Source organism: Meriones unguiculatus, chromosome 12 (genome assembly GCF_030254825.1).
Source record: "Meriones unguiculatus strain TT.TT164.6M chromosome 12, Bangor_MerUng_6.1, whole genome shotgun sequence".
Lineage (NCBI taxonomy): Eukaryota > Metazoa > Chordata > Mammalia > Rodentia > Muridae > Meriones > Meriones unguiculatus.
Window position 1 is genome coordinate 31,022,071 of NC_083360.1, and position 70,454 is coordinate 31,092,524.

Consider the following 70,454-nt stretch of genomic DNA (forward strand, 5'->3'; position numbering starts at 1 on the left):
AGTGGTGGCAGTTCTCAGGGAGACTGGTAAAAGAGCTCCCAGAGGCGGAAGTCAGACTCCTGGAGAGGAAGAGGCTAAATGAGGGCCAATGTGCTTATTGTAAACAAAAAGGACACCAGGAAAATGAATTCTCAAATCAAAAGAAGGAAGAAGGATGCCCTGTCCTTCATTTGGTCGAGGACCAACGGGGCTGGGGCTCCATTCCACTGAACCTTCCCCAGCAGCCCAGGGGAACACTAAAGGTTGGTGGCAAACCTTTTTAATTCCCAGTCAGTGTCAGACTGCCCCTTTCCCCTAACTGGTAGATCCCAGACAATGGGACCCTGGAAGAGGCCAGTGGCCCACCTACCCAAAAGACTTGACTCTGTTTCTGTCAGTTAGCCAGCTTGTTTGCGGCTGATGCCATGATAGCAAAAGAAGCTGACAAGCTGACCTTGGGCCAGGGACTAACTGTTCCTAATCACCCCGCACACTGTAGAGATCATCCTGTGTGTGTGTGTGTGGGGGGGGTTGCACAGAGGTGAATGTCCAATGCCCAAACAAAGCATTAGCAAGCACTTCCCCTGGACTGCCCACATCCAGTTCCGTAAAACTTCAGCCAGCCTTCTGCCAGATGATAACCTCGCCGTGAGTGCCTGGCAGTGGCTGATGTGGTCCAGACCGGATGTCCTGATACAGCGGAAGAGGTACTGTACACTGATGGGAGGAGTTTTGTTCAAGATAGAATCAGGTATGCAGGGGCTGCCGTTTTCACCTTAACCAAGATGTTGTCAGCTGAGAGACTTCAGCACAAAGGGCTTAGCTCCGGAGGTTAACTGGGTGCTTCACAGGGAGAGGGGCAAAGCCATTGTCATGTACACAGACAGTATGCATTTGCTACATCCCACGTCCAGGAGCTCTCGGTAGAGAGAGGGAGCAGATCGTCTCAGCTGAAAAGAAAATCAAAACAAAACAGCGGTCCTGGCCATACTAGCTAGGCCATATGGCTGTCAAGAGAGGTAGTCATTGTCCACGCAAAGGGCATCAAAAAGAAGGGTCCCAAAGAAAGGAGGGGCTCAAAGAAATAGAGCAGCAGATGTGGCCACAGTCTTAGGTTTACTACTGCTGTGATGAAACACCCTGGCCAAAAGCAACATGGGGAGAAAAGGGTTAATCTGGCTTACACTTCTACATTGTAGCTCATCACCAAAGGAAACCCAGACAGGAGGCAGGAGCTGATGCAGAGGCCAAAGAAACATACTGTTTACTGGTTTTGTTCTCCATGGCTTGTTTAGCCCACTTTAAAAAAAAAAAAAAAAAGAATCCTGGGCCACCAGGCCAGGGATGGCACCACCCACAATGGGCATGGACCCCCTCCATCAATCACTATTTTAAAAAATACCCTATAGGTCTGCCTATAGCCTGATCTTATGAAGGCATGTTCTTAATTGAGGGTCTCCCTTCTCAGACGACTTTAACTTATGTCAAGTTGACATACAACTATCCAGTACAGCCGCCCAGGAGGCAGCCTGAGAACTAAGATCTCCAGATCTTGGTTCCTCAAATTTTATAACACATATGAACAAAAGGGAAGCTGCCAAACAGGAGACAGACGTACAGCGGTTCTTGCTGGACGAGAGACCTGACTCCCTGCTGCTAGACTGTGTGTTCCTTCTCCACTACCCCTCCCTCAACCAGACTGGTGGCCTAAGAAAGTGAGGCAAGAACGGCTGGGGTAATGGAGATCTCGGGCAGCAGTGAGTCACTTCTCAGGAGGCAGGCTTCATTGAGCACTTCATTTATTTGGTAGGGGGGACGGGAACAAAGGTCATTTAAACATTTTGGGAGTGGAGAGGGGCTTTCAGGGTGAGTGTACATCCTTGGCCAGGGCCAGGGTGCTGGGGATACTTTATTTGCATGAAGAGGAATTCCAGGTGCTTGCTGGACGTGACCTTACAAGGAGTGGAAGTTTAACCTGTAATCTGGCTGCCAGGCTAAGTGACCACCTCAAGGTTAGCAGAAGTGGGGTTGTATGGCTACATTCACTGGGACATTCAGGGGAGGGAGTGGCCCCTACTTCTACTGTTCTCAAGACAAGATTTCTGGGGTTGGACACAACTCAACCCCACTCCTGCTCAAGACCAGTTTCTCCTGGTTCCATGGTACCCAGACCCCATAATTGTGTTCAAGTGTACCATTTGTGTAGAAGTGAATCCCAAAGGAGGAAGAAATCCCAAAGTAGAAGAAATTTGTACACAAGGGAGCACCCTCTCCCTAGGGAACATTGGGAAGTGGACTTTTCAGAAGTAAAACCCACAGTTCTTGGCTATTTGTTAGTTTTTATAGATGCCTTCTCTGGATGGGTGAAAGCCTATCCCACCTGTCTTAGCCACTGCTCTATTGCTGTGAATAGACGGCCAAGGCAACTCTTATAAAGGAAATAATTTAATTGGCAGCTTGCTCACAGTTTCATAGACTTAGTTGGTTATCATCATGGCATTGCAACTCAGAATGCATAGTGCTGGAACAGTAGCTGATACCCACATCTTAAATCCATAGGCAGAGAGAGAGACCGTGCTTAGCTTGTGAAACCTCAAAGCTCACTCCCAGTGACACACTTCCTCCAACAAGGCCATACCTATTTCAACAAGGCCGTACCTACTCCAAGGCCACACCTCCTAATCCTTCTCAAATAATGCCACTCTCTGAGGAAGCTCAAACATGAGAGCCTACAAGTGCCGTTCTGATTTAAACCATCACATCCCTGGAATGGAGACACCCTCAATAGTCAGACATTCCTCCAAGAGCTACTTCCTAGATTTGGCCCTCTCCCTGACATTGAACAATGGCTGAGCCTTCATAGCCAACATTTCACAAAATCTGGCAAAGGTCCTAAATGTTGATTGGAAATTGCATTGTGCCTATAGGCCACAAAGCTCAGGGCAGGTAGGATGAATATGACCTTAGAGTAGACTTTAACTAAATGTGTCCTTGTGACTGGTGAAAATTGGGCCAGCTTCCTTTTTGCCCTCTTAAGAGCTAGGTGAACCCCACATCAACATGGTTTCACCCTATTTGAAATCACTTCACCCCCACACCTCCCTAAGCTCAGAGATTTTCATAAAGTAGAAATTACTAACCACTCCCTCCTCAGGTCCTTACAGGTCCTTCAAACAGACCCAGAGGACTTAGTCATCAGATGGTTTGAGGGGTCATGTTATTGTCTGTATCTGTGCTTACCCTCAAGTTCCACCCTGGCAACTTTGGTAACAAGGATTCCAACATGGTGTCTGGAGTCAGCGTAGAAAGGTCCATATCCTGTGGTCCTCACCATCCTCACAGCAGTGAAAATTGCCAGTGTTACTCCACGAATCCACCACACTCAGCTAAAGGAGGCTACAGAAGATGACAGATGGGTTGTCACCAGGTCATTCCACCCCTTAAAGATAAGAAGGACATGGGCCCTGTGATTATGATTGTCTTATTTTTGCCTTTCTTGTATCAGGGGTATGGGAATAAAGAAAGAAGACTGGTCATGCTGGACTTCGAACTCTCAGCTTATGCTAAGATAGAAGTGAAGCCGACAATAAGGTCCTCCTCCAATCCTGACACCTGTAAATGGGATCAACCATAGCTCACCCTGGGAGCCTCCAAGGAAAGGGTGTCTGTTTAGTATCACCAAGATAGCCCCTATATACTTCCCCCGCGTAGATCCCTCTAGTCATACACAACAGGTTAGCTCCAGGTACTACCTGGCTTCCACGCACTGATGGCTTAAATCAAATGTGCACCTTCTGATCTGTTTGCAATGGAGGAGACCCATTCCTTTGCGTCTTCATGTATATTACAGCTCAGGCGCTTACCTATAATGGAGGAGAGGGCAGGGACCACCTACATCTAGATTCTGGGCTTCCTCATGCATGGCTGGGCCGTTCTCATTCTGTTGGTGGGCCTGGCATGGCAGGCTTTACTGGAGATCAGGTTGCAGTTCTCAGCCACTGTGAAAGCACCGTGAGTGCTGTCATGATCCCTGTCGTGATGAGAATGGACTAAGCCTCTGAAACTGTAAGCACGCCTCTAACTAAATGCTTTCATTCATAAGAATTGAGTTGGTCGTGATGTTTCTTTGAAGCAAGAATAGTGACCGAGAGGGAGGGAGGCATGGGGCAGTTCTTTGCCTACTGGTCAGCATCACCACATTGGAAGCAGGTCCAGGTGGAATCCTCTTTGTAGACGGCCACAGGGCTACCAGATGCTGGCATTTCTGTCTATCAGGGCAGGCCTTTTTCATTAAACACCTTAAATGCCACAGTCAGCAGATACTTGAGGGCCATTATCTAATCTGTGAAGTATTCCTGATTGTAAGTAAACTTTACTTGTTTTTAGTTACTTGCTTTGTGCTTAATCTTGACAGCATATAAAGAAGGCTAAAACTTGTCCCTGAAAATGAATCGTATTTGTACCTAGTATGACTACTAACATAGTTCTGAGCTCATTAAAGAATCTGATCATTTATAAAGGTGACTGACCATTTATTTGCATGTCTTAATTACCTTTAACAGTTTACAACTTTTTTATAAGATTACGGTTTTACAGTTTTATTCCTGTTTAGTTTGAGCCTTAAAATTTGAATTGAAGATTTAATTAAAGATTCTTTAGCATAGCCAGGCATGGTGGTACATGCCTTGAATCCCAGTGCTTTGGAGGCAGAGGCAGGTGAATCTTTGTGAGTTCAAGGCCAGCCTGGTCTACAAAGAGAGTTCCAGGACAGCTAGGGCTGTTACACAGAGAAGCCTTGTCTCGAAAAAAAATTCCTTTAGCATCAACATAAAACTTTAAATTATGAATGCAATCCATAAAGAGACTGGAAACCTATATTCCTGATCCTTTCATGGCGTACTTTCACAGAATATCACATTTCTTGTATGACTCAGTTTATCAAAATAGCTAAACTTTAACAAAATTGGCAAAGATAAAGAGGCTGTATATACATTTTCAACTCAGTTTTGCTAGTCTGAATGAACCTTAGGAATTCATAAATCTTATTCATCAAGAATATATTGTATCTTATCTACAAAAAACTTTAGAAGCTTGGTGTTGAACACAGAAGAGATATAAATTGTTAGACATACATCTTTAAGTCAGTTTCTGTTAACTTGAGTAGCCCATTATAATTCTAGGAATTTATAAACCTTAATCATCAAACAGATTCTATTCTTAGTCCTATTTTTCCATAAACTTTGTTCATGGTTTTGTTCTCATCTTCTATTCCTCACTTTCGTGACAAAAATCATCATACAAACATCCATCCTAATCCAAACTATCTTGGAGGCCTGCTGTTGCCTCCTTAATGTAGGGAAAGCAAAATAAAACAAACCATCTTGGAGGCCTGGTGTTGTCCTCTTAGTCTAAAAAAGGAGAAACCAGCATAAACAGAGGAGAGGGCTCAGGAGGACTAGTTGTTTTGTGGATGTCACCATAATTGGTTTATAGCATGAGGTCACTCTAACCAATATGGTGGTGAAGCCAAATGGTCTGCCCTTTTTTTAACCTTAGTAAAGATGTCTGGGAGCCACATTGTTGCTGTTTACTCCGAGGGGAGACCACTGAACACATACCTTTTAAAGGAAATCTATTTTCCTACACAAGAGTTAAACCCAAGTTCCATGAAAGTATGCTGTGCTGTTATGGACTCAGAAGTAGCCTCACACTGAACACCAGACTCACACTGATGGAAGTTTCTTGAATGATGGACAAAGACTGGCTGGTCAGAGCGCTGGAGCCAGACTGCACCTCTGTTTCTAAGGTAAATTTTTTATATGAAAAACCATAACCAGGTAACAACTGGTTACCTGTAACAACCACGTAACTAGGTATGGGAAGCATCAATTTGTTTATCAGTTAAACATAACCGATTTTGTTCCGAGTGGATTGACTGTATCTAGGTAGCTAGAAAAAGCATTTTAAGCTGAGTGTATAGGCTGTAGGCTTGGAGACTTTCCAGTTCCCCATCATTCCAGAAGAAAGGAACATAGCAGGGTATTGTGATTTTGTTTAAGTACAACGTATATCATTAATTCAAGCAGAATGTTTGAAAAGTATTGAATTGTAAGTAAAAGGCTGAGAACCAGAACTTAATTTCACCTTATGATCAAAACAGAGACTTAAGAACAAAAATGGCTTCTGTTATGCTAAAGACAAAAGCAGGTGTCAACAGAGCATGTTAACAGAGGAGCTACAGTTATGCTAAGAACTAAAGTTGGTCTCAATGGAGGGGCTATAGAGTTTAAGCAGGTTGCAACAGTAGCAAATCAAGATTATACAGGTATCGATTTTTAAACCATCAACCCTTTCTGTTACAAGTTTTAAGCTAACTTTTTGTTACAGATTTTACAGACCTCTTAAACCTCACCCAATAAACGTACAAATCATAAAATAGGTAAAGTTTATAAGATGGCCTTACGAATCCTGAAATAAAAGAAAGTTTACACTTTTAGCATATGTTTTAGAGATATCAGAGGGAGATATTCAGAGAGTTAAGCATCTGTGATTATATTTTGTCATTTTAAAAGATATTTAAAAAGAAAAGAAGCCAGGTGCAGTGGCTCACCTCTGTCATAGAGGCAGAGGCAAGCAGGTCTCTGTGAGTTCAAGGCCAACCTGGTCTACAAAGTGAGTCCAGGACAGCCAAAGCTACACAGAGAAACCCTGTCTTGAAAAAGACAAAAAAAAAAAAAAAAAAAAAAAAAAAAGAAAGAAAGAAAGAAAATGAAAGAAAGAAAAGAAAAAAGAAAAGAAAGGAAGTGAGACAAGCATCAGTAATCCCGACTGGAAAAATTTACTTTTTAATCTGTTTTTAGTGCATAGTGTCTTTTCTTGGGCTATTCTGTTTTGCTCTTCTTCCTGTCAGAGTTAGGTGTCCCACCTGACCCAGGACAGAGACTTTGGAGAAACCTGTTTGTTTGTTCATTTGTTTGTTTTGTTTTTTTAAGACAGGGTTTCTCTGTGTAGCTCAGACCATCCTGGAAGTCACTGTGTAGCCTGACCTCAAACTCAGATATCCACCTGCCTCTGTCTCCCAGGTGCTGGGATTTAATGCATGTGCCACCACTGCCTGGCTTGGAGAAAATTTTTTTAAAAAGATTTTATTTATTTATTTATTATGTATACACCAGGTCTTATTATGCACCAGAACTCATTATAGATGGCTGTGAGCCACCGTGTGGTTTCTGGGAATTGAACTCAGGACCTTTGAAAGAGCAGTCAGTGCCTTAACCTCTGAGCCATCTCTCCAGTCCTGGAGAAAACTTTTAAGTAAGCAGGCTTGGGTCTGGCAAGGGAAGTCCAAATTCCAGCTTCAGAGTCAGCCTTGTTTTGTTTTGAGACAGGGTTTCTTTGTATAGCCTTTGTATAGCCTGGAACTAGCTGTAGACCAGGCTGGTCTCACACTCACAGAGATCTTCCTGCCTCTGCCTTCTAAACGCTGGGATCAAGGCGTGCACCCTGCCACCACCACCACCAGGCCACAGTCAGCCTTTTTAATAGAGTAGAACAGCATATAACAATAGTTACTATTATCCATACCCGGAAGACACATGAGTCTGTAAAACTCAATTTAGTCATCAGAGGGAGGAACTAGAGCAAGCAGAAAGCAAAGAAGGGTGAGAGACCATGAGGTTTTTCAAGAAGAAAGTAGAAAAAGCTTGGTGATCAGGATTTTTTTTTGCATAATTTTCTTGTGTGGTGGCAAGTTGTGAGAACTTGGAAATCAGGGGTGCCATTTTTCTGGCCATTGAGAGTCATTATCTAGTTTGTAAGACAGTGTGCCTTAATGGAATCTCTGCACCTGAGGAGGGAAAGATTGGAGAAGGCAGGTGAGGAGTCACAAGTCTAATTCTGAATGGGGAGAGCCTATGGTTAGAGACAAATCAAGCTCCAGGAGCAAGAGACAGAGAAGGCAGGAAGGGAGAGGTAAGGAAGTTCTGGGAGAGAGAAGAGGAGATGGAGAGACTTAGGAATGGGGCCCATATGTGCCCAATAGTGTAGGGATAGAGACACAGGAAAGGCAAGTGTCTCAATCTGAGGGGGTCCCCAAAGGGTAAGAGACTTATCAGAGAGATGGCCAGGATCAAAGGAGGGGCGTCCCTCTTCCACATGATGGGGCACCCAGAAGGGCATAGGGAAGCCCATGGAGACTTTTGTAGCAGTAGGAGCAAGGACAGACAGACAGGCTCCAGTGAGCCAATGAGAGTGAAGGCTGAGCCGGTAGCTCTGAGTGGCAGGTACCAGAATAGACGAGGAGAGACAAATGGTTAGAGCAGGCAGAGGTGGAACCGCTAAAGAGACAGACTCTAAAATCTGGAGTTAAATATGCTGGGTAGCAGAAGCAAGAAGGAGCAAGTTATCTGCCCCAGGAAGGGTTAAAAATCGACACTCTAGTTTGATTAGGAGGGGCCAGGCCATTGGGTTTCTCCTGGGTTTCAGGCACCAAGTAGAAAAGATGGCACAGAGAAATGACCTAACAGACTGCTCCATGGGTAAAGAGGTTTAGTGGGGATCAAACTGCCAAGGCCATCTCTCCTGGGTGGAGGCAGCAGAATGTTGGGAAAACAGGAATATTTTATATGCCGGTCGGCAGGCTGGGCATCTGAGCTGATCCAGGCTGCCAGGGTTGACTGGGAACCAGGTGTTCTCTCCCAAGGTAGTTGACTTTTGGGGAAGGTTAAGTGAGATTTCTTTGAGGATCAAGGGTGGTTTTGGTAAACAGGAACCCGCTTTAGGAGATGTGTGTTTCTGGTACAAAGAAACCCGCTTTCAGGCTTATAACAATCCTTCTGCTTACCCAGCCAAAGCCCTTCTGTTTGAGCAATGTCACCAGCTTTTTTTTTTTTTTTTTTTTTTGGTGGTGGTGGTGGGGCTGTTCTCTGGACCTCGCCATTTTTAGGCCTCTTTTCTGCTCAGTATATCTGTCTGTCCGTCCTTGCTTCAGACTACCTTGTTCTGATGATCACAGCTTTAGAGGCCATTCTGAAATCCAACTTTGAAAAACGAGTCATAGGTCCAACCCATGCTCAAGAGAGGGGAACTGGGCTCTACCTATTTTTTTAAATTAAAATTATTTTTAATTATGTGTATGTGTGTTTCTGCATTTAGGGATGTGCGCGTGAATGTATGTGCTGGAAGATACCAGAGACATTGGCTCTCTTGGAGCTGTGAGCCACCTGACAGGGGTGCTGGAAACGACTCTGGAAGAGCAGCCGGTGTTCTTAACCACTGAGCCTTCTCTCCAGCTCCTGGCATCGTTTTCCAGAAATGAAAAGTAGAAGCAATTTTTAAACTTTTTCCTTTAAGAGTCTTCTTCTGTTGTTCAGACAGTCCCTCTCCCCCTCCCGGACTCAGAAGCATTAGAATTTATTATTTTAAGATTTTAAATTATTTTGTTATGTTTTTATGTGTATGGGCATTTTGCCTTCATGGATGCCTGTGTACCACATGCAAACCTGGTGCCCAGGAAGGGCAGAGGGGGTTTCGGATCCTCTGGAACCAGAGTTGCAGAGAGTATAAACTGCCATATGGGTGTTGGGAATTGAACCTGGGTCCTCTGGAGGAGCAGCCAGTGCTCTTACCCACTGAGCCATCTTTTCAGCCCAGCATTTACTTATCTGTTTTTGCTTTATGTACGCTTTGCTTGCATGAGTGTGTGTACCAAGTGCATTGCCGTGACCAGGAGAGGGCATCGGATCACCTGGGACTGGATTCCATATGTGTGCTGGGAATGGAGTCCAGGTCTCCTGCAGTCCAGGTCACACAGTCTTAACTGCCGTGCCAGCTCTCTAGGGCCGGGCACTAGAATTTCTATTCCTCAGTGCTTAGTCCAGCCTCAGAAATGACCCCCTGACCCCACCACCCTGCAGGACCTTCCACCTCAGGAGGGGCATCTGCTCAACCACTCTGTTATCCGTGGATGACTTGGACAGGACCTGACATCCTCAGCTGTTGCCTTCCTTGGCCCTGGACTTGATTCTTATGGAATACAGTCACTGTTGACCCAGCTCTCCTTCTCCACTACTGGGCCAGCTGGCCAGCCTTTTCCAAGGGAGAGCCAGGCTGAGGCAGCGTGAGGCACATTATGAGTGTTTATTCTTCTCCGCTATTTTCTCCTTTGTTTGAGACAAAGTCTCGCTGTGTAGCCTTGGCTGTCCTGGAGCTCCCTATGTAGACCAGCCTCTCATTGAACTCAGAGATCCACCTGTCTCTCCCTCCCAAGTGCTGGGCTCAAAGGCGTGTGCTACTCTGCCTGGCTCTTCTCTCAACAGCCTAGACTTCCGGAAGCTTGCCTAATTATTAAGCAGTTGAATACACAGCACCAGACCAACTCCCAACAAGTAAGCAGCACTTCTCCGTGCCTCTGCGTTATCCTCCTGCCTCTAGGCTCCTGCCTTGTTTGAGCTCCTGTCCTGACTTCCTTTGACAATGAACAGTGGGTGATACGGAAGTGTAAGCCAAATAAGCCCTTTCCTCTTTCTGTTGCTTTGGTCACAGTGTTCACAGCAATAGTAACCCCAGCTAAGACACATTCTTGGCTGCATGGACCTGTTCTTTGATGACCGTTCTACAGGAATATTTCATGTTGTAGAGAAATGCTGACGGGGAGGTTGATTGCGGCACTGTCCGTCAGGCATGAACCGAAGGCAGCCCAGTAAGGAACACTGCATTAAATGGTTTGGCATTTCCTTCAGTCAGGGTAGGTCTTCATCCATTTACTACTTCATGGACATGCCCAGAAGTTTTGTACCCTACAGCCTGCCAAGTTAACAATATTACCCCATCACACCAGGGAAACACAAGTTCTTTAAAACAACAACAAGCCAACAAAGCCTGTTGAGATTAAGGTTTACTCTGGAAGAGATGGCCCACACAAGGGCATGGAGGTCTTGGGAGGAATGATGCCCCCATTCCTCCCAATGACAATATTCAGGTCATTGTTTTGGATGGAGGTGTTGGAGTTTTGGTGAAGGGAAAGCAGATTTGTGCTCCCTGCTTAATTCAGGCTTCACCAAGAGGCAGGAATAGAGGCAGCCAGTTTCCCTAGTCAGGGGGATGGGGCTGTCGATGGCTGTATCTTCTCAGTGCTGGGACCACAGGCAACAACAGAAGGCTAAGACCCTGAGGAAGACCCTGTGCTCCAGAGGCGGGGGGTTCCTGCGCCAGGCTGGCCCAAGATGTCTTCAGTCCCTGCTGCCCTGGATCCCTGCACAAATGCCTAAAGAGATAAACACGGCAGGAACCAACAACTGTGTGCTCAGGGCGGATACCCAAGCTGTGAACATCCTGGTTGGGAAGGGGGGAAGGGGGAGAGGAAGAGGAAGACACTGGCTTTCCCCTCCCCTGTGGGGCACTGGGAGAGGGAGGAGCAAATGGGGCAAAGCCAGGTAAGGGGCAGCTCTGCAGTACCCTAGAGAGCAGCTAGAACTCAAATTCTTTCACAAAGGCTGGAAGGGCTGCACACTCCAAGCCGGCTCCGTTTAAAAGGCAAATAACTACCGGCAGTAATAATATGAGCAGCGGCGATAGGCTAGAGGAGAATAGTTTCGGTACCACGGAGAACACAGAAGGTGTCTAACCTTGTAATCGTGACTTCAGGAATTTAATTTCTCGTGTAGTAACTCTGCTTGATAGGGATAATGATAAAAATGATGTAGCTTTAGCATCCAAGAGCAGGGGTGCTGGTGGAAATGATTCCTTGCAGAAGACTGTGTTAGACAAGCCATTACTCCGGGCAGAACCCAGATCCCGGCCGACGCTCCATTGCTTTGTTCCTCAGCTGCTTTGTACGGCATGTTTATAGACACTGCCCACTTCCCTCTCCAGCTGCTGGAGAAAGTCTGCTTTTGCAGTTTATCACCAAATGCCAGATCTTCCCAGCATGTAATTTAATCTCTTGCTTGGAGGCCTCCACATTACGTGGCTATCACAAAATTATTCTTTAATAAAAATGCATGCTTTGCAGTCCCTATTTTATTAATTTGGCATGTCATTTCATCCATCACCGTAGATGCCAGGAATTCCATTTGTCACAGTTATTGGCCGGCTAGCAGTGTGTGCTCGCGCTGCGTCATAGCGCCCCACTCCCAGGCTCCAGGAAAACAAGTGTCTTCATCTGCAAAGGACAGTGCCGGAACAGCAGCTGTTAGCCGTCCTGGCGCTGCTGCTGCAGGTTCAGTGCCAAATCATCATAATGGGGTAACATCTCTGCCCTCCCGGAAAAAGGCAGCCTGGAACAGTCCCTACCCGCTGTACCTGCTGCGGAAGGCAGGACTGCAAGTCCTCTGAGAACACAGCCGCATCCCGGCGGGAGCTAGGGCCTCTTTAATGACACCGGGGCCTCCAGGAGGGCAAGCTGGAGGCTGGAGGAGGCACTGGCGGTTTGCAGAGCTGCCCCTAATTATTATCAGTCAAGACAGAGGGTGAATTTGATGGTTCAAATCTGTGTCAGCATTTCTCACTTTCTCTACTTGAATATTATAAACAAGAGAGCCGCAGTTTATTGCATCAGCGAGGTGATTTTTTTTTTTTTTTCACTTTGGTGGAGCTGGAGACCTAGTATCTGGGCCTCTCAGATGTAGGCAGGTATTCTGTTGCTGAGCTGCAGCCTGACCCCGTAGTATAATCCTCAGCTAGCCACATGAATTGGAGTATCTGTCTCTTCCGTCTTCTCTGAAACAAGGTTCCCCTCCTCCAGCGTGTGGAGGATCTAAGTTCCAGACCCCAGTATCCTGGAAGGTCTATGATGAGCGGGCTCATGGCGGGACCTTGGGGGTGGGGAATGTGAGTCCCTATGCCGTCCTCTCTACCCACGACTGGGGCCAGGCCAGGCCATTGCCTCTCCTTTCTCCTATGTCCCTTTCAGTGGAATAGGGCTCTGGACACAGAGTGACACCCAAAAGGCAGTAGGCAGTAAGGAGGAGCCTCACAACTGTCCTCCACCAATCCCAAAGTGAGCTCAGCAAGATTAGGCAAGACTGCAAAACAGGAAACAAAGCTTTTCTTAGGGAGATTAAATGAGACCTAAATAAGGGGAGAGCCAAGCCAGGTTGGGTGCTTGTGTTTGGATTTTAGTGTCCCCTGAGTCTCCTTCGACAGCTGTCCAGTGGGACCCTCCATGCTGATTTTGAGGTGTGGTTGTAGAAATTACTGTGTGCGTGTTTAACACAGCACAATGTGCTCGTGATAAATTGCTCATATGCTGCATCCATAAAGCAAGAATCCCATCAGCCCAGTTTTACTCAACATCCACCCTCCATGGTGCTCCTGTATGTTTTTGTTTCTGTCATAGTATAATCCAACAGAATGTTGATAGCTTTGCAGGACAGGACAGGGGGCAGAGAGAAGTGCCTACAGTCACAGAAAACCGAGTTGGGCAGCAGCCAGACCCACAAATGGGCTGCTAGGCTAGACATTCCAGAAGTCTGTGGTCCAGCTGGGAATACTTGAGAGACCTGAGCTTCAATTTCACCCACACTCAGACCCCGGGTTCTGCTGCAGGGAAGGCCTGGTCTCACTTGCAGTATATTTACAGTGACTGAACCTCATTAAAGTCACAGCACAACCAGGACTCAAGCGCTCAACAACAGATAAACTGGTTCATCCTGTCACCTGAGTGTTCTGACCCAGGAGGAAGCCCTGTCCTTCCTAGAGACTCCAGGAAGCTGTGGGATGAACTCAGATGAAACCTTACATCTGAGAAGGAATCCTTCAAGGACTCTTGCCCCCCAGTTATGTGCACGAGATCCACACGTCTGCGAGAGCTACAGGAAGTCTAGAGACAGAATGCAGGCCCCACACTGGCCTGGAGGGGCTCTCTCACATCACTCACTGCACATTTCCTGTAGCTTGCTCATCCTCTTTTCTCTACAGAAATGAAAGCCACAATCCCAGTGCCCAGGGAGGGCTGCAGACTCTCTGGAATTGGCCTTAGCCAGGCTTCTTGGCGTCTTTAGGCATTTGATGAAGTTAGAAAAACAAGCGATGCTGCTGTGGCTTGTCCAGCTGTCTCCCATGCTCCAGTAGGCAGGACCATGTCCTGTGGGTAGCCTGTGCTCTGTCAGCTTACACAGCCTGTGGGGAGGCAGAAGTCCTAGAAGGCTGACTTTAGCAGACTGGGAGAGACTGGAGCAAAGTTGCTTCAGGGCTGTGATTTCCATCTTTCCTCAGTCATGATGCCCTCCCCAGTAAAGATACTCAGCTCAGCCCTCAGACCTTTTGATGTGAATGAATTTTTCACTACAGTAAGAATAGATTTGTTAACTTCTGAAACTGAGTGTCTCTCTGCTCTCCAAGGGTAATTACTCATTCTAAAATCTCAACATCTCATAACATTGCTCCCTGAATTTTAGTCATTTTTTTTATGCCAAGTCATCAATGCCCTCAGCTTTTCTGTTTATTTTATTCGCTTGAGTTATAGACATAATCTTAATTAGAGAAATTTGAACCACGTATGATGGTGAGTCCCTGTAATCCAAGCTCTCCCAGAGGCTGAGGGTGGAGGATTGAGTTCCACAGCAGGGCACTAATAACAATTTTAAATTCCTTTCTTAATATAATGAAGCAGAGCAAATGAATGCAAGTCTCTTCTTGGAAGTTCTCTTGTCGAGGTTTAAGCACTCCGGTGTTTAGGGCTCCGTGTTTTAACATGCAAAGCCCACGTTGGATGAGTTCTAGTTTTGCTGTGGGAGAGTTCAGATTATGTGACACTATTTGCACTTGCTCTAGAGTTCTTCGGGCTACCTAGGATGCTTGCCCTGCTCAGAGTCCATGATTTGACATGCCACAGAGTCCATAGGATAGAGTGGACATGCTCCGGAAGCCAGAGCTCTCTATGGCTAGAGCCTGGGAGGACGGTCTTCCTGATGCTTGCCCTCACAGACAGTACGAGCACGCATAGGTTCCAGAGGCAGCTTCGAGCCAGGCTCCTGTGAGGCTGTGGACAAGTGGGTTCACATTCGTGAGAGCATCTCCAAGAACAGGAAGGAACCAAGGGGCTGGAGAGATGACTCAGCAGTTAAAGGTGCTTACTGCTCTTGTAGTGGACCTGGTTTGGTTCCCACCACGCACCTTTTGTAACTCTAGCTCCAGGGCATCTGATGCCCCCTTCTGCCCTCCGCAGACACTTGGTACAGGCGCACATGCACACACACACACACACACACACACACACACACACACACGTAAAATAAATATCTGGGCATGGCCGCACACGCCTTTAATCCCAACTCTCAGGAAACAGAGGCAGGCAGATCTCTGTGATTTCAAGACCAGCCTGGTCTACACCGCAAGAGTGAGTTCCAGACCATTCAGGGCAACTATAGTGAGACCCTGCCTTAAGAATAAATAACTAGAGCTGGAGAGTTGACTCCACAGTTAAGAGCACTGACTGCTCTTCCAAGAAGATCCAGGTTCAATTCCCAGAACCCACATGGCAGCTCACAACTGTAACTCCTGCCCTCACACATTCAGGCAAAACACCAATGTACATAAAATAAAAATTTTAAAAACTTAAAAAAAAAAAAAAAGAAGAAGAAATAAATACAACCGGGAGGTGATGACACATGCCTTTAATCCCATCACTCGGGAGACAGAGGCAGGCAAATCTCCGCGTTTGAGACAAGCCTGATCTACAAAGTGAGTTCCAGGCCAGCCAGGGCTACACAGAAAAACACTGTCTCAACGAAGGAGGAGAAGGAGGAGGAGGAGGAGGAGGAGGAGGAGGAGGAGGAGGAGGAGGAGGAGGAGGAGGCCAGCTGAGCAAAGCAGAGAGACCTGGTATGTAAAGAAATAGGTAAACTCCTGGAAGTCTAGGTTATTTAGGGAAGAGTCAGGCATGATGGCATACACCTTTAATCACAGAGGCAGGCAGATCTCTGAGTTCAAAGCCAGCCTGATCTACAGAGTGAGTTCCAGGACAGCAGGAGCTGCACAGAGAAACACTGTCTCAAAAAACAAAAGAAGAAAACCAACAGGACCCGAGGGTGCAGAGGTCAGAAGCGGAGAGGTCAATGACAGCTTCCTTCCCTGCTACCGTGGCCTTGTCTACAATGCTAAGGAGTGCTCACTCCATCCCACCTTGCCTGTGTAACCACTTGGCAGGACGTCTGTCAAGGAGGAAATATAGGACAAGCTCAGTGCCATTGGCTTGATAATACTGTTCCCCAAACCCCTAGTCAGACTGGAGCCTCCATGTTCTGACTGAGCTCTGTATGGCAGACTAGCCCAGGCTGAGAACCAGTGCTCCCCATTATCATTTCAATACCCCCCATAAAGGATTGTCTTCCCCAATCAAAACTTTAGTAGAAGTTCTCATCTGTCCAGCAGGTTTTCCTATGGCAGTTAGTTCATAGTTGGCAGCAGATGTCAAGCGATTTTATGTGATTCCTTCCAACGATGCAGAAAACTGTGTCTCAGATAATCAGCATTGCCTCCCAAATTATCTTTAGTTCAACAGAAGACTGTTAATAGTTATTTTAGAGGGGGCCATCTTTAGTTAGGACATGTGGACATGGTAGGAAAAGAGGCTGTGTCTGGTGAGAGATCTGGCTCGGGCTCAGCAGGTGGAGCTGTGATCCTGTTTTCCCTCAGCAGCGATCACCATCTCCATTTCAAAATGGGGATATGAGTCTCCCTCCAGGGAACAGGTAGGGCAGCGGGATGCTAATGCAAAAACAGAGGAGGAGAGTTAATAAACGACCTCTCTGACGGAAACCTCAGGCACAGGCAGAGTCTGGGCCTTGAGAGAATTCCACGCCGCACACTGAAGCCACGAGAGACACTTTGGCACAGGGATGAAATTCACAGGCCTGTGAGCACAGGAAGGACAGTGGCACTCAATGCGTTGGGTCTACCAGAAGATGTCTGTTAGCACACTGCCACCCCTGGAGAGAAGGGGACAATGAGCCAGGGAGAGAGTTTGAGACTGTCGAGATTTCAAAATCCCTGTCCTAGAGGGGCTCTGTGTTCAGAGCCTTGGTTCTGTAATACTGTCACTTATTCACACACATACACACACACACACACACACACACACAGAGAGAGAGAGAGAGAGAGAGAGAGAGAGAGAGAGAGGGACTCAGCAAAGCTGTATGTTTCTCTAGGAACTGTGGGGGACAGCAAGGAGAATGCCTGGGCCACTCCATCCACTCAATGTAGGTAATATCCTGTCATGCCTGGGTTGTGAGGTTGGCTTGCTGTTGGGTCCTCGCTCTGTTGCTCCCTGTGCATGAAGCTTTGGAAGGCTACCTAGCAGTCTGTGACTCAGTTTCCTCACCAGGTTAAGTAGGGGTAACAGCAGTGCTTAGCTTATGGGCTATAGAGCTCACTAAATGTGTGTCATTAAATCACACAACTCTCTGCAGAGAGACAAACATGAGCTTTCTGGTATGTATCATCTTCACCTCAAAGTCCTTGTTATGATTTCACCGTTGTTATTTAGCAGTTTACTATGAGTCCTATTCAGAGTATAGAGGAGAAAAGGAAAGAACAAGAAAATCCACTGAAGTGATGAAGGAAGCAATTCCATACATAGCAGCTTCCAGAAGAGATCCACACCTAAGATGTGCTTAAAAAAGAGCAGTTAGAAGCAAACAAAGAATGAATTAATGGAAAGGCATCCCATATTCATGGACAGGAAGACTTGCCCAAATGTTACTCAAAGTGACCTACAGATTCAATGCAAGGCAGTTTAGAGAAGCAAGCACAAAACCCCCATTTACATGAGATTGCAGGCAGCCTCCAGAAACTCAAACACCAAGAACTTGTGTTATTTTAAACAGCAGAAATATTTGTCCTCAAGACATCTGGAGATGGAACATTCCAGAGATGCTTAGCATTGGTCCGGCCTCATATCACGAGCCTTGGGAAACAAGAAGGGAGCTGACCCTTTCTTAGCGTCCTCCTTATTGTTAAACTGTATCCTGGCAACATTGCCACGTGTGACCAAAAGACAACTCAGATTTCTGTGCCCATTCACAGAAGTTGTTCCTTCACCCAAAGGGACACAAATAATCTGATCCCAGAATAACGTCCAGTGTCACAGGAGCTAGAGCACTGCTAAGGGGGAGCTTGCTGCATGAGCTGAAAGCCACCCCTTTCACCTCACCTGTGAAATTTATTTATTTACTTAGGTTTTTTGGAGACAGAGTTTCTCTATGTATCCCTGGCTGCCCTGGAACTTGCTCTGCAGACCAGCTGGCCTAGGAACTCAGAGATCTGCCTGCCTCTGCCTCTGTGCTGGGATTAAAGTAGTGTACCACCACACCTGGCTAAAATTTAATATGCTGAAGCGTGTCCTGGCTACTAACAGTGCTGTTTGCCTGAATGACTTATTTGTTCTGGGAATATGGCTGGATGCTCGCTTATACACACCGATATCACAGTTGACCACAGAGGAGGGAGAAAGAATCAGACATCTAGAACTTGTGCTGAGTCTGCCTCAGCAGAAAGCCCTGCCTTCCCTTTGACTACAGTGCTTCACTGAGGACCCCATGGAAAAACTCCAGTTTTCAAGACTTTGGGGGGAAATAGACTGCATAACAATTTCATATTGTTATTTTACAAAATAATTTTGTTACAAAAATTAGAATCTCTACCTCATTCACCTGGTGTGACTGTTCATATCACCGTGACAGAATATCTGACATGAACAACCTAATGGGTTATTTTGCTCATGGTTTCAGAGGTCTCAGTCCATCATGGTAAGGAGAAACAGGAGAGAAGAACATCTCAGTGAGCCATACCAGCAGGCTCCTCCTCACTGGGGCTCCAGCCTATAGGGATGGCTCTGTCCACATTCTGGGTGAGACTTCCCCCTTAGTCCTCCTGGAAATGTCTTCACAGACAAGACCCAGCTGTGCAGAGCGAACCTCCTTGGTCTTAATCTAAACAAGCTGTCACTCAACATTAAGCATGTTGTGTGTTTTGAATATTTTGTATCAATGTTTTAATTTTTTTATTATATATTGACAAGCTATAGCTGTAGATATGGGAAATCACGAGGCCAGAACGTACACTAGCTGTGGCTCTAATGGTACATGGCTTTTCACAAAGCACTGGGAATCTGTGTGGGAAAATGAGGCCTCAGCTCCAGGATCTGAAGATGCCTGTGGCACCTGTGGTGCAGATGTGGCACTGAGATTCAAATTCCGCAGTGCCATGGTCTGGGTCCACTACAGATGTCTGCTATATTTCTGCTGGAACCCTTTATTGGAGCTATCGGTCACCATTCTCAGTGAAATTGAGCTGTGTGCATCTTTACACAGGCCCAGTCTTGTAGTTTCTGGCTACATCAAACCTCTGTTCTGGCAGTACTTCTCTCTCTTTCAGGCTGATGTTGGTAGCTCTGGAGCCCTGGGAGGATCTTGGTTGCTGCCTCAGGAATGGGAATTTTCAAAGGTAGGATGTCTCAGGGAGCTTTGAGAAACACAGGGTCATATGCTCAGAAAGCTGTTCTTTGTTCATGAGTATAAGTGCCTTGAGTCTGGTCACGGCACTGTGCAAAAGAAATATCTTGTGTAATGTATGGATGCATTGCCTGTCAATTAAAAAAAAACAATGGCCTATAGCTGAGGCAGGAAAAATAAGGTGGGACATCCAACAAGCAGAAAGGATTCTGGGATAGAGCCAGGAGCAGAAAATTCACCTGGCAAGATGTAAGGAGAACAGACTCACAGTACCTGAGCAGAGATAACCAGCCACATGGCAAAGTGTAGGTTAGTGCAATGGGTTATTTTAAGTTCTGAGCTAGTCAGAGAAGGGCCTAGCTATATGGTTTAGGTATTTGTACATATATTCTGAGTCTTATGAGTCATTATTCCAGGAGCTTGGGGCTGGGAGGAAAAACTATCCTGAAACAGCACTGGAGAGCAAATGAACATTCTGTGGGTGGCCATAACCCCAGCTAGAGAAGCCAGCACCAAGAATAAGGCAAGACTGACAAAAGAGGGGATGCAGTTGCCAGTGTCTCTCATATGTTTGGATTCTTGTTTCCCAGATGGCGGCAGCATTTTGGGAGATGGCGACACCTTTGGGATCTGTGGACTAGCAGGAATAGGTCACTGTGTGCCTTTGCATGGGGGTGAGGTGGAGTGGGGTGTGGCAGGTGGTATCTGCTCTACTAAGATGCGAGGTCACTGCTGCATGATCCCACCACCATGGACTGACCCACTCTCACCGTCCCTTCCCCTGCCGTGACGTCTATCTCCTGAACTATGATCTTAAATAAACGCTTTTTACCATTTCTTTCAGGTTTTCTGTCATGATGATAAGAAAAATACAAAGAGGAGCCATGGCACAGCACTGACAAGGCCTGTACAGGGAGGCTGTGGAGCATAAAACTGAGAAGCCGCTGATCTGTGGCTCATTTTTATTGTTGTTTATTTTTCCATCACTGCGAAGAGACACCATGACCAAGACAATATATAGAAGAAAGCATTTAATTAGAGGGCTCACAGTTCCATTATGATCACTGTGGCAGGGAGCACGGCCATAGGTAGGCAGGCATGGTGCTGGAGCAGCAGTGCCTGAGAACTTACATTTGATCCACAGGCAGGAGGCAGGGAGGTAACTGGGAACAGCGTTGGCTTTTGAAACCTCAAAGTCCACTCCCAGTGACACGCTTCATCCAATGAGGCCACACCTCCTAATCCTTCCCAAACAGTTCCATCCACTGGGAACCAAGCATTCAAATAGATGAGCCTATGGGGTCCATAGTCATTTAAACTGCCATATTTGTTTAATGTGGTAGGATGTGCCCCAGGAGTTATTTTATTTCAAAATAAAATAGAAAGTATTTCTGGGCTGAGAGTGACTGCTTCCTAGATGACCTGCTTACTGGAATCAGTCCTGTGTGAAGTTTGCTGCACATCTGGCCTTCTACAAGCTCTCTCACTCAAAGTCCAAGGCATAGGCCTAGATTTCTTTTTCTACAACCCTGGGTTGTTTTTTTTCCCCCCTCCACCTTGGTGTATCTTAGCCTGATTCTGAATGGAGAGGATGGCGACACCTTTGGGATCTGTGGACTAGCAGGAGTAGGTCACTGTGTGCCTTTGCATGGGGGTGGGGTGGAGTGGGGTGTGGCAGGTGGAATCCCAGTCACAAGAATCTCAGGCCCCATATTCTCTGCTCAGTGGCCAGGCTGTGGGCTATGCCTACTGTTCCCAATACTACCCTCTCTCTAGACATCTTTTGAGTCATTCATCTACCTCACCCTGACAAGCCCAGTGGGGTCTCTGTCATTTGTATCCCCAAAAACATGACATCCTTCCTCAAAAGTCACTGAACCTGCAAACTCAGCTCTTCCTGGCCTCCAGCCACCGCCTTCTGTTTCCCTTATATCCATCTTTGGGTTTTCTACTCACGTTCCTGGAGTGTTCTTTTCCCAAGTCTCTGCAGAACTGCTCCCTACTCCTCCAGGGCTCCACATGTTCCTGGCCACCAGGCCTTACTGACTGGGACACCACCCCTAAACTTTCCAGATGCTTCCCAGGGGCTCAGCAAAGATGTGGGCATCTACGTCTTGGGGACCAGAAGAGCGAGTGAGCATTGCACTGGAGGCCTCCCTAGTGCCTTGGAATACACCTAGAATATGTCTTAGAGTGGATATGCTTAAAGCTCCCTCCAATCTCCACACTACTGTTCTGTATAAATTATGTAATCATCTGGACAACATTTGAGAAAGGCAGAGTATACAACCTTCCGTGTGAGATTCTCAAGCTGCTTCCAAGAGGGGCTGGTACACGGGGCAGTGCCTTGGGAAGGACCTGTATGTCCTCTGGTCTCTTTGGTTGGGTACAGGGTGTCCTCTAGGCTCGCTCGGCAGGCTAGATGTGCTTTGACTGAGCTGCAGGAAGAGCTGTGTTACCAGGCCCATTCCTTGGATGAAAACCCAGAGCTTTCTGATAAGGGAAGAGCTGGGGGACCCCCCTGGATTTGTCCTCCAGGGAGAGCACAGCCTTGCCAGAGGGGGAACAGCTGAGGCAGGCAGAATGGGTCCATTTAACAGGTACCTAGCACAGCCTGTGGCCTGTGTCGGAGACATCACTCTTACTGGCTGCCTGGCACTAGGAGGATGACTCAGGGCTTCAGGCCTTGAGCAGTGCTGAGCAGAGTGGAGTGCAGGGTGAGTTGGCGCCACAGACACCAGATTCTCTCAGAAGCAGCTAGTGTAGGTGCCTCTGGGCAATCATAAGGTCACAGGGTCTCCTAGGATGGGCGTGCTCAGAACCACCTTAGACATCTCTACCCAGCGGCTTTCCACCTCACATCCTCAGGAACAGACCCTTGCTGGCAGGGACTGTCCCCGGAGTAGAGGAAGGGTCCAAGTCACTGTGATGGCAATGCGGGGGGGCAGTCCTAAGGGTTTTTAAACAAGCCCTGATATAATCCCTCACAAGGATGGAGTGTTGTGGTCCTGATCGCACTGTGCGAGGAAAATAAGAATTTGGGCAGGGTGAGAAAGAAACGGGAGGTGTCAGGCTGCCATGGAGTTGCCATGCTAGGATGGAAGAACTGGGAGGGGCCCGTGTGGAGGGTCTGTAGGGAGTTACCTACCGCCTGAGAAAACTGGAGCAGAGCAAGAGAGGCAGACCCGGGTCGGGCCATTATATGTCTGCTGGTCTTCCCCCTAGACCTAGTCTGTTTAGGAAGTACCACAGCAGGTTTGAAACTCCACCTGTTAGATCTTTTCTCCATCCTTGTCTGCTAACGCATCAAATCGGAAGGTATTTTCAAAAGCATTTGTTGTGTAAACAGAAGCCTAGACCCTGTCATCCGTCGCTGAATCTGCCCACCTTTCTCAAAGATTTGATTTGCAAAACACGTAGGTAACAAGATGGCCTTCAGCACCCTTCAGTTTGGGTTGTTTTCGTGATTTGATTTGATTTTAACAGTCAAGCGGTATCACTTGCCACACCTGCCTGACAGTCCCAGCAATAGCTAGACCCCCACTCTGGGTGCGTGGTGGGCTTCTGGCCCTGCGCACAGATCACCTTCCCTGGCTGGGGCGCTGTCCAGCTCCTGGATCCTGGGTCCACGGCCCCAGCTCCAGCGGCACTCGGCCTGGCGCGCCCCTCTTGTTGTCCGCTTGAGGCCGCGGCGACAAGCCCGGCAGCGCCCCACGCGGATGGGCTGCTCCACCACGCGGGCTCCGGCCCGGGTCACCGCATCAAGGAGTGGCAGAGGCGCAGTCCCGGGTACGCGCAAGGGAGGGGAGGCTCAGGGCGGGTACAGCTGGGGGCGTGTCCAGAAAGAGATTCCAGCCTGGGAGGGGCGCGGGTGGTGGGGGCCCAGCGCCGGGCCGGCGGGCAGCGCGGCCCCTGAGCCGCCCGCGTACGTCCAGCGCGCCGCCTCGCCGGCAAACAGGAGACCAACCGAGGCCCCGCCCGCGCGCGCGCGCCGCCTGTCCCCGCCCGCTCGTCGGTCGGAGCGCGGCTGGCGGCGCGGTGGCGGCTCGGCACGGCGGCGGCCGGGCGCAGGCGGCCGGGCGGAGCAGCGGACTGCGCCGAAGCCGCCCCAGGCGCAGGGCTCGCGGCGGCGGAGAGCGCCGGACTCATCGGGGCCCGCGGCCACCCGCGCCTTTCAATGGGCAGCTCGCACTTGCTCAACAAGGGCCTGCCGCTGGGTAAGGCCGCGCGCGCGCATTTCCGGCTGCGGGCGGGGGGGCGGGGGCGGGGCGGCCGGGCGCGCGCGGCGCTGGCTTTGTGTGCGAGTGCGCGTGCGCGCTCGGGGCGCGCGCTGTGGGGGGGTTTCCCTTGCGGGCCGCAGGCGTTGCGCATGCGCGAACTGCTGCCCATGAGTGCGCGTGCGTTTGCGCGTCCCTATTTTTTTTTTTTTTTTTTCTCCTCCCTCTTCCCTGCCGGCTCGCGACCCGCGCAGGTGACAAAGGGGCCTGTGGTGCTAGGACCCAGGCTGTGACCACGCTGGGCCTGTCTTCCTGGCTTGCGGTCCCGCGAGGCTTCTTCCTGTGGACACCCGGGTGGGACCTAGGTGTCCCCTTAGTGACACCTAGCCTGCGGATCCCGCCTGGGCCTCGGTGGATCCGGGAGCTGGCATTCTCTGGAGGTGGCACTGAGGGAGCATCGGTAGCTTACACGCCTATCACGCCACTAGGCGACCTAGTGATGCGCAGCTTGGCCACTGGGTTTGGACCATTTGAGTTTTTTTATTCATTTGTTAAGTCCTTAAACCACAGAGGTCCTGCTGGTGGAGGGCACCCAGTCCTTCCTTGGCATTTGCTGGCCGCGCAGCGTAGCGCACGCGCAGTGGAGCCGACCCCACCTTCGGGCGGGGCTGCCCAGAGGTTGAAGAGCCGGGAGGAGCTTTTGCCCACCGTCTAAGCGTCCCATGGTGTCCCTCTCCTTGGGTCTTCCACCCTAACAATGTGAGGGCTTAACCCCAGCTCTGCCCTCACAAGGGCAGATGGCAGAAGAAAAACCCTTGCAGCAAGTGCTGCCAGCAGGAAATACAGAACCGTGGGCAGGAGGGAAGGAGAGAGGTGCCCCATGATGTCCTACCACACTGCTTATCAGACGAGGCCATTTTGCAGATACTGCCAGTCTGTTTCAGGGTGTGATGGGATAAGGGCCTCCAGGCCTGCCCTCCATCCTGGAACGGTGGTGGGTACCCCACCTCTCCCCAAAGGCTGTATCACTTCAGAGCTGTAACTCCCTGGAGGCATGCATACACACACACACACAAAGCTGCCCTTTCTCGGCTCTGAAGGGTCAGGCATGGCCCTACTGTATGTGTCAGCCTGGTTTCCACAGATTTCTGAGAGCACATATGTATATATAGTTGTGTATGTTTGTGGGAAGAGGCTCTGCACCCAAGCCAGCAGGATTATAGGCCAGAATTTCCTGTGGGGTGGAGAGGTCAGGCCCATTGCCTTCCAGAAGTCAGGAGGACAGCCTTCATCCAGACCTTGCCTGTCAAGCCTTTCCAGGCCCTCAGGTTCATGCCCCTTGTCCTGATGAGCTTGTGATTGTTTAGGACACATTTGCCTTCTAGGAAAGAAAAGGGAAAGAGTTTAGTTGTCCAATGCTATTCAGTGAGGTGAACCCTATCAGCAAGATGACACCTAGTGGTTTTTCCCCCAGGTAGTATGTGCCTGTGTGTTCTGCTTTGTCACTTCCCAGAATCAGCATGTGCCCATTATAAACCAGAATGTATGTGATGCCTACCCCAGCGTGGTTGGCATGCAGGACATCGGGTCCACTGCTATAGAGTGGGGCCAACATCTTTGAGTCCAGGGGCAGCATGATCTTTGGAAGAATGATGGCAGTAGACATGAATCTGGGCCTGGGCTCATGTGTGGTCTGTGTTTCACCTGCAACATGGGCTAAGAGCTGTGGATGCGCCAAGCTCAGGGACAGCTCTGTGGGGAGTGTGGGGTGATACTGTTCTCCAGAACTGTGTTTCCTTGCCTTGTTACTATTTAGGGTGGCAGCTGTGGTTTAAGCTGCCCTTTCTGTGCTCTGAAGCTTGGTCAGGCATGGCCCTACTGTATGTGGCAGCCTGGCTTCCACAGATGTCTGAGGGCACTGTGCCATGCTAATTGTACATGACGTGGACTGGAGCCTGTAGATTCTTGGTGGGACCTCAGTGATACACTGCTTATGCTCTGGCCTCTGATCTTTCTTCTCTCACTAGTGGGCCTGGAGTTGGCTTTTACCTGTGTGCTTAGTCTTTTTCCAGATGGGCCTCAGGCTCAGAGAGGTCCAGTTTCCCCTTCAGGGTTCCAGGTGAGAAATGCCCCCAAGCCTTCCACCAGCCTACTGTTTCTACCTGCCTTTTGAACTCCAGTGGTGAGTGCCCTGCAGAGTAGCCTGGCAAGAAGCTGCTGTGAACATTCACCCTCAGAGTACTGCTGAGGACCTCCTGGATAGAACCCTGTCCGTGTGACCTGGTGGCCCTGTGGCTCCTTGGTGTGGTGTGTGAAGCAGACATGTCCTGAGGTCTTTGCTGCGTGGCAACACCTTTACATGAGCTTTCATCCTTGTAGTGGCAGGCAAAGGACTTGGCTTGCATGGTGCTGGGCAGGGTCGCCTGCCTCAAGCCCTGGGATGTCAGCTGCTCAAGAGAAGTAGCAGCTTACGTTGAGTTGGCTTTGTGGCTCAGCTTTGTCACCTGGCAGTCTGCCAGCACCAGTGCCTGCATTCTGCGTCCTCACCATCACCGTCAGCAGGGACTTTGAGAGTTCTGTGTAGATAAGCTCAGCCTCCCGAGTCTTTCAGTGTTCCTGCAGCTGTTGCAGCTCCGTGGTCCCCCAGGTACTGAGGGCCGTGGTTATAAACATGTGCCATCTTTCCCAGAGCCTAGGCTCTGTGCTGTGTGGGGTGGTGGCTTTAGAAGACACACTCCTTTCCTATGAAGTGGAAACTTTTAGTGTGGCCCCTGTCGGCCTTGCCTGACTTAGCTTCTGTGAGGTCCTAGGTATTTGCGTCTCTTCCCCCCACCCCCCGTCAGCGCCAGACCTGTGTTATGTGGGAAGTGTAGGAGCTTGAGGACTTTGAGGGACAGGGCTGCATTGGCCTGGGTGGCTCAAGAGAAAGTGTAGCAGACTCGAGGTGATGTTGCATGGGCCAAAGGTGCTGTATTGCAGCTCCCAGGGAGTGGGGACCCAGAGAGCTCTGCACCCCTCCCCGGGCACTGCTGGTTCTTCTCTTAGTTTTGTGTGGCTGTGGTTCTCTTCCTGCAGCTGTCCCCAGTAGAAATGCACACAGGGCTGCTTTGTCTGGAGACAAGTCTCCAGTGAATCTTTCTGCAGGCCCCGTGACCTCTGTGTCCTCTACAAGGCCAGGCCTCCCTACAGCTTTGTAAAGATGTCCTGTTAAGAAGGGCAGGGAGGTGATAGCGCCAATAAGCCAATAAGACTATCTCACATAGCCTGTGCTCTTCCAGTGAGAACAGTTTTCCCAGCTGACTTTGGATTGGGCAGGTGTTCTCAGGCACAGTGACACACATAGTTATACACAGTTGACCAGCATTACTGAAAATGAGCCTTCGTGGCAAATCCATGCCTTTTATCATGGTTTCTATTATGTGCCTTACCTGATGTAAATATAAATCACAGCTGGCTGTGGAACATAGGATTTGAGAGGCTGAAGGGTAGTTGAGAAATGCTGGCCATTCTCAGGATGATTTTTTTTTTTTGGTTGGTTGTTTGAGACAGAATGGCCCAGATAGCTGCAGCTTTTGCTATTGCACAAGTCTGTCGGCCAGAGCTTCCAGCATCCTGACTTCCGGTTCCTTCCTTCTGCAGTGGCTCCTTACCGCCCTCTGCTGGGGAAGTCCAGCATGGCATCTACTAAGGGGAGAGTTGTGCCTGTGGCAGGCGCCTGGCACAGGCAGGGCTGTGATTCAAGGGTGTTGTTGCTGTTTTACTAACTAGCTCTGCATTGTCTGTAGTGTTCCTCAAGGCTGCACATGTCCTGGAAACCCGCAGTAGGGAATGTGCTGGGACTCAGAGAGAACTTGTGAAAAAGTGTGAGTCTTCTGGAAGGAGATCTCCCCCAAATACATGGGGTGCTGGGTCCTGAGGCTCCAACCTGCCTTGGATTGGTGGCCACATGTGGCCTTTCTGGATGAGCTTCCAGAGCCTTGGCTGACAGGTGGTGTTGTCTCTTGGTGGTGCTAACGGGTGGCAAGGCCAGGTTCCATCCTAGCGAGCCTGATGTCCAGCTAAACTGAGGGGTCTACATGCTAGGAACAGGGACCAGGGCTTTGGTTGCTCAGTAACACATTTCAGGCGCTGGGCCTTTGTGCTCACCTGTAATAATCCTAAATTTCTGGGCTACAGGCTCTGCCAAAATGTGTTTGGGTATCATGGCCCACACATTGAACACGATTAGGCCGCACTTTCAGGAGAACCAAGTGACTGTTAGCTGTGCTGGGGTGCTTTGAGCAGGGAAGGAAGTTGGGTGGAATGCTGGAAAGCCAGCACCTAGCAAGCTTTCCTTAAAGCCTTGTTAAAAGATCCATGTTGGGACTTGGTTGGGACAGCCTTGCATGTCAGGAAATGTAAATATAAGGAGAAACTCCCAAGACCAGGTGGTAGGCCCCATTCTGTGGTTTCATGGCCCTGTACTCAATGTTGGCTACCTTTACCTTCCAGTTTGAGAACCTTGGGCTGAGCCGGAAGCCTTATGATGTGGCCAACTACAGAGCTGTTCCTGGGCACACATAGATGACTTGGGGGCTTGCCCTAACCTGGAATCACAAATTCAGAGTGAGGGAGTGCCTTGCTATCCAGGTTGATCTTCTGGCTGCTGCAAGTTGAGAGGGCTAAGAATATAGCAAAACGCTTAACTTTCATGAAGCTTCCTGGAGTCTGAGTTTTAGCTGGCCTTTGATGGCATTTTAACTTGTCTCTTGTGTTTGATTTTTAGTAAGACTTTGAACCCGACGCAGGCTTCAGTGGCTGCTGTGGAGCAGAAGCCTGAGAGCTTTGGTTGGAGACAATAAGACGTGGGATGAGGCTCCGTGACAGAACGCGGTTCGGCCTGGGGATTCTGAAGACAAAAAGCTTTGGACAGGCGAATTCATGGTCGTGGAAACCCCGCCCCAATTAAGCAATGTCAGGTTGGTAGGGGCTGCCAAGTGAAGCCATCTCTTCAAAGGAACTATATTGGAGGGACGTGGGCTGCATAGCCATAAGTTAGGCAGACTGACCTATGGCTGAGACAGTGGGATGCCTGAAGAATGTGCTTGGTTTTGCAGGCTGCCTTGGTCAGTGCTTATCTAGCTACTGTGCTAGGGGTTGGTTTCTGTCAGAAGAGTGTCCCAAGGGTGTGGAGGTGGGTTCTGAGGCCAGCTCTTACATGAAGTGCTTGAGGGTCGGTTCTGAGGCTGTGTGTACCCCATGCAGACCCAAGATCCTGAGCACGGCTCAGCAGGGGTTTCTTGTCTTTTCTGTCTTCAGCCTGGAAAAGGCTCTTAAGTAAGCTCAGCCCTGGGCTAGTGTTTCTATATAGCATGGGTCTAGTTACCAGACCCGTCCGCTTCCTGGGTGGTGTTGTTTGGGAGAACCCTAGCACTGCAGCAGCTCTGTAAATGAAGAGGGGCCACCACAAGCCCACTGGGGTTTCAAGGGCTTGGTCTTTGTCCTTCCACATGAATCTTTGGGTGTCATCCCGAATGAAAATGGAGGCTTAGACCCCAGCCTAGCCACACCTGCATCCATAGGTCCTCCTGGAGGAGTTGTTTACAGGGTGAGAGAGTAGGGTTTCCATCAGGCTGTCAGGCTGGGCAGGTCTTCGATGAGGTGTAGGCCACTTCCCAGACAATAGGTTCAGACTGTGCTCTAAGAACTTGCTTTGTAGCCTTAGAGGATTTGTGGACAAGGACATTGCTCACCACAGTGGTGATTCTTACAGAGTGTGGTGCTGAAGCCAGGGAATGAGAAAAGTAGGTGTTTATCAACCCTTTTAAAATAGCAGTAAGTCCATTTCCTGCTACAAGAAGTAACGCTTTTATGTGAGAAAAACCACTTTGCAAATCCAAGTTGGAGGACAAGTAGATTGTTGTTGTTTGTACATTTCTGCTGTCTGGTGATAGGGATAGCTAGGAATGTGGTCCATAGGGGTCAGGGAAGGGAGTACGCAGATGCCTGTGACCTTGCAGACCCCATCTTGTAGGCTGGGCCCATCTAATTTCAGCACCTTTACTTTCACTGTTTATCAAGGCATGGATGGGTATAACTGTGTCTTCTCAGGCACATGACCTTGGGGAAGGCTCTGTGCAGCAACACCTCTGTCCCACAGCTGGAGTCCTTGGGCTTGGTGTTGTCTAGGAGGCAGTTCCATTATCTCTGGGTGGTTGTCATAGCCCAGGTATCCAGCTCTAGACCTGGGAGCACTCAGAGCTCTGCTGTACCTGGGTGTGACAGTCCCTAGAGCACTGCCTTTCTGTGACATGGATTCTCTGGGGCACTTTCTTGGCACTGGCAGCTGGGGGCCGCCTCTGTCCCTGGAGTCAAGAAAGGTGATGGAGACTGCAGAGGCTGCTGCTAGACAGCAATGGTTTCAGGGCTACCTCTGGCCCACTCAGTGGGAGACTGCGGCGACTTGTTTCTTGTCCGCCAATCCCCGTTGTGCCTTGTCTGTTCTCTTGGTCAACTCTGTGGGAGGCTCTAGGGCTGGACAAAGCCCTGCCTAGTGCTGCCTGTTACTGTGGACCTACCTTTGTCCTCCTTGAGGTGTCTGCTGCCCAGCCCAAGGTGGCCAGACAGTACCTGCGACTACTGTGTTCTCTGTGTACCTGGGAAGCCCTTGCTACTGTATTTGGCCCCAAGTGGGGTCTAGTCCAGTGTGTCATATTGGTAACAAGCTGATTTTATGTCCACAAAGGCTTTGGTGGAGCTAGGAATCAGACCCAGGGCCTTACATCCACTAGGCAAGTCCTCAGACTTACACTCTAGGCCTAAGGCTCTTTCTTATCTTGATCTGGGAGGCGGGTTCTGAGGTTGTCATAGCCCCCTTTTTTTTCACTGTCACATTGTGTTTTGGGCTTTGAAATCTATTACTAGGAATGATATCAGGTAGGGTCACATGCTAAAATCACTGTGGTCTCTCTCTATGGGGTTCTGGGCAGTCACATGCTGATTTTAAGCAGCAAAGAGCAACCAGGCACTTTCCTGAATCCTATCATTTTGTGATCTGCACATTCCTGTGTTGACAAGATAGCCTATGGCTGTAGGGAACCAGGCCTGAGGTGCCTCCTACCTCCCTTGTCCTCCTGTCTGCCACAGTCCCCTGAGGGTCTCCAGGATTTCAGGTCCTATGCCCTTGAGGGATTGATGGTCTGAGTCTACTCAGTCATCAGTCAGTGAGCATAGCAAACTCCATTTTCTTCTTTACAGTTTTAATTTGCTTTCTACAAAGCCCCATGTAACCAGATGCTGAGTACAGCAAGTTCTCAGGGATGATCTCTTTAACTCTAGTAGGTAGCATAGTCCTCAGGTCACAGACTGGAGCGGCTGAGGGCATTAAGTGGTCTGCTCCTCTCTTGCAGGCGTCCGACCTCCCATCATGAATGGGCCCATGCACCCCCGGCCCCTGGTGGCGCTGCTGGACGGCCGGGACTGCACAGTGGAGATGCCTATCCTGAAGGATGTGGCCACGGTAGCCTTCTGTGACGCACAGTCCACACAGGAGATCCACGAGAAGGTAGTGTTGTACACGTCCGTATTCATAGTTGCCCAAGCTTCCTGGGGGAGTGGGGGGCTCCAGAGCATGGGCCGTGCAACCTTAGGCTGCAGTCTGAGTGAGCACACAACACTATCATGCTCCTTGGCCCCTGGCCACAGTGGGTCTAAATGCCACCTGGTCTTGGGTGGCCTGTCACTGACCCTGGCCTTGTCAGGAGGTAGGGTGGGCTTACTCTGTATCTTCTTGGTTGACTTGTATCACAGCCAGTTCTTTAGAAGTGGCACTGTGAGCACCCGGCAGTGATTATCCTGGATGCTACCTGAAACACAGAAGTGGGTAATGCCAGCCTTACCCACTGTGCCTGCCTAGAGCTTATGGTCGGTGGTTAGCATCTCTGAGCAGTTTCTGTGACTCATGTTTGCTCAGACCTTTGAGTTCCTCTGTTACCTGAGGTGTGTTCATCTGTTTTTTTGCTTGTGTCATGACCAATTCAGACTTTCCACTGGAGACAGCTTGGAAACATTCCCTAAAATAAACCTAAAAAGCGTTCAGGAGCTGACAGGGTGGAACCAGTGAGGCGCTGAAACCACAAGGGACCTGGTACCCGTTCTTGTGAATGGTTCGGATGGCTATCCTAGAGATTTGCTTCACTAGGAAGAATGGTGAGCTTTGCTCTCGGTGGCACCATGGCCTCGAAGGGAGGGTCTTTGGCCCATTGCAGATGCTGCCTCAGAGCAGAGGCAGTGAACCCCATCTCTAAACTTACCTTCACATAGCCTACCACCCAGCCCTCTAAGTCTGCCGGGCATGGGATTTAGCATATAGTGAGCCTACAGCTACCCCAGTGGCTGCAGAGTCATCTGGACAGTCATTCCAGCCTGCCCCCAGTGTGTGTCTGTAGTCCTTGGGTACTTGTCACTTGCCACATAAATTCTCAGTTACAAGGAGGAAAGGCTCTACGACCTGTGAGAGCTCCAGTATGACTGTGGAGTGGGCTGTCTTCAGCCAGGAGAGAGACTGAGATTGCCATGTTGAAGTCCATGTGGTAGGTATGAAGGAGCAAAGTTGACGACATAGGGCTGCAAGACACCAACGCTAAAAGTGAGGATTACCGCTTAAGGCATAGTAGTAAGCAGGGGGAGATCAGAAGTCTGAAATTCTTACACCTGGTGGAGAGCGTGGGGACAAGGAGGAGACAAGTTAATGGAACCCAGGACTCGGGGGAGGAGCTAGATGTAGAAATTGAGGACACAGTGGTGGAAGAGTTTCTCCAACAATAGGAAACAGTGTGTTGGTTAAGGGCCTTGAGCCTGTGGCATGGCATGGACAGTAAACAGCGGCGCTCTGTCCTGTTAGACACCCTTACGGCGTAGCAGCCATACTTGGGGGCCTTTGTCCTAGCAGACATGCTCACAGTCACCTGTACCTGAAGGTATGGCAGTTTGATTCACACCATCCCAAGCTGGGAAGCCCTCAGTAGCTTTCGGTGATACTCTGGGCAGATTATATTCTGCACAGATCCTGCCTGGCTCAGCTATGGCCCACAGGCACACAGCACATTGGGTACATGTCACTGAGGGAAATCACTCTCCTTCTTTCCACTGGCTGGAAACTGGCTGTGACAGCAGAAGTCTGGGTTAGGACCCTTGTACCACAAGAGGGAAGCCGCATGCTGGGAATGGCACAGCCGCAGACAAGAGTCTGGTACCAAAAAGCTGTGAGGGTGCAACAGAGCATATGGGACACCTGTCTCTAGGGGTGGAAAGGAAATAAATGTCTTATATATCCTTGCTGTGTGGGGATTTCCACCTTTTTAGAGCAAATAGTCCTCACAACAGGCTGAGTGTTACTGTCTACGTTGCAGATGAAAATGTTTATCAGTGAAGAACATGATGAAGAAAACCTTCCAGACCTTGGCTCTTCTGCCATTGACCCAGGAGGTCTATTAGAGGGGCTGTAAGATGCCCACCAGATGTGGGGAAGTCACCTGTGTCAGGGATCTCAACATCCTTGGGCTGGGTGCTTTACAACTTCTCAGCCAGATGATCTTCAGCTAAGAACTACATGGGATCCAGGAGGAACCCAGGGACGCCCTTCCCAGCATGTGCTAAGTTAGGACTTAGGGCAGTAGGAAGCTCCCAAAGGGATCCTTTGGAGATGGGAGAACGAGGCTCCATGACCCATGGGTACAGAGCCTCCAAGGCCAGAGGAAGTCCCCCTGTACCTAAGGTGTGTGAGAAATGAGTGGCAGAAATGTGTGATCAGCAGCTGCTAAGCTGTGACCTTGGGCCCAAGTTGTAAACGCATCTGGAAGCAGGACAAGGTTGAGAGGGTTTCACTCCATATAGGAGTCTATTGCCATGGGTCAGCAGGTCCCCCTTTCAGAGTGTGCTGGGATTCTGAGACCCATTGTTAGTGCCTTTGTGGGACAGAGCAGGGGACCCAGGGATGTGCGTGGCTTTCAGGTGTTTGGACAAAGTGCTGGTGGACTAAGTTCCAGGTTGGTGTGCCAGGGTGGTGTTCTGGTTGGAAGAGCAGGAGAAGAGTGCTTTTCTTACACATCTGTACAGAAAGGTCCTATGAAGCTTCCAAAAGGAATCTGTAGGCATGCTCAAATGACACAAAGAGTAAACTAAACAGAGGAAAGTTCAGTGAGTTCAAGTGGGCACTGCCCAAGGACCATATGCAAGATCTTCAGGCCCTCCTAGTCCACAGGAAGAGGAAGCCCTTGCAGAGAGCTGGCCAGCAAAGCACTGCTATGTAAGCCACTCAGCAAGCCCCTCTCTGGCCCCAAGAGAACTCACAATTCACCAAGTGATCACGGACACAGCAGGAAACCTGGACGCCTCTTCCTTCTGTGGAGCAGAACAGCTGCAAGGCCCCCCGGTATCTGCTCTGCCTGTGTTTGATTGTGTTAGCAGAAAAATACCTGGCGTGATGGTGAGGTGGGAAGAGCTGCAGTCTCACACCATAGCTGTTCCTGTTCATGCCAGGTGATAGAACCACCCACAGTGGTTTGGAGCTTCAATGTTCTCTCAGCAAGAGGTTGGCACAGTGAACCTAGCGTTGCTCTGACCATGAAACCTCTGTGGTTTGGGGTGTGAGCTCCATTCAGAACTTGCTGCCACTGGGTGCACTCAGGGCCCATTTCCAACCGAAGGGAGCTGAGCTACATTGGTCACTCATTGTATGCTGTGTCTGTTAAGAACATCAGGGACCTATGTCCTTCCATTTTGGTGTTGAGGACATAAGGTACTAGGGTCAAATCACTGACCTGGTTACACAGCTTAGCTGGTGGATGGGGAGGTCTGAGTGGTTGCTTGCAAAGGACAGTTTGTTGGAAGCCTATCCTCCAGGGGCAGACTCAGAAGCACCTACTGTCAGTACTAAAGGGCGTATAGGAGAGGTACAGGGAGGGTGGTGTTGGTGACCTGGGCTGTAGACCCTGCCCACTATCTAGCAGGCCCACCCCTGGTATGCAGCCTGGCAGAGGTGACTTCATACTAGGTACCAAATAAAGGACACACACACACACACAAAATAAAAAAAATGAAAAAAGGACAGAAACACCCACAGGCAGATTTCACCCAAAAAGGCAAATTCAGGCACCGGTAGTGGATGTACAGTAGGCTGTGTTTTAGTTGTAGGAAGCCCAGTGTTGATATAAGGATGTCAGTTGGCAGTTGGCCAACTGTGGCTAGAGCCTCCGAAGACCCTTCGTTTCTAGGGAATAAATAAACACACTGGCTTTTATCATGGAAGAGTTTGCACTGGCAGCCCTCAGTACAGTAAAGGTCCAGATGCTTTGATTTCCTCCTTCCCTGTTGGTACTTCTGCAGTCCATTGAAAACACGCCTTTAAAAGACATGGCTCTCATGGCTAAGTGCTGAGGGTAAAAAGCAAGCTGGCTGTCCACATGCGTGTTGACACACATACACAGCTTAGGCTTCTAGAGTATGGATCTATCCTGTCCACAGCCAACCTCTTTGCAGACGTAGTGAGGGACCCCTGTGCATTTGGTTGATCAGGCTGGACACCTGGCTCATGTCTGATACTAAGTCTGTCCCTAACTACAGACCCTTCCCAGTACTACCCTGAGATCTGCCCATTTTTGGCCTGTACTTCTGTATCTGCCACGGACCTCAGCAAGTAATCATTTATGCGGGACTTCCCCCAGCCTCACCTGTTGTACAGAGCTGTCCCAGGTCATCCTTCCTGTGCTCATGATTGTCCATCTGAAGTTCATACAGCACAAGCAGGCAAGGACTTCCTAAATCTCCCCTTATTCCTATTCCCTGTACTGTCTCAGCTGCCCATTTCCTTTTCACTCTTCCCCACATGGGCTCCATGACACTCCACCGTGAAATGGTGCCTACTTTTCTATACAGGTCTAAATAGCATATGTGGTGGTCCTGATTCCTTCCTTGAAGCCAGGAGCAGCCTTCAGTCCTGGCCCTGAGCTTATGCCCTCTAGGGGCCACTCACCATAGCTTCCCAGAGGCCCCTGTTTCAGCCTTTCACAATCTTCCCTTAGCACCTAGCTGCTTCTTCCTCATGTAGTAGTCTAGATGGCCCCTGGGCCCAAAATGGGTGGAAAGGCTACCACTGTCTTCTCCCTGTGGTTCTTCATGACAGGTGAAGGCTGTTGTGCCTCAGTGACAGCTTTCTGTGTCCTGAGTCATACACCTAGCTATTGAGGTTGTATAGCTGTAGCAAAGGGTGGCTGCACCAGTCTCTCCACATGGAGCAGCCACTGCCCCAGAAGGATGCTTTAGCTCCACAGCTAACCAGATCAGCAGGAAGTACCAGTATGGAAGAGGACAGGTGCCAGAGTTGGCTAGTTGCAGGATGTGGTGCCCTTTTAGAGGCTGGCCCTGCCCCTCCCAATCTAAGGTGCCTCTGGACGTGTTTGCTAACTCAGGTGCTCTTTGCACTTCCGCAAGGAGACTGGTGTGGACTGGGCCTCAGTTTGGGCCACAGAGTCTGGTTGCCTGCAGGTAGGTGGTGCTGCTAGTCTTTGCCTTGAACACCACCCACAGCCCCTCTGCTGAGGCAGCGTGGGTAGCATGCTGCTCCTCTGAGACAGCTGAGAGAACACAGCTGTCCCTGCGTTGTTTCCAGTGTCTTCCCTTGTGCTCCCTCTGCCTCCCATGCCCCTCATTTTTGGCTGGCCGCTCAGCTTTTGGGTACTGTTGTTGGGTCCTGGACAGTTTAGTAAGCAGCCTGTTTTCCCTCAACGCAGGTACTGAATGAGGCGGTGGGCGCCCTGATGTACCACACCATCACACTGACCAGAGAAGATCTGGAAAAATTCAAAGCTCTCAGAATCATCGTCCGAATTGGCAGCGGGTTTGACAACATTGACATCAAGTCAGCTGGGGATCTAGGTAGGAGCTCTGCAGTCCCTGTCTCTACTCACCAGGGTGTCTCACTTAACCTCCAGGCTCTGTTAGACAGTTGGGAGAAGCCTGCTGGGACTGCTCCTTGAACTGGAGGTGATTTGGGCTTATGAGCAGGGCAGGTTGTGGTGGGCAGCACAGGTTGTGGGTGCAAGTACGCTCATTGTTGTCACTAAGCTACCAAACCCCAGGCTTTGGGTTGAGACAAGGGGCCAGTCAGGGAGGTCATTGTCCTCTTTCTAAAACAACAGAAAAGGGCATATACACTATAGCCATACTGGTATACACATGAAGCCGTGCGTGCTCGAATTGTACACACGTGCAGGAGTCTGCACCAGGCACGTATTTATATTGAAACAGCATAACCATACTTAGCCACACAGAGTGGCCTGTTTCTGTGCTAGTGGCCAGCTGACAAGGCAAAGCTGCCCTCTGCAGTGCCTATTGCTGACATCATTCTGTCCCTCTGCTCCGTAAGGCTACAGAGGGAGGCTGGAGCAGACTTGTCTGTGAGAACCGCTGGGCAGCCAAGAACTTCAGTAGTGTGCTGGGAAAGTCAGTCTTGTTCTGTTAGTTTATGCTGCCCTGGCAAGCTGCAGTGGCCAAAACCTTGGTGGCTGGCCTGCTTCTCCCTGGGCAAGGCCCCACTGTTTGTCTTCATAGTCCCTAGAGTTCACGGGCTTCACTCTTCAGCTGGGGATGGCCCAGGGCTGGGCCAAGTTTGGTCGTTTAGGCTCAGCTGTGGGGAGTCTGGTATGTCTTGTCATCTGTCTTCTCAGGGGAGAGTTTTGTTTCTGAGCCACAGGGCTACCTGCTACTACTCACTGTTCCCTGTTTATTTCAAGTGAGTCATTTCTGTTATGTGGGTCTTGTTTTGGTTCTTCCCTGTGTCAGATACCTTTAATTCTTAAGATAGTTTCTAGAAAAACACAGTCCTGTCCTAGCACCTCAGTGGGAAACACAGGCAAAAGCATCCAGCCAGGGTGGGAAGTAGAGCTGGGGCCAGGGTCACTATAGAGGATGGTCTCATGGCTGGGATGGTAGGGTCCTCTGAGGACAAAGGCCAGGGGCAGCCCAAGGCATCATAGCTGTGTCAGCTTACAGTGCCTGAGGATGGGCCCTTGGGAAAATCGGGCACCGTGGTTCTAGGAAGAAGCCCCATCTGCCTTGCTCCCAGGACAGTGGAGGTCACTGAGCCCTAAAGCCAGGGCATGTTCGGCCTGGGAAGCCCTGGGGAGCTGGAAGATGCAATTCATGTAGTGTCAGCAGGTGGGGGCCAGCCAGCCCCAAGATGTGCCTTGGCTCTGGCCCTTTGCTAGTGTGGCCGTGGCTGCTCAGGAAGGTTGAGTGGCCAGTGATCCAGGTGGGGAAGAGTTGGGTGCTGGTGGCATTGGCTTCTTTTCAGCCACCTGTACATCCAGATAACTCAGGCTGGGAATGGTCAGGGCAGCATTTGCCTGTTCCCTGCCTGGTCTGCTTGCTTGTAGGTTGCCGTATCTGTTGCACAAGGCTGCAGGTGTAGGCTTAAATATGCCCAATAATAGAGACAGGTAGTCTCCGAGGCAGCTGTGGGCTGTGCCCTCTGACAGGTTGCTGCTGAAGCACACTGGGGTGTGCTCTGGCTGTAGCACCTCTTCCTGTGTATGACCGGAGGCTGTGGGTCTGCTACATGTGTCTCCACGTGTCTTGTAGGCATCGCAGTGTGCAATGTGCCCGCGGCATCTGTGGAAGAGACGGCAGACTCCACGCTATGCCACATCCTGAACCTGTACCGACGAACCACCTGGCTGCACCAGGCACTTCGGGAAGGCACTCGGGTCCAGAGTGTAGAGCAGATCCGAGAGGTGGCTTCAGGAGCGGCCAGGATCCGTGGAGAGACCTTGGGCATCATTGGACTAGGTGTGTTGGCCACTGTGACTCAGCACAAATAGTCTATGCCCATCTGCCACCCTTCCACTTCATAAAGTTGAGGCCCTGGACTTGCTGGTTGTGTTGCTATTTCTAGCCCAGGATAGGACATAGGATATGCAGTCCAGAGGCAGGGTCCGGGACACCAGGCTATGTCTTCTTTCTCAGGTGCCATCCATGGAGGTCACGGATGGGCAGACATGTACATCAGATGTGGATTACACAGACAGGGTATACACATGGACACACATGGTATACATATGTCCATAGTCTATGCAAACAAGGTTGCGTACACACTCAGCCCCCACAGCTCTGGATAGTTGAGTGGGTATGGCCTCAGGGCCTGTGCTGTCAACCAGCTAAGTTGGTAGCTGGTTCCCACCCTTCCTTGCTTGTTCTCGCAGCTGTTAGCTTTTTGTGGGTGCCCATCTGTTATGTGTCCCATAGAAATGGCACAGTAAGTTGTGCCAGAGTTTCACCTTTGAGGGCTCTCTGGTCACCTTGGCTGACCCTGGCTGTTCCGTACCCCTGCCTCAGCCCTGCTGCCAGCATCAAGAGATGGAAAGGTGGGGGGGATCACGTCAGTTACAGGCCTGGGATACAGTTGTTGTCGTCCCAGTGGACATTCCCAGCTATTTGGTGTTCTGTGGCACTGATTATGCCCTCCTTGTCCAGTATATAGGAGAAGGTGCTACCTCCTACCTCAGGGTCATAGCCCTGAGATTTGTTGAAGGGTGGGGAAAAAAAATAAGTGTGGGTGGAGTGAGCGGTCAAGGGTGTCACTGAGCAGACGTGAGTGGTCAGGGCAGCCCCGCCCCCACGTCTTGCCTTCCGGTCTACATGGTCAGCCTCTGCTTTCATCACTAGTGCTGGGGTTAGCCATGTGTCCTTTGCTTTGCAATGTTACTTTGTCCAGTGTGCCACATGGCTGCCACTGACCACCTACTAGCCTACACTTCTGTCCTCTCTGCTGGCCATGCCATCCACTGTAGCCAGCCCAGAGCTCCACCAGAGCTCAGGAGACATGGATGGTGACATGAATCCCATGTGGATGATGTAGATGACACAGATGTCGTCATACATGTGGACATACTTGTGTGTGAGTGTATAGTCTATACAAGCAAGGAGGGTGAATTTCACCTCCTCAGTGCACAGCAAGGGCTCTAGAGTTGCTGCACCCTCTACCTTGGGGACCCCTCATTCATGTTACTGCTGTCTACCAACTACAGAACCGTGCTGAGGCTTGCTTCTACATACTGTGGCCTTCTGGAAGGGCAATGGGCACCTGCCCCCCAGTGTATCCCTGTATCTCGTGTTCTTTCAGCAGCCTGTTGAGCCCGCCTTCCGTGTGGAATATAGTATTAGTGTTTGCTTCATAAGTGAGGGTGCATAGGCAGGGTGGGCTGTAAGTTTTGCTTCATAATGTTGGATGTGCCAGGTACTTTCCCAGGGTTGTTATCCATACCCAAAGTGTTCTGCCTTCTCCTTGTCCTCCGTCAGTGTTTTGCAAAGCGCTGTGTTTAACTGAAACATGCTCTGCTCCCTTCATAGAGTACGCCTTGTGCTTCTGTAAGCCCTCCCCTCCTGCAGTTCCTGTGCTGCATCTGGAACAGCTTGCTAGGCTCATCAGTTCCACTGAAATGGAGCCACAGGGCAGGGGCCCTGGGTTTGTGTTCTTTCAGCCAACATAGGTTTTAGGTGTTGACCACATCTGTCTTGCTCAGGAGCTCTTCATGTTGAACAGGATTGTGTTGCTCTGTTTGGTCACTGGGCAGAAGAAGCTGTTGTGAACCACCAGACCACCTTGCCCAGCATTTTGAGTGTGTTAGACCAGAAACGTAGACAGACATGTTTGTGTCTTTCCACAATGTCCGAATTTGTTGAGTAACAATAAATTCACAGGGCTCAGTGGCTTCATTGGCAGCAATTTGCTACATAATTCTGCCTCCCCAGTAGGCAGGCCAAGGTGGAATGCAGGATCTTTTATTTTTAAGACGGGGTCTTGCTATGTAGTCCTGTGGGGCCCACAACTTGATAACAGATAGTCCTGGCATTAAAGGATGCACCGCCACACCCAGTGTTTTGTTCCAGTGTCTTCTTTTTTGGAGATTTAAGGTCTGGTCATTTGTTTGTTACTCTTAGAGTCTATTTTTAACTGGACTCACTCAGACTTAGAAGTAGAAGCTCTCAGTGAGGACAACCTACTTCTCTTGGCAATCTGTTCCTTGTGTTTTTCTTTGGCTTTCTTTATTCTTTTGGCCAAAAAGTTGAGCATATTCTGCAACCTCCTCCTCACTTTTCTTGATACATCCTTTTTTTCTTTTCCTTTTTTTTTTTTTTTTTTTAGAGTAGTGTGTTGGTGTTTGTGCTGCAGGTCATATGAAGTAACCAGATGCTGGATCTTGGGTTCATTGGTCACCAAGATTCTTAACCTTCTTTGTGTAAGGGCTCTCTGAAAACATGTTGGCAGATGTCTTTAGTTTCTTTTCTATTGCTATGACAAAAAACAAATCAAAACAAAACATGACCAAGGCAGTTTAAGGTATTTACTATGAGGCCTCATGATTCCAGAAGTTTAGAGTCCATAACCATCATGGTGGGGAACAAGACAAAAGACAGGCATAGTGCTGGAGAAGTAGCTGAGAACTTATATTTGATCCACAACCACAAGGCAAAGAGAAAGAGACAAAGAGACGGAATGAGTATGAACATGATAGCTGGCTGGGAGTGGTGTGTGCTTTTGAAACATCAAAGCCCACCTCCAGTGACACACCTCCTAATCCTTCCCAAACAGTTCTATAAGCTAGGACCGAGCATTCAAATATATGAGCCTATGGGGCCATTCTCATTCAGACCACTACAGCAGACTTCATCTTCCTTAGAGACGTTGAAAAGCTCTTGGATTTTGCTAACTTTTGGGCCCCAGCTATCAAAGTACGGTAATATATGTCAGTCCAGAAAGATCTCTCTCCCCTTTTACAGTAACCAAGTTGAGAATGCTCACATTAGCATCTACAATGAATCCTCAAACAAACTTGTGTTCCCCCTCTCCAGTCCTCTTTGATTTATAATAAGAATCCCCCTTAGTAATAGCAGTTATACTTTGCTATTACACTTTGTAGGTCAAGACACCTTGTTTTGTGGAAAAACCCTGTTTGTCATTTATCTTAGTTAGGGTTTCTATTGCTATGAAGAGATACCATGACCATGGCAACTCTTATAAAAGAAAACATATAATTGGGGATGGCTTATAGTTCAGAGGTTAGTCCATTATTGTTGTGGCAGGAAGCATGGCGGGATTTAGGCAGACATGGTACTGGAGAAGGAGCTGAGAGTTCTGTATCTTGATCAGCAGGCAGCAGGAAGAGACTGACTCACACTTCCTCAAACAAGGCCACACCTCCTAATAGTGCCACTCCCTATGGGTGTATGAGGGCCATTTTTATTCAGACTATAACATTCCACTCCATTAGGCTTGTAGCCATATCATAATACAGTTTCAACAATGTTTAAAAGTCTAAAGTTGAAAGTGTCTTCTCAGACTCATGAAATCTAATCCCCTCTAAAATCAAAATAAAAGATCACATACCTCCAACATAAAATGGCACATAGAATTACATTACCGTTTCACAAGGAAGCATAGTAAAGAAATACTGGACCAAAGCAAGACAGAAAACCACCTGGGCAAACTCCAAACTGCATCTCCATGTCTGATGTCAAAGAGCTCTTCAGGTCTCCAAACCCTTTCAGCTTTGTTGACTGCAGCACACTTCCTTCCCTTGGGCTGCGTCCACTCCCTGTTATCAGCTCTGCTTGGCAGGTATCTCGTGGCTCTGCCATCTCTAACATTTTGGGGTCTTCAAGACAATCCAGGCTTCACCTTCACAGCTTCACGAAATGGCCTCTTTAGGCCTGTGTGCAGGGACATCCCTGCCACATGCCTGGCCTCAGTGGCTTTCCTTAGTCTTGGAGGGAGATTCCATAAACCCTTTCTTCTATCCTTGACTCTAAAGTTAGACCCATGTGGCTGAAGCTGCCAAGTTCTGCTCCTTGCTGGGGCTGGAACATGGTCTCCTCAATCATACCTTCATTAGCTTTCTGTTTTCAGTGGTTTCCTTCACTGTCTAAGCTTTGTTGTCCTGTAACTTGCTATGTAGACCAGGCTGTCCTTGAACTCACTGAGGTTCCTGCCTCTTCTTCCCAAGTGCTGGCATTGAAAACATTAAAGGTATGCACCACCATACCTGGCCATGTCATTCATTCATTTCTGATAGTTCCACTTTAGAATCAGCTCATCAGTTTGTGTTTTATTTAGTCCTTGTGATGTTGTGGGAAAACTGGTCTCTGAAATTCACAAACATGTCCTCAAGACATATGTGAGCCTATTTCATGTTTTGATTTCTGTTAGCAGAGTTCTGCAATGGTCCATACAGGATGTTTGCAGCAGAGCTTGTTAACTTGTTACTGTGCTTTCCCCGTGCTTGTGATAGGACCTAGGCACCACCCTTCCAGCCAGGTGTTTGGCATAACTACTGTTACAAGTTTTGTATTTTCATTTCCTGTGGTGTTTAGAAACACACTTGGTCTTTGCATATTGACCTGCCCTGCGGTTTCCCTGGATTCTGGTTTGCAGGTTCTCTGGCATTTCTCAATGCTCTCCTAGGTCCGCTGTGATGTACTATATGCTCTCTCCCCTCCATATTTCACTCGCGTCCATTCTTTGTTCTTTGCTCTTTGGCATTAGCTGTGATTGTTCAGTTTTCTCTCTACTTGAGTTTGGTTCATTTCTGTTGGCCATTGTTCTGTCTTTGGTCATTAGACCTTCTGATGGGTTCTCCACTGCAGATACAGCTTTTCCATCTCTAGAACACGTGTCTGGGTCTTTTGTAGAGAACAGTTTCTCTGTTGGAGTTCACTGTCCTCTAGTTTTTCACATGTACCTATGATGCTGTCACATGTTTGTAGCAGACATCAAAAGTGCTTTGGGCTGATCCTACCATCTGGGCTGCCTGTGAATCTGCTTTTTTTTGTTTTTGTTTTATCTGTTATAATTTTTGTGGTATACTAGATCTTATCTAGAGAGGAATAGTAGAGACCAAGGCAAATGACATTTATACCTAGAGTGGTTGTGCTCTTAGGGATGTGTAGCTTTTGGTACTTCAGGAAACAACTCACTTAGAGTGCCCATTTTCAGGGCAGCCCCCGGAACTCAACACCGGAGAGGTTTTTCCTCTGTGTCTCCACTGTTCACATTCTCAGCAGCAGCTGCCCTGCACTGAGAAGCCCTTCCGTGGCCCTCTGTCATTCCACCTCGATTCTGCAGAGGTCAGTTGCTGGTTGCTCTGCAGAGTCCTCCCTCCTGGGCTGTGACTGGCATGCCCCTGGCCCCACCATTCCTTCTAGACTTCAGTTATGTAGGTTGGGAAGAAGCCTCCTGACTCACTTTCCCTGTCCTTTGTGTCCTGACCCTGCAGAGCCACTGGGAGGGCCTTTGAGCTGTCATGGGCCTTGCCCTAGAGCAGAGTCTTTACACTTGCTCCTATCACCTTATCTCTTATCTCCCGCAAACTTGGATTTCATGAGGAGGCTGTCCTGGCTACCCTCTTTCAAGGCGTGCCTGACCCTTCTTTTTGATGGGTTTCTCTGGTGGGTATTACTCTGTCCTGATGGAGCTGCAGGAGACACCACATTCCTAGCATTCTCCTACAAGCAGCCTGTGATGTCTGCGCTCCATCTGCATCCAGCATGTAGTTGGTGTGTGGATATAGTGCCTCAGTACCTGCGAGCAGGTGCCTTGCAAAGTGTCTGTGGCTGAGGCTGCGGGGCTCGGGTATAACTTCCGTAGGCAGGTAGAGTTAACATGAGGCCCCTTGAATCCTGGCTGTGAGGCCCGAGGGTGAATGTTTCCCTTCGTCTTGACCCTGCCAGGTCGTGTGGGCCAGGCGGTGGCACTTCGGGCAAAGGCTTTTGGCTTCAACGTCCTCTTCTATGACCCGTACCTATCCGACGGCATCGAGCGAGCGCTGGGGCTGCAGCGGGTGAGCACCCTGCAGGACCTGCTCTTCCACAGCGACTGCGTCACCTTGCACTGCGGCCTCAACGAGCACAACCACCACCTCATCAATGACTTCACTGTCAAGCAGGTGCGCCACAGCTGCCCCTTCACCCTCCCCCCTTCCCTTCAGGGCGGTGCTGGCCCTTCTTGACAGTGTGGCTCCGCACCCCTCCCTCAGGATTTGCTCCCTTTCCTTCCCTCAGGAGCTGGTGGGCCTCTGGCCTAGGCAGCAACAGCAGTTAATACCTGGGCCTGCCTCACTTTGTGGACACACCAGGTGTACTTGCTGGTGCCACTGCCTCCCCCAGCCCAGGGTCCCTCCCAGAGCCTGTCTGCATCGGTCCAAGTGGGTGGGAAGTGAGATTTGTTTGTGGTGTGCCACTACAGTAAGAAGCCCCAATGTCAGTCACTCACACGGTCACCCTATCTTCTCAGATGAGACAAGGAGCCTTCCTGGTGAACACAGCCCGTGGTGGCCTGGTGGACGAGAAGGCACTGGCCCAGGCCCTGAAGGAAGGGCGGATCCGTGGCGCAGCGCTGGACGTGCATGAATCAGAGCCCTTCAGGTGCTCCTGTGCCCCCAGATGGACTGTGCCCACCAGCCTGATGACTATGACTTGGAGACCGTGTCTTTCAGCACTGGCCTCTTGCTGGCTGGGTTAGGGGAGGGTTTGCTGTCTGCTCTCAGGGGGGACAAGAGCCTCAAGAATCTTATCTTGCCTTAGCACAGTAATGGGCTGGGCTTAGGGCTTGGCTTTTTTCTCAGTTTGTTTCTTGATGTCCATGATGTCCCGTGGTCCCAGCCCTCAGGTGATCACAGGGTCAGGACACATGCCGACTTGGCTTTGTATGCAGCCTCCAGTCCTGTGTGGGCTGACTTCCTTCCTGGGGCTCCAGCAGCTGACAAAGCCCATCATGGGGTAGTAGGCCAGCTGAGTGATGAGCCACGGGAAGAGCAGGAATGGAGACTGAGAGCCCTCCTTCCTAGGGTTTGTTCTGCTGGGCAGGGCTGTGGTAACACCCCATCAGGGCTCCTCCCCTAAGGCCTGAGAGACTCCCACCCCTTTCTGTTAAGACTTTGGGGTAGGTTTGGTAGTCCTGCAATTCTACTTTTACAAATGCCTCAGGGGCCCTCAGATCCGAGGTCTGGCTGCCTTCTGCCCCTCCCCAGACTTAGCTGCTCAGACCACTCTGACTGGGTATGTGCTATCCTCAGCTTTAGCCAGGGACCCTTAAAGGATGCACCCAACCTCATCTGCACCCCCCATGCTGCATGGTACAGTGAGCAGGCGTCCATTGAGATGCGAGAGGAGGCAGCCCGGGAAATCCGGCGAGCCATCACAGGTGGGTAGCCGTTCTCTCAGGCTTGACAAGTCTGTTTTATGCCAGTTCAGGGGAGGTGACACTTGGATGAGCCCTTACTGGGGATCCCTTGGGGATGAAGTTGGATAGCACATATATCATTTTCATACACGAAGACCTGCAGTGGTGGGTGCTATCAGCTGCTTGTGAGCTAAGGCACATGTGTAGGCTGAGGTCTCCAGGTTGGGAGCTGAATTCTCAGGTGGACAGGCACTGTGGTGTTCAAGGGAGTAAGCCAGGGCTGTGGTAAAAAGGGTGGCTCTGGGCCTGCCTCCTGCCCCTGCAGAGAAAGTAGTTTTAACCCACATTGCTATCTCTCTCTGGTGTACCTCCCAACCTCCCAGGCCGGATCCCAGATAGCTTGAAAAACTGTGTCAACAAGGACCACCTGACAGCTGCTACCCACTGGGCCAGCATGGACCCTGCTGTGGTGCACCCTGAGCTCAATGGGGCTGCCTACAGGTGAGCAGGCAGGGGCAGGGGTAGGGGAGAGCCTCCAGGACAATGAGGCTTAAACTGAGACTGTGACCAGTAGGTAATGCAGTGGGGCCATGATCTGACTTGGGTACACTGTTACTTAAGCTCCTATGGATGTAGAGGATTGAGTGGGATGGAGCTTTTTGGAAGGAGGTCAAGAGGGTAGGCCTTAGGAGCCTCCTAGACAAGGGTGCCGTGCAGAACTGTTGTTGGGCCAGAGAGTTGAAAGGAGTTCGGAAATGGGGTTTGGGCAAGACCTCAAGTGAGAAGCCAGGCAGGGACGCTGCCCAGCACGGACCAGGTGCTCACTGCCTCTAACCCTTCTGGACCTCAGGAGTCACTGATGCCTGTGCAGAAAGGGCTGTGTGTGGCAGGTGGGGTTCTCCATAGGTGAGCTCACATGTCTGCCCTCCTCTCCCAGCAGGTACCCTCCAGGTGTGGTGAGTGTGGCCCCCACTGGCATCCCAGCTGCTGTGGAAGGTATTGTTCCCAGCGCCATGTCTCTGTCCCATGGCCTGCCCCCTGTGGCCCACCCACCCCACGCTCCTTCTCCTGGCCAGACTGTCAAGCCTGAGGCGGATAGAGACCATACGAGTGACCAGTTGTAGCCTGTGAGGAGCTCTCCAGCCTTGGCGCCTGGTAGAGGGCGCTGCACGCCCTTGGACCCAAGTGTGCAGAGATGGCATCCAGTGTGGGCCCTGGCGCTCCAGAGACTGGCCCAGGCGTGCACTAGGCGGGGCAAGAGGAAGCACGTCCCCAAGTCGATTGTAGTTGTCCCGTCCTGTGGGCTGGCTCACTGTCCTGTGTCCTTTGCGTTCCTCGTTTAAGCAAAAGAAGTTTAGTAGCTAATTCTATCACGAATGTTCTTGTCTGTGTACAGTTTTTAGAACATTACCAAGGATTTGTTTGCTTAGCTGTCAACAAAAAGAAAACCTGAGGGAGCATTCAGCAAGTCAGTTTGAGATTATTTTTCCTTTTCTACGTCGGAACGTGCCCCGGAATGTGGCCGTCGGCACACTTCTCAGGACAATGAATCCTTCCCGTTTTTCTTTTTTATGCCACACAGTGCATTGTTTTTCTACCTGCTTGTCTTATTTTTAGAATAATTTAGAAAAACAACAAAGGCTGTTTTTCCTAATTTTGGCATGAACCCCTTGTTCCAAATGAAGACGGCATCGCGAGTGGCTCAGAGGAGTGTATGCAGCGCCCAGTGTGTCTGTCCTGGGGGAGGCAGGGGTTGCCAGACCCTTGCCTGCGTGGTGCCGTCCTGCTGATGTGGTAGGCTAGCAATATTTTGGTTAAAATCATGTTTGTGACTGTAACCATTTGTATGAATTATTTTAAAGAAATAAAAATCCCAGAAAGAGCCGGCACGCCTGGCACCGGCTTTAGTGGCTTCATCAAGTGGGAGCCCCGGTGGTTCCCTTCTGTTCCTGGCCCTCATGACCTCCAGGGCCTCACTCAGCTTCTGTGGAGCAGACAGTCCTGCAGAGACCCAGAAGAGGGCAGTAGCAGATAGGGCTCTAGTTCCCCAGCATCTTCAGGGGTCAGAGGGCCCCGGGTTGGGAGGCGATTGTCACTCACGGGGAAATTACGCTTGCTCGGTGGGTAAGCATGGGAGGCCTGCACAGCTCTGACAGCCCCTTTTGTCCAGACAGTCCCTGGGCCAGCAGCTCTTGGGCTGACATTTTGGGCAAGCCCACTGAAGGAAATACTAACAGAAAATTACTAAGCAGAAGGTTTAGCATACATGCAAAGTGCTGGGCAGCGTACAGTTCTGCTTCCATTTTCCTCCATTGCCTTGTCTTCAGATTCGGACTTCGATCCACTGAACTGGTTTGACAGTGATTCCTAAAAGGGTCCGAGCCTGGCACCATTTGTGCAGCCTGGGAATCAACCAAAGAGACACTGCCTCTGGATGCTGAAATGGTTGAAACTAGAGACAAGCCTTGTGTGTAGAGCTGTAGAGCTTCAGTGCATGAACAGGTGACAGCAGTCCCAGAGCTCAGCTGTTTGTTTTTAATGGGTCACATTTATGTGGAATAATGAATGTCTGACATCCCGACATAGTCTTAGGGCAGGCGGCTGGGGCAAGCACGCTTGCTCTGGGGTGAGCACACTTGCTCTGCAAGCACAGGGGCTTGTGTTTGAATCGCCAGCGCTGTGAAAAGCCAGGCATGGCTACCTGTGCCTGAACCCCAGCACTGGGGACAGACAGACAGACGGGTCTGGGAGCTTGCTGATAAACACATCTAGCCCAAACAGGCAACTTCCAGTTCAGTGAGAGACCCTGCCACAGGGAGAGTGATGGAGTAAGACACCTGCTGTTCTGCTCTGGCTGCTACATTGTGGGCACATGGACCTGCACCAGTGCCTGCACGCCCCCATCACTCACAAAGCAGGTGTGTCAGTTGCTCGGTTATGAAACAGATCAGTGGTCTAAAAGGAACAGGGAGCCCAGGGAGAAATAGCCATGTGTATACCTGTGTGCATGTCTACACACACATGTGAGCTTAGAACCTGAGCAAGGAACAAATCAAGGAGCTGTAAATGACTATCAGAGGGGGCTAGTTCAAATACGGTCAGAAGCGCAACTCTTGGGGCAAAAACTGGGACTGATTTGTATTTAGGCTCCTTGGTAACACCTGTTTTAGAAAAGACTGGGCCAAGGTACTGGAATGGTAGGGCATGCAAGGGTCCTCTGCAGCAAGAACAAGGCTTGAGTCCCTAGAGCAGGACAAGTTGCGGAGCAGGACCTGAGGGCGGATAGGCAAGAGGCCTGGCGTTGGGGACCTGGCACCTATCTACCTCCTCTCCTATGGCCTCTCTTGACCCCTCTGCTTGGGCAAGAAGTTGGGAGAGGTGGACATTCTAGGTCAGGCTGAGCAGGGGCACAGCAGTGGCCAGACTCTTCTCATGTGGCCACCCTAAACTGGCCTCACACTGATCCCAGAATGGGCCCAAGGAGGCCAGGAAACACCCTCTTCTCCCCACTACTCTGGGTCAGAGCCCAGAGGGACTCTGGAAATGGATTTTCCAGCAAAAAACAACTATTAAAACGGAAGAATGGAGGAAAGCCAGCTGCCCAGTCCCTCCTCTGGCTGCCTGCTCTCTCTGAGTAAAGAAAACCATCTGGTCTGCTGGGCCTGAGCCCAAGGCCCAGAGGAGGACCTCTAGTCCCTCTGAGCAGCACCGCTCACACCCCAGCTGGCCCTGGGGGCCTCTTCCTGCCTGGCTTGCTCCTACCTTGGACCTGAGCCCTGGAGGCCTCCACAGATGCCCAGGCAGGGGTGGCCTGGGCCATCATAGTGCTGACCAAGCTGGGAACCTTGAGTCTTTCCCGTACCAACACCAAGTTGAGTTCACATCTGCTCCCCTACTGTCACCCACCACACAGACCTGAGCCCTGACTGCTTATGCAGATGGCCATGGTAGCCTCCCCCCCCCACCTCCCCAGGATCCATCTCTGCCAGTGGTCAGAAAGGAATCATGTATCCCCTAGTTTCTTTTGCTGTGGCAGAACACCATGATTAGAAGTAGCTTGGGGAAGAAGGGGTTTATTTTATCTCACAACTCTCAGTTCGCACTCGGCACTGAGGTAAGTCAGGGTAGGGCTTTGAGGCAGGAACCGGCCCTGGAGGCAGGAGCCAGCCCTGGAGGCAGGAAGTGATGCAGAGGCCGTAGAGGAACGCTGCTTACTGGCTTGTTCCTCTTTGTGTGTTCAGTCTGCCTTCTTCAACAACTCAGAACCGCCTGCCCAGGGGTGGCACCGTCTATCGTGGCTTGGGCCCTTCCACATTAGTCATTGTCAAAATGCCCTACAGGCCAATCTTGTGGAGGCATTTTCTCAGTTAGAGTCCCTCTTTGTAGGTGTGGCAGGGTGACAGACACCAACCTGGATGGTGTATGAAGACTTAGAAATCTCTAACAGATGGTTAATGGATGACTTTGAGCAATAGCCAAGAAATACAGAAGGATGGAAGGTCATAGGCCCTCCCAGGCCTAGACTGGTTTGTCTCTTCAGAAAAAAAAGACAAAAGCACCCCTCCCACAGGCGGCATCTGTTTTTTCTGTTTAAGCAGCACACTTAGAATGCATGGGGTCCCACAGCGTGTGGAGATGAAGCACCATTTACTCAGCTTCCACTCAGCTCTGCTGTGTGGCTGGTCTCGGGTCAGCAGGCAGTCACGGGTGAGCAGACAAATGGTTTCAGTTCTCGGGGGTGGAGTTCAAGGCCACAGCTGTGAGCAATCTGGGAGCACAGATTGCTGCATCCTTCGCTGCATGATGGTGCCTGTTCCCCACAGCCCCTCGACAACCCCAGATCCCACAGTCCAGGCATCTGGGGACATGGTGCTTACTGCTTCTTTTCTATCGCTTATGACTGCACAGCCTTCGTATTGCCTGCTGCACACGTGTGTGTGTGTGTGTGTGTGTGCACACGTTGTCCATATGAATATGCATGTTCCCATGTGTAGGTTTTGGATGAATACATGTGTGAATGTACATGTTTGTGTGTGTGTGGTGCACATGTGTGTATAGGCGTGCATGTACATGAGTGCCCGTGGGTGTGGGAAACCTGAGGTTGGCACTGAGTGTCTTTCTTGACCACTCTGCACATTGTATATACCCAGAGGCCATTGATTTGGTCACTAGTCAGCTAACTTGAGGTATTCCCCGCCTCTGCCTCCCATCTGTCGGGATTATACCATGTCCACCTGTCATGTGGGTGTTGGGGATCTGAACATCAGTTTTTTGTTCTTGCACAACAAGTGATTTACCTACTGAGTCATCTCTCCAGCCCCCTCACCCATTTTTATTGTGTAAATTCATTGTACAAAGTAATGGCTTCAGGTGCCATTTTTGCACATGCTGTTGTGTTCACCCCCTTGTTACTTTCTCAGCCACCCCACCCCCCCCATTCATTTTTCACTAAGGAAGTTCTTCCATGGTGCCTTTTCTTACTGATTTGCAAGAGCTCCTTGCATAGTTTGGAAATGATACTTTTATCCATGGCAGGGCTGTAAATCATTTCCGCATGTGCTGTTTATGGCTCACATGTTCCTGGCTGCTGTGTGGCCAGGATGAGGAATGGCTCCTCCCCTCCCCCCCCAACTCACAGCAGGTTCTGCTCTTGTGTGAAGCTGAACACGTGAGCCACGTCTTCTTCAATTGAAAGGAACTACCTACTCAGAACTCAGGGCATCTGCCCCTGGGGACCCTAAGTCTGCTGAGGCGAAGGAGGCGTGTGGCCCATAAGGGAAAGCTAGGGTGTCCCATGAGTAGCATGTAGAGCATCTAGGAGGCCCCGAAGTGGTCACCACCATATGGGCAGGCTCCTTGACTTGTAGGAGAACAAGGGCTTTTGGCCAAGACAGTTGATGTCTGGATTAGGTGGGTCCAGAAGAAAAGGTTTCACACAAGGAATGATCTAAAACTAACAGGGCTGAAAGATTGTAGATCCTAGCATTTAGCACTCCTGTCACTTTCCAAAGCTCAGAGCCTCTGGGGTGTTAGGGTACTTGTGCACAGGGCCTCACCTAGGCAGGCCTGCTTTCTAAAGCAGGGCACTGAGCAGTGTCAGGATGCAGGCTGCTCTGGCTGGAGGTTACTCTGAACCCCAGAGCAGAGAATATATGTCAGCCCCTCTTGAGAAAGCCCTGTGTGCAGTGGCCCTCGTGCCCAGATGCCTGACCCGTAGGGGTTGCGTTCACTCCCAGGCTTGGCTTCCCATCCTCAAGGAGCTCTTCCGTCTGTGGCCTCCGTTGATGTCCATCAAAGGAAGGCTGCCGACGGGGCCTGGCCCCGAAGCCTCCTGTCTACAGGTATTCTGTCTGCTGCTGTGTCCCCTCAAGCCCTTTCACTAGCTTTGTGGATAGACAGGGAGGAGGTCCATCACGGATAGGGGATAGCGAGGTTATCTGTGAGCGTGGGTGAGCAATGGCCAAAGAGGGACCTGGGCCCAGAGCCAGCTGTTCTATTCCATTTGCCCTCGGCCAGCATCACAGTGAGTAAGAGTGTCTGCCCCCAAGACCAAAGGTCTCTCACGCCTGGTCCTCCTTTGCCCCTGCACTCCGCCCCTTGTCCATCACCCATCATCCATCCTGCACTTGGCCCTTGCACACTGTTCCCTGGATCCAGGCTTGGCCAACGGGGCCCTGGCAAGCAAGTTCTCCAAATGGGGGCACTGTGTCCCAGGCCTCCCAGCTCGGGCACCCACTTTGATCAAAGGTGCTCAACACCACATAAAAGCAGAAGGGACACTCCAGAAGGGAAGGGCCAGCTTCCCAGGGTTGCTCTTACCCAGCCTGCAGGGCTAAGCTGCAAGACTGCTGACCCCGGCCCACCGGGAGCCAGGTGATGCATCCCACTTTGTTACCTGCCATATGTCCTGTGAACCCCCAGATACTTCGAGCAACATGTCCTGAAAATCCCTTGAGCTCTCCCCACAATGCTCTGTGTATTTCTAGGGGTGCACATCTCAGCCTATTCCAGAACACAGACCATAGCTGCTGCCCAGAACCTTGGCGGCACCCAGTACCTCTGCATTCCTGCCCTCACCTATCACCTCTAACCTGTGATATGTCTGGTATAATCTGGGCCTCTGACCTTTGGGTGCTTCTTGGCAATACAATTGCCTGGAGATGAACCCCACAGACTGAAAGGAAGAAGTGGCCAGGGCAAGGGGCATGCAGGTATGAACCAGATGGAAGGTCACAGGGCTCTGTCATCACCTGGCCTGAAGTGGGAGAGCTAGGGGCTAGGCAAGGAAGTGGGGTAGGCAGAAGTTCAGGCTTGGGGCTAGGGTTAGCCGCAGTTAGGTCCAGTTTGGGGAGGCAGGTCAACTAGAGCAGGTCAAGGCCAGAGCCATGGTTGGCTAGGTATATGCTGTTGTGTCCTAGTTAAAGTTGTATTGCTATGAAACACCATAACCAAAGCAGCTTAGGGAGGAAAGGGTTTATTTGGCTTACACATCTGTATCCCTGTTTATCACTGAAGGAAGTCAGGACAGGAACTAAAACATGACAGGAACCTGGAGGCAGGAGCTGATGCAGAGGCCATGGAATATTATTATTCACTGGTTTTGTTCTCCATGCCTTGTTCAGCCTGCTTTTTCTAATAGAACCCAAGACCACCCACCCAGGGATGGTACCACCTACAATGGGCTGGACCCTCCTTCATCGATCACTTATTAAGAAAATGCCCCATACAGGCTTGATCTTATGGAGGCATTTTCTTTTTTTTTTTCTTTTCTTTTTTCTCCTTTTTCCTCCCTCTCCCCCTCCCTCCCTCCCTCTCTCTCTCTCTCTCTCTCTCTCTCTCTCTCTCTCTCTCTCTCTTTGGTTTTTTGAGACAGGGTTTCTCTGTGTAGCCTTGGCTGTCCTGGACTTACTTTGTAGACCAGGCTGGTCTTGAACTCGCAGATACCCACTTTCCTGTCTCCCTGAGTGCTGGGATTACAGGCATGTGGCACCGCGCCTGACTTGGAGGCGTATTCTTAACCGAGGTTCCCTCCTCTCAGATGACTTCAGCTGTGTCAAGTTGACATAAACCATCCAGCATAAGTGACCTTTTGTCAGCTTGACACAAACATCACTGTGAAGGCACACCTTTTCATTCTCGTTCATTCCCAAGATCACACATTATTATGTACACTGCAACAGAAAACGTTTACAAACTTAAAAAGTCACAGTCTTACAAATCCAAACACTTTAAAAGTTTGGTCTCTTAAAAAAGAATCCAAGGTCTCTTTTAAAATCCAAAGTCTCTGAACTGTGGACTCTTACAAAGTAAAAACGTAAGTCAGATACTTCATTTCAGGAGGGAAGAACCAGGGCACAGTCACAATCAGAAAGCAAAACCAAAGTTAAAACAGTGGAATTCCGGATGGTGTCTGGGATCCACTCACAGGCTTCTGGGCTCCTCCAAAGGGCCTGGGTCATTTTTTTCTGGCTTTGCCTTCTGTCACACATCAGATTGTCTTCTAAGCTCAGGCCAACTCCACTCTATCGCTATTGTTCTTGGCGGTCATCTCATGCTATTGGCATCTCCAGAATCTCGGGTTTTCTGCTGCATTTGGGCTACACCTTTATTGATAGCCTCTCCTGGGCCCTCTTCATGGTGCCAAGCCTCAGCTTCTCTCCATGACTCCTGTCCTGGGCCTTCAACTGCCACTGAGGCTGCACCAATGCCCCTCCCCCTCAGCCTCTCAGTGGCAAACCTCAGCTGACGCCTTCGTGCCTTCAAAACCAGCACCACCTTGGAGACTCTTACACATGACCAAGTTTGTCTGCCAACACAACGTACAACCTTGGCTGCTGCCCCTGGAACACAGCTTGTATGTGCTAACTCTAAGGAACCCTTCCCAGCAGATTTCACGTCAGTAATACCAGCCCCCCCCCTTTTTTTTTGAGACAGGCTTTCTCTATGTAGCCCTGGCTGGCCTGGAACTAGATCCATAGAGAACCACTTTAGTGGTTCTGGTCTCTTGTTAATCACAGTTGATTGTTTCAGTGGTTTTTTTTCTCCCATCCCCAAGCTCCTGGCATAATGACTCATGAAACTCAAAATATATTTACAAATACCTGGGCTGTGCCACTAGGCTTGGTCCCTGATTAGCTCATAATTTAATAACCTATTTATTTTAATCTCAGTTGTGCCATGTGGCTGGTTACCTCTGCTGAGGTACCATGCATCTGTCCTTTTCACATCTTCCTGGATCATTCTCCCTGGCTCTATCCCAGACTCTTTTCTGCTTGCTGGATGTCCCACCTTCTATTTCCTGCCTCAACTAAAGGCCATTAACTTTTTATTGATGACTGATGCTTCCATACAGATACAAGAGATTCCTTCTACAGCTATTTTTTTTTTTTTTTTTTTTTTTTATGTTTTAGCTGATCAGACACCACAGAGTTTTCACATAGAAGACTTGTAGAGTCTTTGATTCTCTCTGAAACATGCCGGGCCTCCACTATCTGTATTGCTCGCAATATTCGTATCTTCCAAGATCTTATGGAACGGTAAGGCTGCTAGAAGGTGGCTCTTCTAGTCTATCCACAACCCTCCCCCAAACAACGTGGTCAGGTCTGCCACAGCAACACCCGACTCCTGAATCAATTTCTGTCTTTGTTAGGGTTTCTGTTGCTGTGATGAAGCCCCATGCCCAAAGCAACTTGGAGAGTAGCTTATTTGGCTTTACTTCCTTCCATATCATTGTCCATCATTGAAGAAAATCAGGATAGGAACTTAAACATGGCTGATGCAGAGGCCATAGAAAAGTATTGTTTACTGGTCAGTCCCTAATGGCTTGCTTAGCTTGCTTGCTTACGGAACCCAGGACCACCAGCCCAGGAACAGCACCACTCACAATGGACTGGGCCTTCCCCCATCAATCACTAATTAAGAAAATTGTTTATAGCCAGCTGCGATAGCCCCTACCTCCTGAGCTGTAAATGTATTCAGAGTGGGGAAGAGTATCTTCCCTTGGGGGCCTGGCTACCACCAGGGAAAGTAGGCCTGAACACCAGCCCTGGGGCCTGGTGTGTAACTGTGGGAGAGGGAGCCAGGGCCAGGAAAGCCAAGGTGCAGGGCCAGAAGCCAGCTTTCCAATAAAAGCAGTGAATGCTTTAGCAAATGTAGAATCCTGGAAATTGCTCAGGAAAAAAAAAAAAAAAAAAAAAAAACATCCTTAAGCCCAGCCAGCTTGGCTAATGACATAGGGAGAGCTCCTGGATCCTGGACATGTATGAATGATGGCTTCTAGGTCAAGGTGGATGCAGTATAAGACCCTGCTAGGCATCTCCAGGGGAGCTACGTGATGACTTTACATCTGCTCCCCTCTGTAGCCGCACCCTGGGGGTGGTCCAGCCTCAGCTAACTTTGCCCTATGACAGCTGAGCCCTTTCCTCCCAGTAGTGTGCCTTACTCTTGTCCCCAGCCTGCCTCCTACATGGCCACTAATAACTGAAGAAACTTGTCAGCGTGACTACCCTCATGTTGGGGCCCAGCCTGGACTTGAGGCTGGACTCAAACCACCGTCCTCCTAGGGCACCGACTATCTGGCCTAGCCAGTCTTAGGCAGGGCTTGCTTACCCTCAGGGAACCCAGAGGAACTCCTCTCGTGCAGGGCTCCGGGTAGAGTGCACAGATCCCCAACTGCCACAAACCACAGCGTGGGACCTTGCAGTCTCTGTGTGGCTAGAAGGCTCATCTCCCTTTCCTAGGAATTGGGATGCTGGCTGATGGTTGAATGGACCACTTTCCCTCATCCCTCTTCTATGTACTTTTTCTCTGTTGGAGTCTCCCCCAGGGCGTGGTCTCCACAGAGGACTCTGGTCCATGCCATCATAGATGTGCCCTGCTTGAGGCTGTTGTTTCAGGTGGTAAAAGTGATGAGCGTATAGGAAGGGCAGGGTCGAGGGCTTTCTGTGGGCTTACTCACCAGGCAGGTACCTTTAGCTCTAGGCTGAGCTGTGGGTCGTGCAAGGCCACAAGCCTGGCAGCCCCCAGTTTCATCAGCTCTGGAGGCCCAGGGGTCAGCCCGGGAAAGAGGGGCCCAGCTGGCCCTGAATAGGCTCCTTACTGGTCTCGGAGACAGCCTTGAGACTTGGCCAGGGTCCACTCACTGCCTACTGGCTCTCTTGGGGATGCACAGGATACCTTCTGTCTATGCTGGCCTCAGGCGAGGCAGGGTCACCCTGGCAGCCCCCAGCCCCGCGTGGGGGAGGAATCCAGGCTGGAGGAGCCAGTCACACCCAAAATGAAAACCACATGCTGAGCTTGGCTCTCCCTCAAGCCACAGGCCCACAGCTCCCTCTCCCTCTTTTGCTCCCCAGCCATTCCTTTCCAGGGTGCAGGGTGTGGGGAGGCAAAAACCAGAGGACGTCGGCGGAGAGGTCAAGAGACAAATGTCGCTTCCTGATGGCCACCAAGCCCTCAGCCTTCTACGTCATTAAAGCTGAGGGTCCTAGTTGTCTCTGCCTCTGAGGGCCTAAGTAGATTTGCTATGAGGTGCCCATGTAGGGCCTTCTGGGTGGGGCACAGTTAGGGGCTCTGGCAGGCGCCTGTGGGTGGAGCATTAGGGTGAGTGAGGACAGTCATTTGAGAAAGGCCTGGTGCTGGCAAAGATGGGCCAACCAACACCAGATGGCTTGGGCCCATCCCTACCCCACGGCTACCTCACCCAGTCTGAGGCCACTGTCCCAGCAGCGCTGCATGGACAGTCTATGGAAGGACACTGGATTGTTCCAAACTGGCCTCAGGGTGATGGGTCCTCAGGGCTGGGCTCCCTACGTACAATCTCCAGTCTCAGTACACACCGTGTAGTCCCAGAACCAAGCCCCATGCTGTAAGCCCCAGCCCTACAACAACAGCTGCTACCTGTCAAATCAGGCTCACAGGCCTGGCGTGGGCCCAGCTACTCAGAGGCCCAGCTGAAGTGCCACCACACAGTCTCACCCAGCCGGACATTCTGTGTTCAGGTGTGTGGGGTACGGCTTCCTCCCTGGGATCTCTTCCGGGGGTACTTTATCTACCCATAGATAGCCCGCTAACCATAGGCCCCAAGGACCATGCCCAGAGCACAGCTTAGGTGGTATTGAGGGAGAAATCCAGTGCTGGGTGGTCAGGTCTCCTGCCGCAGCCAGTGGTTTGCCTGGCCAGTGCCCAGAGAGGGCCAGCATACACATACCAGGAAAAAAGCTCAACACACCTGAGCACCCCATTAAGGCTTCAGGTGGGTCCCAGGAAAGCTACGAGAAGACAGTAAATCAATCAAGGCAGCTGTGCACAGAGCTAACATTCAAGCCCTTCCACTGAGGCGCCGTGAGGAAACAAATGTAGCATGCCAGAGCTGTAGGGGAGATCCTGACAGGCTGCAGTGGGACACAGGCCCCAGCAAAAGGAAGGCACTTCGCTTACGTGATGCAGCGATACGCTGCTTATATGATACGCAGCCATACAGCCTCCCTCCCAGCTTTGGGCTGACAACGCCAGTGAAAACAACGAAGAGTCTCTCTATACCCAAGTGAATGCACTGTGAGGTTACCATGGAAAAATAAGCAAATAAGAGGTGATTAGGTGTGAGCTTCCCTTCTGAACGGATTTGTGTTCGTCAGCAAGGGCTGCCGGGCTGGGAGGGTGGGTGGCTCACTGGTAAAGCAGTGTCTAGCACATGGAAGGCATGAGCTGGATCCCTAGCGCCGTGCCGGCTGCTTCTCCTGCCAAGCGAGGACACATGGTGTAGGCCACTGTCATGAGAAAGGAGGAACCTATGGATGCCTTGGCTCAGGACGCCTACCTCTAACACTGTGAAAAGCATCTTACTGCTTATAAATAAGCTATCCTCTTGTATTCAGTTATAGTGTCTCCTGGAAAGATGTAGAGAAATGTCTGCTTCCTTCAACAGGGAGGGCTGGACGGACTAAAGAAAGGATTCCATCCAGACCCGTCTTAGTGGGACAATGAGTTCGTTAGGGGTCACACACGCGAGCCTGAGTAACTTTCAGGGGGCTAGCTACATCACTGTTCCATCCCAGCTGGATCTTTTCCTCGTACAGTAGCGATGGGCAATTGGGAAGGAGAGGAGCTTTGTAAAGGCCACATAGCCCTGTGGTCTCTCGAGCTTCCCCCTCTGCCTTCATTGGGGTTTCCATTACCGTGATAAAACACCATGGCCAAAAAGCAACGTGGGAAGGCAAAGGTTTATTTCACTTATATTTCCACACGTCAGGAAATCAGGGCAGAAACCTGGAGTCAGGAACTGAATAGGAAGCTTACTGCTCACTGGCTTCCTCAGCCTGATCTACTACAGCTCCCAGGAGCACCAGCCCAGAGTTGGCACCATCCTTGGTAAGCTGGGCCCTCCCACATCAACCGGCAATAAAATGCACCACAGGCTTGCCCACAGGCCAATCTGGTGAGGGTATTTTTCTCTCAGTTGTCCGTCCCTCTTACAAAGGACTCTGGTTTGTGTCAAGTTGACATGAAATTAGCCAGCACATCCTCCTCCCACAGGGGGATGGTAGTAGGCAGTAGGCTAGATCTCATGATCCCAGGGCAGGTGATCATAGCTGCAAAATAGGGATGGCCCATCCTTAGGAAATAACCACCGAGCATGGCAGCAAAGGGGAGACACATGTTGGTACCACACACCGCAGAAACGGCTGCGCAGGGGTTCGGGGTTTCTTCTTGAGGTGGCCGTCTTTAAGTGTGGTAACGTGCTGCCAAAGCTGCTCACTGTGAAGGGGGAGGGTTTTCCTGTTGAATTACACATCAGAACAGCTGGCTTTAGAAGGAGGCTACCTGCTGTACCCCAGCCCCCAACTTTGGTGTCACTGTGGAAGCCACACAAGAGAGGCAAATACAGCCCATCTAGGATTGCTGGGCCCAGGGCATTCAAAGGGTGAGCTCAGGGCTGAGGAGCTGGATCTGCCATGGTCTTGGAAGGGACAGTTTTGGCAAGAGATGCCTCCTCCTCATTATGGGCAGTCAAGCAAAGCTAAGTACCCCAGGGACCCAGACCTAATCCAGACACCCTGGTGGAGGACAGTGACCCTCTGGTCCCAGCGTCACTGAGAGGGGACAGACTCCATCCTACTTTGTGGATCTGAGGGTCCCTGTTACCTTACCACAACAGCAGATGTGAAACAGAGACTGAGGCCCTTCTGAGAGGTACCCTATTGTACCCCACCCATGGAAGACTGTGACTGGGGGCTGGTCACACCTGGCCAACAGCCCTGTAGCCTGGGCTTCTCACTGGAAAACTAGGAATGGACGGAGTTGGAGGTCAGCGCTGTGCTGATGGGGAGCAGCAGGCTCTGAAGGGGCCGCCAGCGGAGAGTGCATTCCCACACAGTTAGCTCATGGTTTACACATCCCAGCAGGCTGATAAGGTCAAGAAAGGAAAGAAGCTCAGAGCTGGAAGCATCATTGGGCTGAGGAGCCAAACCCCTGCCCACGCCAGAGCTCTGGGGGCCTTTGGGGTGTCCAGCTCTGGCTAGGTCTGAACTGGCCTCCCAGCAGAGCCACCCACCCTGTACTCCGTGGTAGGACCTTCCCCAGCTCAGCCTTCAGCCCCTACCCCCCACCTTTCCTGAGGTCCAGGCCGCAGACAAACCCCAGGAAAACCACTTAGGGCCTTTCACTTGTTCCATGCCCCCAAAGACGTATTTATTCATGACAACCAAACATCCTCTTACGGATGCTGGTTCAGGATGGCGAGCTTGCTGAGCCATTTTTCCTCGGGACAGAACTGCGGTTGCCTCGAGGCCAGGCTGTTGCTAAGCACAGTAAGTACCAACTATAACTGTTCCATCGCACCGAGACACTAAAACCGCCAGACAGTCCACATAGGAACGTTCCATAGCAGCTTTCCTTCAGGAAGCCCGGCAGTTTCTCTCCACTGTCTCCCTTACTGTAGCCATATTGCATGCAGTTCATCTAGTGAACTTTCTGTCTCTGCCTATTCTCTATCTTAGTGCATTCTGTTACCACCCATATCACCTGCCTGTCACCGCCTTCCCACACAGCAGTTTTTAAATTGTCTTTAACTCCGTCTTTGCCATTCCTGAGCTTTTGAGGGCGTTGTTGAGGCCTGGGCAGTCTGAGTGCTGGTAGCAGGGCCTGGCCTCCAGAATGCCTGGGCTCCTGCCAAGAACTCGACATGAGCCAGCACTTGAAGTTTACTTGGCACTTTTTTTAATTTTAAAGTTTTAAAATTGTGCATATATGTGTGTGGGTATGTGTACATGGATGTGGGTTCTCATGGAGGCCAGAAAAGGGCATCAGATAGCTTGGAGCTGTAGTTGTGAGCCATCCAACATGGGCTCTGGGATTCAAACGCCACTCCTTCCCAAGAACAGCAAGTGTTCTTAACCACAGAGACATCTCCACAGCACAAGTTCTTTTGAAAAAAAAAATTGTTTTCGTTTTACTTTATGTGTATGTGTGTGTGCTGGTGCCCATGAAATCCAAGAGAGATGGTTGGATTCCTTAATGCCGGAGTTACAGGAAACTGTGACTCCATCCACGAGCGGGCACCGAGAACTGAACTCAGGTCCTCTGGAAGAACATCCGCTGTTCCTAACCCCTGAGCCATTTCTCCAGCCCTGCCATCTAACACTTCTTGAACATAGTTACCAGTGACAGACAGTTGTACATGCTCATGGGCCACTGTGAGGGAGCAAACATGGAAGAAGAACAGAGACTCCAAATGGTCTCCTTTCGCTTGCCATCAGCCACTCATCGGGGAATCCCAGGTGCCACTCTGACTGGAAGCCACCGCTCCTTCTCCAGGAGGGCATCACGTCCTCCCAAGGACATGCTGGATCTCCTTTTGTCCACCGGTTTGTGTGACTGCACTGAGTTTATGGTTCTCATGCTGAACCTCCATCTTTCTTGTCAAAGTGTTTCACAAGCTTTCTTGTCTAGAGAAGACCACTGTCAATTCTCCTGAAATGATGGCCGCCTCTCATGTGGGAAGACATTTCTGTCCCCAGCAGCCAGGTGATGCCCTGACCACAGGGTAAACCCAGAGGTCAGGGGTACTGCTCTGACCTTGCTTTAGACAGCATGATCTGGCTGCCTTCCTCTCTGTAGCCCCCTGCCCCTCACACCACCACCAAGGGCTGCTCGGGGGCATTGGTACAACCTTGTTGATCCTGCCTGAGAACCACATGCTGAGGTCTGAAGAAAGGAAGCTGAGCCTCTGTGCAACAGAGAAGCCATGATGGGGGTGGCGCTCGGTCTTGCCTTTAGGGCCTGGCCTGTTGGAGCTGCCTGTAGCAGTGTCCTAGCTCTCCGCTGCTTTCACACCACCCACGTTGTCAACGGAGCGTGGCTGAGGATTTCATCGCTAGATGCTTGTCACAAATGAGGCTGGTCTGGGAGGGAAGTTCAACCGAGGAAATGCCTCCATCAGGCTGACCTGTAGTCAAGTTTGTGTGGCATTTCCTTCATTAGTGATTGATGTGGGAAGTGTCCAGGCCACTGTGGGTGGGCAAGGAGTCCTGGTTTGAGTATGAAAGCAAGCCGATCTCAGCTGTGGAGAGCAAGCCAGTAGGCAGCATTCTTCTGTGGCTCTGCTCCAGTTCCTGCTTCCAGCTTCCTGTTCCTTCCCTGACTTCCCTTCATGGTGGACCGTAATCTCTAAGATGAAAAAACCCTTTCCTCCCTGAGTTGCTTTTGGTTCTGGTGTTTATCACAACAGAAAACAAGCCAGAACAGTGCTTGTAGCTAGAAGGAATATACATTTTAAAAATGTTTATCTGGTGCTAAATTTTCATATTGATTGTAAATTTTTTTGAGATAGGATCTTACGATACAGCTCTTTCTAGCCTGGAACTCACTTTACAGGCCAGGATAGACTTTAACTCAGTGATCCACCGGCCTATGACCCCCAACTGCTAGGATTCAAGGTGTGCTGACCAATTTGTTAATTAAAACATTTTTTTATTACATTTTAATTTATGGATCCATCACATGGGTCCCACGGATTAAACTCAGGTTTTCAGGCTTAGTAGCAAGTGTTTTATGAGCTCATCTATCTCAGGGGCCTTTGAGTTTTAATTTTTATATAAAGTTTGAGTTTCTAGATTTGTAATCACGCCATCACCAAAAATTACTCTATATGCTCTCTCTTATTTATGTCATTTTTTAAACCTTACTGCATTTGATATAATGTCTGAGAAAGAACTGGACCTCAGCGACAGTGGCAGACACTACTGTCTCGGCCACTGAAGGGTACACAGCTGTGTCAGAATTTTTGTCATGTGATACACGTCCGAAAGAAAATTAAAAAGGAGTGAGGGCTTATTTTGGCTCAGAGTTGAAGGGGTTTAAGTCCGAGTTTGTTTGGTTCCCTCACTGCGAGCCTATCCTGAGGCAGGAAAGAGCTTCCCATCTCACGACAACCAGGAAAGAGAGTTTCAGGAAGGTTCCAGGGCCAGGCACATCCCCGGTGACCCACTTGCTCCAGCTGTGGACTCAGCTTCTTCAAGTTCTGGATCACATCCCAAAAGAGCACCAGCTGCAGGCCAAACCTGTGACACATGGACAGAAAGCAACAGATCCAGACTGTGTTTGTGTGTGCATGTGACAGGAGCCTCTAGGCTTTGTTGTTGTTAGTTTTATTGTTAATAGTGATGGCTAAATGGCCAAGCTTACTTTTGTCTGTCTCTCTGAGGTTTCTGAGATTGTCTTTAGTGAAGTGATCTGAGTTGGCTGCAGAACCTGTCCTTCTTTACCTGGTCTTACGCAAGATGCTGCATATTACTGGTTTCAGTTGGTTGTTTTTGCATCTTCATTTAGAAGTGATGCCTGTCTGGTTTTCTGTTTTTCTCCACGAAGGGTTTCTGTATTAAGTGACATTGGATTTGTGAGTTGAGTTGCAGATTTTCCATATTTTCATACATCTGAAGGGCTGGAGTGATGCCAGGCTGACTTCTTCCAGCTCCGAGTCAGATCTGGGCCAGTGTGAGCATCTCCGCTTCTCCAGTGCTCCCCCGGACCAATTATTTCTAAGCACCTTTCCAGCTTCTTCTATCCTTCTCTTGTTTTCCTGATTCGGTAACTCTGGCTATTTGAATCCTGTGAGGATCACCTGTGCTTCGCAGGCTTCCTAAAAGCTTCAAGGGCTTTTTGTTGTTGTTTGTTTTTTTTGTTTTGGTTTTTGTTTTTCAAGACAGGGTTTCTCTGTGTAGGCTTGGCTGTCCTGGACTTGCTCTGTAGACCAGGCTAGCCTTGAACGCTCAGAGATCCACCTGCCTCTGCCTCCTGAGTGCTGGAACCACAGGCGTGGCCTACCACCCCTGGCTAGCTTCAGGTTTTCAAGTTCTGACATTGTGACTGTGAGCTTCTGGTGCTTTCTGTCTTTGTGACTCCCCTTCTTGTCCCTTTTTGCATGTAGATCTCAATGTCAACATTTAGCAAGTCCTGGATAGTGGTGGTCATCCTGTACTGGGCTTTCTGACAGGGACAATTGATTTCAGGAAGAATAACTTTGCCTCTTGTTTTCTACTCGCTGACTTTTTATTTATTTTCTTATACTTGTAAATCTTTTTTTTCTCTTTTAAATTTTATTATTATTATTATTGACCTTTTATTTCTAACCATCATAATCCTCTAATTTTCATGATGTATCCTATTGGTTTCAATCTGTTTTGCTTTTTTGTTTGATTTGTTTTGATTTTTGTTTCTGAGACAAGGTCTCACCGTATAACTCTGGATGTTCTAGAACTCACTCTGTAGACCAGGCTGGCCTCGAACTAGCAGAGATACACCGCCTCTGCCTCTTTAGTGCTGGAAATAAAGTTGTGCCCCACCACATCCAGCTCAATTAATTTTCTTAAGATCGATACAGCAGGGGCTGGAGAGATGGCTCAGTAGGTTAAGAGCTCTGTCTGCTCTCCCAGAGGACCTGGGTTCAATGCCCAGAACCCACATTGAAGCTTACAACTATCTGTAATGCCAGTTCCAAAGGATTTGACACCTTCACCATAATGCACATAAAATAAAAAAATTAAATTAATTATATATATAAAAAAAAGATACAGCATCCTTTCTACATATTTCCACTCAGAAGACCCAGTGCTGTGGCTCTGATTGGCCGTTTCCATGGGTCTCTAGTAGGTCTTGACATCCCGACTGGAATTCCTGCTTTAGATAAACGGTCACTAGAAGGGTGTCCCCTCATTTCTGAGCGGTTAAGTGGGGATGCTTTCAGTTTCTTTACACTTTGCTGGACTTTAAGATCATTTAGATCAAACCACTTTCAGTTTACTAAAAGTAAGTTCCCGGCAATTGTGAACTTACTTCCTCCGTGAGGACCTGAGAACCACTGTGTTATACACCTGTTTGTCTTTCTGTTGCCACCAAGACCCCGCCCTTGGCGTCCCAGCCCCTGCTGGCCTCGCACAGTGTGTCACGGTGACTCCTGTCTGCGCTGGTGCGCCGGACAGCACATCACGCCATGGCAGGGCTTAGATTCCTGCTCTGCCCCCTCTCACTCTGGCTTGCAGCCGCCGGGCTGGCTGCTCTTCTGTTTTTGCTGGATCGGGCATATGGATGACATGTGCTAGAGATTCTCCTCTGTGCTTACTGGCGACATTTCTGGGCTGGTGTGGGAGGCTTGATTTCTAGATGACATGCTACTGTCCACGAGGATGGGAACTCCAGAACTTGTCAGAACCTCTGAGGTTGCAGCTCACTCTGTTGGCAAGTGAGAGCGTTTCCCCTTTACTCTAGAAGGCCTGTGTATGTGTGTGTGTGTGTGGGGGGGGTAATAGTATTTTTATTTTTATTTTTTTAGAGACAGGGTTGCTCTGTGTAGCCTTGGTTGACCTGGACTCACTTTGTAGACCAGGCTGGCCTACATGTGCCTCTGCCTCTGGGGTTACAGGTGTGTGCCGCTGTGCCCAGCAGAGTATGGTATTAGTAATGGCCCAGGCTCCCCAGGGTCATGCCTCCATACCTCATCTTTTTCACAGATTCCCAGGGTTTTCCAGTGGGGACATGGCCACACACCCTCTATGCGTTTTTCCAATGGCTGCCTTCATCATATAATGGAAGAAGTAGAAAGTCTTGGTAGAGCATTAAATACATATAGTGCCCTGTGCTCCCAAATGGGGGAAGTTGAGGCCCAGAGAGGCGGGGACACACTGCTGTATGTGAAGATGCTAAAATCTTCTCATCTCTCTGACCTCTGAGATAGTGCGCTGAGGAGGGCTTAGTTAAAAAAAAAAAAAAAAAAAGACAAAATGCTCCTGCCCAGCATGCACTGAATACCATGCTGGGTGTGCTTAATGGTTCACAGAAAGAAACCCTGGGAAGGAGGTGGATGGAGCTCAGAGAACAGCCCCCAGTGGCCATGATTCCTTTGGGGCCAGGGTGGGAATGCCAGCCAGAGGGGGCAAAGGGAACCTCACGCTTTCTGCATCTGCCCCTCGAGACTGCCAAGTGGAGGTTAAGGACCTTGGCAGCTGTCTGCTGGACCTTGCAGACAGCTGGACCAGCAGAGGCGGTAGTGTTGCTATGGGAACCACTTCACGCGTGCTCTTTCAGGTGGTATTGGGTTGGTGGGCAGCCCTTGCTTTGAATCACTAAGGGTAAAATTTATTGTTTACACCTTTTAAAACATCTTCTTTTGGGTGTGGCGACACATACCTTTAATTCCAACACCTGAGAGGAAGAGGCACGTAGGTCTCTGTGGATCCCAGGCCAGAGAAAGCTACACAGCGAGACCCTGTTTCAATAAAATAAAGTTTAAAAAAACATCTTTTTTGAGAATTCCTAGAAGGAAGGGGAGCCAGATGCTGCACAACGCACAGGCTTAGCAGCTGCAGGGAACACCCTGAGTTTGACCGAGGTCAAGGCTTTGTCCCCTTTGCTTCAGCCATCTGTCTAGACAGCTCTGCCCATCTTCCCATTCTGGACAAATGAGGGCCCTGCAGCAGGTGCTGTCTCGGGAGCTGCTTCAGAGCTGCCCTGGCACCAGGATACAGCCCCTCACCATTAGGGAAGTGGGGTTTAGCCTGGAGCCTGGACGCAAGGAGCTTCGGGTCCTGGAAGGTAGTGAAGGCCCCCCAAGCTGGGAGCTGGAAGGCAGACACGGACCTTTGCAATAGCTTAGGGGAAGAGGCCACCAGATCACCCTGACCTGTGCTTTCAGGGGCCTGCAAGGGGCCAGCAGCTGGTCCAGTTGCTGGGAGAGAAAGACATGGGCAGAGAAGTGCCTTAGCGTGGGCCGCACGTCACCAGCCCTGCTTCTGGGCTGCCAGAAAACCAATGTGAGACAGAGAGCCCGGGAGGCGGGAGATGACCCATAGGCTACACCTGGCTGTACTGCTTTTGGAGCCCTCTCTGCTGGCTGAACAGGAGCTGGGGTCATCTTCCCCACAGCCCTGAATCCCGAGCTGGAGTTTGGGCAGCCAGCTGCTGTAGGGCTGGGGCTGTGCCAGGCAGCTGGGCCTGGTGTTTTTCCTTCCACTGGCTCTGGCCCCAGGCCTGGTGAGCAAATGCTGACCCATATTTCCAGCACGCAGGGTGGAAAGTAGGACACCAGTGAGGCTGGAGCCAGGGCGGTGGGAGGCAGGCGGAGGTGGGAGGCCAGATGCAGCAGCTCAGACTTTCCAGGCTGGGAAGTGGGTCCTTAGGGAGGGAGTGCCCTTCCCTGGGCTTCTCTAGGCTTCTCTGGGCCAGGGATGGGGCTGGGCAGAGCCAAGCCCGAGGAGCTGGGGGACGTGCATTGTGGTTCTCTATGTGCCCCTCACTCTGTACTTGAGGGCCTTGCCAGGGCACAGGGACAGAACAACTGGTTCTTTCACTCTTCCGTGCTGAGTGGCCCTCCTTCCTCCCCCGGGGCTTGTGGGGCAGGGTCCCTTAGAACCCAGTGTGGCTGCCTCATACGGTCTGTCCTGGAATTGATTAACCTGAACACTAAGGACTTAGGAGATACCCCTGATCTCAAGATGGATGTAGGTGGCGGCCAGCTGCAGAGGTCTTTGCCCTACAGGCTCTGTTGCTGTACTGAAAGCCAGTGCTGTCACCTCTCTAGCCAGCCCCTCTCTGGACTGTCCTGTTCTTCATCTCCAAAGTCCCTACCAGGCTCAGGGAGAGACAGAGGATATGGGACTCGCTGCTCAGAACACGGTGAGGGGGCACCCTGGCTCTACTCCCCATTGCATCAGCACCCAGAGACTGGAGGAGGGGTGTTCTCTTCACCTGCCGTCCTTGACCCAGGATGCATGCTGGAGACCTTGTGTAAGCGTCACAGCTGCTCTGTGAGGACGGACTTCTAGTGATACGGAATGAGAAGAGCACAGAATTCTCGAAGGAGGAGCCGGCCCCTCCCAACCAGCCTCAGAGAGGGTATGTGTGTGTGTTTGCTTCTGGGACTCTACACACGTCAGGCATGTGCACATGTATGGGCTATGCATGTTCATATGTGTTAGACATATGGACAAGTATGGAACATGTAAGCACACGTGAAGCTGTGCACACGTTGCACACACCTATCTCTCTGACTGAAGTGAATACCTAGGTTTCTTCTCCACAGCCCACCCCATGCAGGGAAGGGCAGGGGAAGAGGTCCACTGCTGGCCTGGGCACCTGGACGCAGGGCTGACCTCTTTGTCTGGCTCCTCTCTTGCTCTCTGGCCTTGGCTGTGGCCCCAGACAGCCTCCTGCACCTTGGTGGTATTACTTGTCGATAGAGCTGGTAAAACGTGAGGCCCTGGCAGGTGTTGGGTACAGCAGGAGAATGCTCTGTGGCCTGGAGCAGAGCCTTCTCGTTGGGCTCCTGGGTTATCTAGCCTTGGCCCCTGTACTGAAGAGCCTGAGAAGCCAGGAGGGTGCATCATAGGCATTTCTCTGCCCCAGAGAGCCTTGGCACCATACACAGCTACGCAGGTTCAGACACAGCGAGGACCATCGTCAGGGAATGGCAACTGGAGTGACTGAGAAGCAAAACCCAAGACTCCAAGTCTCCTTCTCAGGATCCGTAACTAACCTTGACCCTCCAGCGGGAAACCGCAAGTCTGACCCTGAGCTCAGATGGAGTGTGTTCTGATAAAGTGCTCGTCCGCCTGGACCACAGGAAAATGTTTATCGCTGTGGTGCTTGCTCTTGAGACTGCTCTGGCTGTTGTTGGAGCTCGGCACGGAGACTGTTTCTAACCAGCGGGGTCCACCTAGCACTCTGGAGATCAGCTGAGTGTCCTGGATGGGATGCTCAGCGTCTTTGCCCTGAGTCCTTCATTGTAAGGTAGGTAGGATAAATCTTGTTCACACGGCTCTTGTGAGCTGTGAGATTCCTGGCCAAGGAAGACCCTGGCCAGTGACAGAATATCTAGTGATACTCGACCACATTTTGTGACTCAAACTGTGGAGATAGATACCAACCCCCCTGGAATATCTAACACGAACAAGACAGAGGTACCAGCTGGTAGAGAATATGAGACACTTGCGACCATAGTTACTCTGGTCATCTGGCTGGGCTGGGCAGGAAGTGGCAAGACGAAGCCACCACATATCAGAGGTTGACAAATGACAAAGATTTACTTCTCATTCATGTCTATGTCTTTTAGGTGGCCACGGACTTTCTCTGCCACGACCTTCTCCAAACCCCTAATCGGGAAACTTCTCCTCTGGTATTGTTGCCAATGGCAGAGACAAAGCCGTGGCCTGGAGCACGGCAGTGTAGTTCCACGTGTCACAAGTGACCTAGGCTACAGTGGTCATTCAGCAAATACTCTGCTCCCTAAAGGCCATGCATCCCAGCAGTTCCCCAGAACCTGGACCACTGATCTCCATAGGCCAGAGAAGGGCTGGAAGCAAAGATTTAACAGCAGCTTGTGGCAGGGGGACCTTCCTGTCCAGATCTGGGTACAGTTTCTGCCCTGGGGTCTGAACCATCAGGCTCACTGTTGTCCTCAGAACATCCTGTCCCTGAGGTTTTCCAGAGTGGCTCTTGCCTGGGAAAGGGAGCTGCAGGCAGCCTTTCAGCTCCCGAAGGTGAGCTGGGGACTGGGGGTGGGAAGCTTTCAGTTTGGCTAGTGTAGAGAGCTGTGAGAATGAGGTCCAGGGCCCCATTGGTAAGCCAGGACTGAGAGAAGGCTCACAGTTGATCCTGAGGGCGCAGAAAGTAAAGCCTCATTTCTTCATGTAGTAGTTGGGCACGAAGGTGTTCTTAAGGGAAGCTGGATAAATTGGCCCATATTCCAATCAAGACTTCATGTTCAATAGAAGACATATGTAAGAGTTTGAAGAGATGACTCCAAGGTGGTGTCTTCCATACATGTATCTGCCAAAGACTCATACAATCTACAAAGAACTCCATATCAGTCAAGGGGTCGGGAGAGGGAAGAAGAGAGGGAGGGAGGGAGGCAGGCAGCCTAGTGCTTCAAACCGATAGGAGCCTGAAGGAGGACATCCAAGAGCTAATGTGGTTATGTCAAGACCCTCAGGCTTACCAGGAGCACTCAGACTCAGCGTACACAGGCAACACCCTCAGCATTGTCAGCATGAGCAGGACAGGAAGCCCGTGTTGGGGACAGTGTAGGGTAGAGTTTGGGGCCTCAGCTTACCC

General features: G+C 50.2%; 1 protein-coding gene and 1 long non-coding RNA gene across 4 annotated transcripts; both read left to right on the forward strand.

The window, feature by feature from the left end:
* The first annotated feature begins 631 nt into the window (after positions 1-631).
* LOC132646730 (uncharacterized) lies at positions 632-20,816 on the forward strand. Its single transcript, XR_009584980.1, has 3 exons — positions 632-686; positions 19,354-19,422; positions 20,275-20,816. It is a non-coding gene; the product is annotated as an uncharacterized LOC132646730 (long non-coding RNA).
* A 2,691-nt stretch (positions 20,817-23,507) lies between these two features.
* On the forward strand, positions 23,508-47,746 carry Ctbp1 (C-terminal binding protein 1). Of its 3 annotated transcripts, XM_021651785.2 has the most exons (10): positions 23,508-23,647; positions 28,413-28,605; positions 31,036-31,190; positions 36,415-36,559; positions 38,264-38,470; positions 44,408-44,622; positions 44,970-45,100; positions 45,751-45,878; positions 46,241-46,358; positions 46,795-47,746. In XM_021651785.2, the coding sequence occupies exons 2-10, from the start codon at positions 28,599-28,601 to the stop codon at positions 46,979-46,981; spliced, it is 1,293 nt and encodes a 430-aa protein (XP_021507460.1). In that variant the 5' UTR covers positions 23,508-23,647; positions 28,413-28,598; the 3' UTR covers positions 46,982-47,746. The 3 variants fall into 3 exon arrangements, with proteins under 3 accessions (XP_021507460.1, XP_021507445.1, XP_021507454.1); XM_021651770.2 differs by lacking the exon at positions 28,413-28,605 and having other exon boundaries at positions 23,513-23,647; XM_021651779.2 differs by lacking the exon at positions 28,413-28,605 and having other exon boundaries at positions 23,513-23,647; positions 46,798-47,746.
* Positions 47,747-70,454: the final 22,708 nt, after the last annotated feature.

Excerpts from the sequence above, each read along its gene's own strand:
- Ctbp1 (XM_021651770.2), top strand. The coding sequence starts at position 23,608 with ATGGGCAGCTCGCACTTGCTCAACAAGGGCCTGCCGCTGG. Across the intron at positions 31,191-36,414 it reads CACAGGAGATCCACGAGAAG|GTACTGAATGAGGCGGTGGG; the intron begins GTAGTGTTGTAC and ends CCCTCAACGCAG. Across the intron at positions 36,560-38,263 it reads CAAGTCAGCTGGGGATCTAG|GCATCGCAGTGTGCAATGTG; the intron begins GTAGGAGCTCTG and ends CGTGTCTTGTAG.